A 69,106-nucleotide genomic window follows, 5' to 3' on the forward strand; every position below is an offset into this window, starting at 1 on the left:
GTCTGCACATCTACACACATATCAGTGTGAGAGAGTGTGGATGCACGTGTGTATATGTGAAACTGAAGGTGTGAGAATGCGCACGCATGAGTGCAAGTACGCATGCGTGTGTGATGAGCCTGTATGTATTTCTACATGAGTATGAGTTTAAGTGTGTCTGTGTGTGTGTGCGTGAGTGTGAGTGCGCATGTATCCTTGAATCTAGCACTGCACCATGGTGGCGGTCCCTAGTTTCCAGCCTTGGACACGGAGCGAACCGGGGATCTCCGCTGGGTGCCCCTGTGGCCGGGCACACCCTGGAGGTGGTAGACAGGACGCCCTGGAGGGACGCCCCTCTCCCCGCTGGGCTGCAGCGCACGGTCATTTTCTCTTCAGGGTGTTTCCATGAAAAGGGCAGACGTGGAAAATCCCTACCGCAGCCGTCGCGCACACAAAGGCGCCTCCGGGGCAGCTGGAGGAGGAGACCTCACTGCGGAGCAAACTCGCTCACACGTCCTTTCCACGCCTGCGCGCAGGGGAGGCTGAGCGAGGACCCCGCCAGAACCAGACTGCCAACTGGGAGGCCTTTTGGGGTTTTTTTGTCATATGGGTTATAATATAAAGAGAAAATATGTGTGATGACATTTTAGGGATCATTCCAAATTAGCATGAAGTGCCCGGCTGGCTAGATGTCTTGGCGTTGCTCCCCGCCCGGGGGCTGGGGCTGGCTGTGCTCCTGGCTGGCCCTGTGACCAGACCGGGAGTGGGGTGGAGGATGCAGGACTCCGGCTCGGTGCTGAATCTCCCGCTCCCTGGCTGTGTGGCCTCTCGGGCCCTCGGCTTCTTTTTCTGTGCAATGGGGACAAGAGCCCTCCTTCACGGGGTGGCCCTGAAGAGGAGGGAAAGTGGGGCACAGCACCGATTTCCAGTTTAAAATGTATTATTACCCTTGATGTCATCTTCATAGTTTATAGAAACGGTCATACGTGATAGAAGCGAAAAGCTCTAAGAGGCGATGTAATAGGATATCATAATACAGACTCAGCTCACATTTTTAAACATTCAGAGTTACCTAAGTTATATTTTGTGCTAGTGCTAAATTTTGTTTTCTTGAATATTATATTATAGCTTTGAACTACATCCTTACTGAAACTTTTTAAAAAAAGATTTATTTATTTTTATTTTTTTTTAGAGAAGGAAGGGAGGGAAAAAGAGAGAGAGAGAGAAACATCAATGTGCAGTTGCTGGGGATCATGCCCTGACTGGGAATCGAACCTGCGATGCTTCGGTTCGCAGCCCACGCTCAATCCACTGAGCTACGCCAGCCAGGGCTGAAACATTTTTTTAACCTCCATTCTAGCACACTCGGTGAGTCGAGCCTGCTTTCCTGGATCTCCATAAAGGGGGCCATCTTCTGGAAGACTCCTGCTGAGCCCCTGAACTGCACAGTTATTGATTTCCAGCTCTGGCTGGTTTTGGTCATCTTGTCCTAGCAGGTGCCATTTAGCCATTAACCAACTGTGCAATTGTAGCCGTTAATCATCGCAGAGGCTAATCTGCTGGGGATGAAAGACATGGCAACGTGGATGCAGGCGCCGGGCTGGGGGCTCCCTGCGGGAGGAGCTGTTTAGTATTTCTGACACCAGGGACTCAGGCTTCTGAGCCAACAGCCAGCACGGGTCTTTGTTGCCCTGTTTGGAAGTTTTCTCAGCAGAATTAATGAGACGTTCCCTTAACGTTAAACGTCGTGCCTCAGTTTTCCGTCCAGAGCCCCGAAGGACAACCCAATGGGGGGGTGGGAAGACAGCAGGCCCTGGCAGCTCCTCACACAAAATTTTAAAGCCCACTCCACAAAAGACACCATGACGGCCATTGCAGTAAAGCAGAGATTGGCCGTCATTCGGTCACCCCTCCCGGTGCTGGTCTTCATTCCCGAGGCCTTTCGGGATCGAGCCCATCACTGCCCGGCCACACAGAGTCGCGGTCTTTCTGGGGACAGGCCTGTGTGAGGTCTGCATTGACTTGCATCGTGACGCTGTGTTTTCCTGCGGCTGGAAGTCTCTGGGTGAGCCTGTTCTCGTCAGTGGCACGTCATGGACAGCTGCTCGGCAGCAACGTGCTGCCCCGTCCTTCGGCGACGGTGGGTTCGCTGGGTTTCCGTGCCGAATCCTGACCTCGATGCGCATCTCTGGCAGTGCAGCTCCCCCGCCCCCAGGCAGAGCCTCAGCAGCCTGCCTGCTCTGGGTTAAGGTTGCGGGACATTTTTTTACGGCTTTTGATCTGTCCTGTCCACTCTTGGGAAGGATGCTTTTTCTGAATCTGATGGACCACTTTGATTTGACGCTGTTTTCTCCTGCCAGTTCACAACGATAAGGTTCAGAGAATACTTTGGACGGGATGGAGGGAGTCAGATTCGGGTCTGAAATGTGTTTTCTGCGTAACAACGAGATGAGGCCCAGAGATGCGGTCTGGCGGTTGGGTACTCACCTTTCCTCAGAGATGCCATCTGCCTGGAGTGAGAATGGGCTGTGACATGCAGGCGACCCCCCGGGGACACGGCTGTGGCGGTGGCAGGCATTAACGAGCAGGCATAAGGGACCGCTCCCCGAGAGCACACCCTGTGAAGCCATTGCCACGGTTGGTGGCACAGGGAACAGAAGGGTCCTTTCTCTGGCCCAGGCGGGCCAGGCCCCTTTGTGCTGCTGCTCAGGAGAGGCCCAGAGCCGCCGTGACTGCCCAGCCATGCTCAGGACCCTGGGGTTGGCCCTGCTGCCTCTGCTCAGCACTGTGGGCTCTAGCCAGGCCAGCGGCTTCACAGGTGAGGGGTCCAGGCTCTGCGTGGGTGATGCCGGAGGAGGGGCTCGCTGGGAGGGAGCCTCAGTGGGTAAGGAGAGCAGCCTTACGGAGAGCTGGGCAGGCAGAGATGAGGAGAGGTGGCATCGGCTCCTCCTCACCAAACTTCCTTGGATCCACAAAAGAGGTGGTGTGTGCGCCTGTGAGTCACCTGGGTATCTGCAGGGCTACAGGGCAGAGTCTGAGGCTACGGGTCTTGGGGGACCCGGAGCCACATTTCTGCGGCGGGGATGTGTGGGTGATGCAGGTCCACAGGCCAGGCCGAGCTGACACAGAACCGAGGTCTCTGAAACTTGGTGTTCTCAACTTAGAGAGTGGGAGACGGAGGCCCGGGTGGTCAGGAAGTGGCCCAAGGCCACATAGCTGGCTGTGGGGCAGAGTTTCCACCAGGGCCACCCGGACGGGGCGGCTCTCCGTCCAGCTGCCCCTGCACTTGGTCTCTGCCAGCCCCCGAGTGCTCATTTGTAAATGAGGACGAAAGTGGCCTGAGGTGGGGGTGGGGGGATAGTGAGGGGCTGAGCGAGGGCACCTGTCCAAGGTCTTTGCGAGGCTCGTGGTCAGCTGCTAAAAAACAAAACAAAACATTGGGTTTCTGAATCCCCAGAACTGCGATAGGAAAACTTTTAAACCATTTTCCCCCTGAAATCTGTCTCATTCGGTCGGGAACTCAAACAGATCCATGTGTGTCTATAATCAGCTTCAGTGTTGTTCCAGCTTCAAGTTTTTTTGCTCTTAAGTGGGATCTTGGTGTAATTGGGATGGTTTTTACATGATTTTTCCTTTGGAACGGGTAATGTGTAAGCCGCACAGCTCAGCCGCAGAACGGACGGGTATGTCATGAAGCTGCAGGAGAGCGCTCAGGAGGTACTTTGTGAGCCCTCGTTGTGCCCGGAGGGACCTGGGGGACAGACGCTCAGGGATGCTTGGGGGTTGCACACCTCTTTGGTCCTATGGGCTGGGTATTGCCTTTTCAGGCATTGTTTCAGCTCACCCTGCGACCCAGGGCGTAGCGAGTATGTACAAGTGATGAGACCGGGGCGCTGGGAGGGTGTGAAACAGGCTCGGAATCACACAGCTGGTGTTGGCGAAGCTGGTGTGAACCTGGGTCTCCTGACCCCGGGGCCCCGGCTCTCTCTGGAGTGTGAGGATGTCCCACTGCTGAGCCGAGAGCGCACGACCCCCGACTCCCACGCTGACGGCTCTCCAAGGGCAGGGTCTGCTCACAGGGTTCTACTGGGGGCTCTGCCAGGAAGCGAGGCTTGGAGAGAACCCTGTGGCCTCCGGGAGAACGTGGAAAACAAAACAAGCTGCTCCCAGGTGCCGTTTCACAGGCGCCGTGTGCGGGGTGTGCGCTAACGCTCTGCTGGGACCTTGATCAGATGGGGACCGGTGACTCTCTAGAGACGGAGTCATGTAACCCTCATTAGTGGTTGGCGTCTCGACCTAGGTTAAGACAGAAAACAAAATCTAGGCCCACTTGGTCAAGTTCCCCACTCGGGATGTCCTTGTGCTTTGTCTTATTAGTCGCTCATTCCGTTACTGACCACTTCCACGGGGGCCACTGTCCCTAGCCCCTCATCCAGCTCACCTGTACGCTCCGGGCCAAGTAACTCTGGTCTCACAGGCTGATTTCTCCTGCCCCACCCACACAGCAAGGGGTCTCCCCTCCCTTCCCAAAGCTTGCTGTCACCCACCCTTTGGTGCCGACCGGCAGCAGGTGTCTCCATTCCCAGAGGCCCGGACACGCATGGTGGTGACGGGGAGGCAGCCACGTGGTATGCGTGCCTGCGGGGTGGGCTTGCTCTGGGGAGGGGTGGTTCCGCTCTCTGTTCAGCCCAGAGTAAGGCTGCAGGCTCTCTTATCAGCCCGGGCTTGAGGGCCGGCTCAGTCCATTTTTCTTCCTGGGGATCACTAGCCCCCACCCCCACCCCGAGCCTCACTTTCCCCACACTTCGGGGCTGCTGCGAGGCCAAACAAGGGGCTCTTTGGGGTGCTGCCTGGTGCCGGGGGTGAGGATGGTTTCTGCTGCCGAACCCGAGATTCCCACCCCCCCCCAGAAACCCAGCTTCTGTCTGCGGGGTGTGCACTGTGAAACCGAGCGCCCACTCATAGCCTGGACAGTCTCCTAAGGCTGGGAGCTCAGAGGACGAGACTCTGAAGGTGTGAAGTGTACTCAGGCCGTGCACTCCTTCGTCCTGCACAGAGCGCCCCACGCTGGCTGCGTGAGTCCCCTGGGCCCGCCTGGACAAGTACGGCAAGCTGGGTGCTCACACAGTATAGATTTAACCCCTTCAAGTCCTGGAGGCCAGCAGTCTGAGGTCAAGGTGTCGGCAGGACTGGTTCCTCCTGATGGCTGTGAGACTCTGTCCCGTCCTCTCCCCCAGCTCCTGCTGGTTTGCTGCCAGTCTCAGGGTTCCTCGGCTTGTGGGAGTATCACCTCGAACTCCGCCTTCATCTTTGCATGACCTTTCCCCCGAGTGCATCCCTATCCCTGTGCCCAACTTTCTCCTCTTATGAGGACACCTGTCCTGTTGGAGAGGGGTCGCCCCACTCCAGTAGAAGCGCATCTTAGCTGATTCCATCTGTGAAATTCCTGTTTATAAATAAGGTCACACGCTAAGGTGCTGGGAGTGAGGACTTTGACACATGAATTTGGGGTGGGCAGAGGGCACAATTCAGCCCGTAACAGTCCTTGCCATGTGAGACAACAGAAGCTCCCTGGGCAGATGCGGTGCCCCAGGGACACAGGGTCCCTGACAAAGAGACGCAGGGCTGGTGGTGGTGGTGGGTGTCACAGGAACCTACAGTGCCATCCTCTACCGTCTCTGTCCATGGCGACCTTAACGGTTGGACTGCCCTTCATCTACAACCCCTCCTGTTTGCCTGCGATTTCTGTTTGTTTATCTTCCATTCACCCCACAAAAGGCTGCCACTGCCACCAGCGCCTGGGACACAGTAGGCCTCCAGTACACAGTCATCGTGGGAATTGTCATTGGTGCATTTCCCATGTGACAAGCTGGGCCCCATGGAGATTAAGAGCTGTGCCCTCCGGCTGCAGAATCATGGAGCTCGCAGCGGAAAATGGGGATCGGAGCCCCAGAAGTCTGACTCCTCCGCGTCTCCCTTCTGTGTACCCCTGGGGCTGCGGGCAGAGTGGCTCCGCCTGGTGGAGCCCCACGTTCTGTACCGGAGTGTTTCTCGGCAGGAGAGTCTCTGTTGACGCTTTTCCCTTCGAGTTTACGTTGCTGCGCTGACCTCTCAGCAGGCTGGTGGGCAGATTCCGAGGGTCCGCCCGAGTGCGGGGGGCTTGGTTCCCTCGCTTCCGCAGAAGCGAAGAGAACCCAGCCTTCGCAGCCATTGGACCCTGGCGCTGGTTCTGTTTTTGGTTCGTTGATCCTCTTTCTCCCTCCTAGAGAAAGGCCTGTCCTTGCTGAGCTACCAGCTGTGCAACTACAGCGTGACCCAAAGCGTCCAGAAAGTCGAGACCGTCCGAGTGTCCCACCTGACCTACGCCCCCTGCGGCGGATGGATCCCGTGGAGGCGGTGCCCCAAGACGGTCTACAGGACCCGGTACCTGGCCGTGGACGCGCCCGAGCCCCGGAACGTGACCGACTGCTGCGAGGGCTTCGAGCAGCTGGGCCTCTACTGTGTCCTGCGTGAGTCCAGGGCTGCAGGGGGCGTGGCGTGGGGGGCGGGGACTGTGGGCCACCCCCTATTTCCTTCTCCCTGGGAGGCCTGCTGAGCGTCAGGAAAGTCACCGTTCACACGCATTAGCTCTGAACTTCCCAGATCCTTCTGCAACACAGTTCTTAATCTTGAGCACCAGCATCACCTGGGGGGCTTGTCCAAGCACAGATCACTGACCCCGCCCCTAGACCTCAGACCCGTGGGTCAGGGCTGAAGTACACGTTCCCAGGTGGTCCGATGCTGCTGACCCGGAGGGCCCCAGCTGGACACCTGGCTGCACACAGAAGGGCCCCGGGCAGCTTTTTAAAATGCAGTTTATTGATTACACTATTACAGTTGTCCCATTCCTCCCCTTCACTCCCCTCTACCCTGCACACCCCCTCCCACCCACATTCCCCCCTTTAGTTCATGTCCACGTGTCGTAAGTTCTTTAGCTTCTACATCTCCCGTCCTATTCTTACCCTCCCCCTGTCTATTTTCTCCCTACCGTCTATGCTACTTTTTTTCCGTACCTTTTCCCTCTCTCCTCCTCCCACTGCCCTGCTGCTAACCCTCCATGGGATCTCCTGGCAGCTTTAAGAACGCTGATGCCTGGGTCCTGCCCTCAGGTGTCGTAATGGACCTCACCTGGAGCATAGCCAGGCCGTGGGGGGGCTTTTAAAGCTCCCAAACCACTGACCCGGAGCTGAGTTGGAGAACCAATGTTGCAGTCCCCTCTATGTTGGGGGTCCCCCTTTTCTTTAAAAAAGCTTGCAGTGGATGCTTTCTTTATCTGAACTCCAACACGTGAAAGAGCTGGAAGGGGTCCCCTCAGTCCCCTCTAACTGCCCAGAGGCCCCCGAGTCCTCTCATTTCCTCCGTGTGCTTCGGAGGATGCTGGAGGCGGTTGCCAGGGTGACTGGTGTGGCTGTGCGGGGCAGTGCCCGAGGCCGTGCCCTGTGTGGGTTCAGGGCTCAGCCTCTCGATGTGGAGGGAACTTTCCAGAAGACCTCTTCCAGGGAAAGGGTGCCTACGTGAGCGTGTGTGGGTAGTGGTGACTGTGACATCTGAGTCAACGCCAGATCTCAAAACAGGGTTTCTGAGCAGTCAGAAGGTCCCCCTGTCCCCACTCGGTACTGGAGGGGAAGTGGGCAGGGTGTGGCTGCAGGGGCTGTCTGCGGGGGTCGCCCTGAGCTGTGAGGGCTCTGCGTCCAGAGGGCAGAAAGCCCCAGCTCAGGAGTCCAGGAGGGGGATCCCGCCCAGGCGTGGCCTGAGGCCCTGGCGTGGACACCGCCCACCAGGGGTGCCGACCTCCTCCCGAACAGGGGGTGGCGGGGGGGGGCGACAGGATGTAGCCTGTGCCCCGTGGGCCCCGAGGAGGGCTGCGTGGGCTCCACACGCTGAGTCACCCCGAGCCTGCCCTCGGGTCCCCCACACACTGCAGCAGCCGATGACCCCAAATGGGAAGAGCATCATGAGGACATATGTGGTCGTGTTTTTTACTGTACATGACTTTCTCGATTTTTAAAAAATTCAGCTTTGGGAATGCAATGGTAACTCCTACTTTATGTTGCTGAACAATGCATCATTTTTTACTATAATTACAAAGAGGGACACACGAGCCGTGCAGAAAGCCTGGAAACAGAGCGGACTCACAGCAGACAGGGACGCCTGACGGTCCCCAGAGACCCCGTTCGGAGGGCCCAGCACAGAGCTGTCCTGTCGGTCGACTCAGGGTCGCCTATTGAAATGATGCCATTAGCATGAACACCGCCACCACCCATGAAACCAGACAGGGCCAGCTGAGCCCGGGGCCACGGCTTGGTGCCCGTTGCACATGCCACTGGCTCTCTAACGGGGTGCTTGACGGGAAGGGCTGGCCTCCGGAGGGGCTGCCAGGTGGGGGCGCAAGGAGTCCCTTCCTGTGTTGTAGCAGCCCCTCCTGCTTTCTCTGTCTTCAAGGGCCACACGCACATGCACGAAGGGGCGGCCAGCTCAGCTGCTGCCCCTGCGCTGGGGGCACCTCTCTTCCCGGAGGGTGCGGGGGTCCCATTGTTGTACAGACCAAGGCACCTTGGTCTGGAGCCTCAGAATCCAGTGAAAGAAGGCAGGTGTGGCCCCGCTCCATTTGTCCTCACCTGTGAAGGCCACGCGGGTGAAGACCTGCTGGCCGTGGCTAGGGCTGGTGATGTCACAGGCCCAGCAGCCCGGAGGAGGACCAAGATTGGCTGAGCCCCACCAGCCTCACCCACTAAGGGTGACCTTCCTATAAGGGCTGCCGGGCTGCCCAGCTAAACAAGTGAAGTCCCAGAGGAGGGAAGGCCGGGAGGGCTGGTGTCCCTTCCCTGCCACCTGCTGCTCCTCCTCCTTCCCGTCAACAGACCAGCCTCCAAGAAATGCCTCTTGTGGGACATTGATCCCACTTCTAAAGTGTTGGCACCTTTCATTAGGAACTCACCGGGTGAGGGGAGGGCTGGAACATTCTAGTGAGAGAGTCCCTTGGGCAGGGCAGCTCTGGGGAGCTGCACCAGGGCAGTGGCTGGAGTAGGGAGAGTGGGGACACAGGCGGGGGTCATGCTGAGCACCTCTTCCCGCCCCCACGCTCAGGGCCGGTGCGTCGGCAGCTGGAGCTGCCTGTGGTGAACACGTTTACACCTCGCTCATTGGCTGCACAACCCTCCCCGCGCTGGCGCGGCTCCGTCTGCGGGGCTCGGCTGTCCGATCAGAGCTGCTCCAGAGGAGCCTGGTTTCAGGCTGGCGCTTGGGAACCTGCAGAGAGAAGTCTCTGCAAGAGACCCCTGACCCACTGGGTGGTTTGCACAGAATGGGGCAAAGGCCACCCCCTGGTTGTGGTAGCTACGGGCACAGCCTAGGAATTGGGGGAGGCCAGGAGGGCCTTGGGGTGCCTCCAGGCATGGGGTGACTTGTGTCTTGGTGCTCTCAGCTCTCGGGTCCTACCTCTAGGCAGCGGCGAGGCCTCAGACTAGCTCCTCCTTCCCCTCCCACTCGGCAGCCGAGTAACTAAAAAGGGAAGGGCGTTATGAGAACGTGCCCTTCATTCGAATGACTTTCACTTTCTGAGAGTCTGGCATTTGGAACGTGGTAACTCATACATGATTTCCTTTAGATGTATCTCTGTACTATCGTTACAAAAACATATACGAGCCATGCAGAAAATCTGGAAACTGGATGTGAACATGGGAACATGACCCCCCCCACACACAAGCGTGGGTGTTGTGACCATTTTCTGCTCCATTTGGGGCAGACGTCTCACAAAAGTGTGGTCGTCCCGTTCAGGGTTTTTCTGTAGCATGCTTTTTACCATTTGGCTGTGTATCCAGACCATGTTTCATGTCAGTAAATATTGTCCTGCTGCAGGATTTAGCGGCCACATGGCATTACCTCATGTGGTTGTGTCGGCATGAAGCAATCTCCTGCGTGTAGCATCTAGTCAGCTCCAAGTTTTCATTGTTCAACAGAACGCTGCGGTGAGCATCCTGTGGTACAAACACCACCGTGCACAAGCTCGGTCACTTTCTCAGGAGGAGTCCCTGGGGGTGGAACTCACAGAGCATCCTAGCCAATGCTCACCCGCTGCGGTGACCCCTGGTTTCCACTGAGCCCGTCCTCACCACGGGCTGGTTACCATGGCAGAAGCGCCCCACTGTGCCCGGATGCTACCCAGATCCCCATCCCCCTGGGGGCTGAGACCAGGGCCCCTTTGGGGAAGGAGGATGCTGGGGAAGGAGGACGCTAGGGAAGGAGGCAGGAGTGGGGATGATATTCCAGGAGGACCACTTTCCTGAGCCCAGGAGGCCTCTGTGTGGCTGCTCTTGGAGCTCGCTGGTGGGTGGTCCCCTGGGACGGGGCCTGACCTTGGGCTGCCAGGCACTGGTGGTCCCGTCTCACTGTTCGTGTTGAGGCAGAGGAAGGAGAAGCACGTTTCTGACTTCCCACTGAGTCAGAACTGTTGACTGTTCTCTTGGGCTCTCGGTGAGTGGCAGCCCTGTGGGAAGACGGGGGTTCCCAGCAGTAGTCAGATCAAGACAAACTTGAACTTCAAAACACGTCTGTGGTGACTGACAGCCATTTGTGGAAGCTGGCTTTTCTTGGTGGCCCGCACTTCCCTTTCATTTAAATAAGCCTTTTGGTTTAGAATTGTTTAGATTCTAAACTGAACTGGACAGACAGGAGATGTAGAGGGAGTTGCTGCACACCCTTCAACAGTGTCCCCTGGTGTTAGTGTCTCGTGTCACCACGGTGCACGTGTCCCTGCTGAGGAACTGACATTGGTGCACTGCTGTCGGTCCACCCGGACACTCTGTCCGGACTTCGCTTTTCTTCTAAGGTCAGTTTTCTGTCCCAGGAGCTGCCTCACTTTTACCCTGTGTCTCCTTAGCCTTGAGGCCGTTGGTTCTACAAGAGGGGAGGAAGCAAAGACCTTTGGATCCTTGCTTGGTGGCCCCACGGGGATGCTGGCACTTCTGTCCCTGTGGCTCAGCAGGCTGCGCCGCTCACCCATTTTTTAGGTCCCCAAAGCCAGTCCCTGAGTGGCAATTTCTCCAGGACATTAGACATCGAACGGTGCTGCCCAGGCCTGGGCGTGGCCCGTGAGCGGCCGCACCGTGTGCCCCCAAGAACCGCAGGGGGAGTCAGCCTCGGGAGGCACCCAGATCGGGTGCCCGAGCAGCTCACCCAGGTGTTTACTGCCAGCGTCGTTAACTGCTCACAACTTCCCCCCAGCCCTGAATCGGTCTGAGGAGTTTGCATCAAGACCCGGGGCTTGCCCGAAGGTGGGGCAGGAAGAGGCCACCTCGCCCTGTGTCCTGGACGCCGACTGCCCGGGACTTCAGAAATGCTGCCCCTTGTCGTGGGGCCGCCGCTGCGTGGCTCCCGCACCCCAGGGTAAGACTGAGACCTGCAGTGAAGGAGGTGTCCAGTGAGGCAGCCCCTGTGGGCTGGGGTCCCACGCAGGCAGAGTGCACCCCGCTCAATGCAACGTCTCTGCAGAAATCTGGCCACTGACGTGTCGGGGGGAGAGGGGTGTTCACAGGTGCCCTGAGCGGGGACACGTTCCTAGCAGAGCAGCGTCCCAACCTTCCCAAGTCACCTGGGGAGCCCTAGAGCTCCGGGCGGCCCCCGTTGGAAGCTGACCTGTGTCGTAGTGGGAGGGTGTGCAGCCGCTCATGCAACACGACAGGGTTCTGGAATCCTGCTTGTAGCGTCTGGTTGGCGGGCCTGGAAGGCTCTGGTCTTGACCGTGGCTGCCTGCAGGAGAACTGGTTGGTCAAGGTTCAGAGCTAGGGGAAAAAAAACATACAGATATTATAATATATTCTAGTATTATTATAAATAATGTGAAGTATTACATATCACATATATTAATTATGCTATTTTACTATAAACATCACAGCATACGTATTCTAAAAGATCTATATGACATACGACACTATCTAGTATGTGTTATCTACAGTAATATATAGTATATGAGGGGGAACCCCCCCAAACCGGGATTTATTTATAAAAAGCTGTGTGTTTATTCTTACGGGTTAAAACTTCAGTTGCCTTCCAAGTGCTCTCCATTTGATGCAATACACCTACTGAGACGTTTTTTCCACTGCTCAAAACAGTTTTTGAACTTGTTGATTTTGATGCCTTTTAGTGCTTCTGCCATTTTTGTGTGTCACGTCTTCCACATTGGCAAAACGTTTCCCTTTGAGGACTTTGTTTCATAGGGGAAAAAAAACGTCACTTGAGGCGAGATTGGGTGAATTGGGAGGGTAGGGCCCAGGGCTCATGCCGTTTCGGGTCAAAAACTGCTGAACACTCAGCATGGTGTGGGCAGGGGCACTTGTCAGTCACCCGTCATGAAATGGGCAAATGTGTTGAAAGAGTCTTCAAAAAAAAATTCACTGCAGCCAAACGCAGCCTCTCACAACAGCGCCAGCTGGCGCACTGCTGCAGATGGGTTCCTAGAACACTCACCTGGTGGGGGAAGCCTGTAGTACAAGGGGCCTGCCCTCCAGAAGATAATTCCAGTTTTTTGGGTCCCCCTCATGTATAGGATTACATATATTATTATGTGACAGAAGTGTGGGACGGGAAGTGGGGGGAGTGCCTCACACCAGCCAGGCGGCAGCCCCTCTCACGTAGCAGAATAAATGCAGAAGGGCCAGCCTCCTGTCTCCCAGGCTGCCTGTCCGCCTTCTCACCTCAGGGCCTCTGGTGGCGCCACCGGGTCCCAGGCCTGTAGCTCGTCTGCCCTCTTGCAGCTGCAGAGAGGACTGTGACCAGTTCCTGGTACAACGTGACCGTCCTGGTGAAAATGGACTTCCGGGAGCTCCAGCAGGTGGACCCCGGGCTCCTGAACCACATGCGGCTTCTGCACTCTATGGTAGGTGAGGGGAGAGTGGGCCACAGGCCACCCTGCTGGTGCAGGGGGCAGGGGAAGCGGGGGTAGGGACACGGCGGGAACCCCACTGACCTTAGAATGCCTAACTCTGAAGCAAATGTGATTTCTCGTTGTCAAAGCTCCAAAGAGGTATCATTTACACGCAAAGAAAATGCATGCACACCAGTGTGCAGCTTGGAGTCCGACACACACGGCGCTGTGAGCCCCACCCCGTCACGGTACAGGCCATGGGACCCTCATCTTTTAACAGCCTGTTGCTTAAACCAAGGGTGCCCCAGCGTACATGGCCTGGACCCAGAGCCGTGCCCTCCCTGGCCTCATGCAGACCCCCCGCCCCCCGTCCTGGAAAGCCCTGGGGTGTGGGGGCCTTCCGCCGGCACTGTGGACATTTGGGGCAGGGTGGCTCTTAGTCGTGGGGCTGCCTGTCGTCACAGGATTTCACAGCATTTCACTGGCCTCTTTGCATAAGACCCCGGAGACATGCCTAGGGGTGACAACCAGGACTGTCTCTGGATGTGGCCACAGGGCCCCTGTTCCCGCTGGAGAGCCCCGCTGTAGACACAGCTCACCCCTTCTGACGCTTCAGAGCCTTCCAGCCAGGGTGTCCTCACCGTATGGGGGTCTCCCCAGGGTGGTGGTCTGCCCGCAGGGCCGCTTCGTGGGCGAGGGTCCCGTGGAGTCGCCCCAGGCTTACAAGGGCCCCACACTTTATGTTCCACCGTTGCCTCTTGAAATGCTTCATACTCTTTGAATGGGCCCCCCATTTTCCTTCCATACTGGGCCTCGTACACCACGTGGCTGGGGCCCTTCCCCGCAGAACAAGTGGCATACCCACTCACCTCGCTCTGGGCTGTCCAGTAAAGCGGCTTGAGAGGTATTCCAAAAGGTCACTGTCCCCCGGAAGCCTCCCTAACTGCCCCAGCTGGAGGTGATTTTATCTCGTCTGAGCTTGTTGGGGGCAGAGGAAGATGGCCCCCTTGGTCAGTGAGAGCTCAGGAGCCAGACTGCCTGGGTTCAAATCCCAGTGCTGCCACTCATCAGCTGTGTGGCCTTGGGCAAGTTCCTTAGCCTCTCTGTGCCTCAGATACCACGTCCCTGAACTAGAAGCAGTTACAGTCCTACCGGAGACAGTGGCTGTGAGGTTTAAACAGCACACGGGAAGAACTTAAAGAGGTGAGAGCAGGCTGGAGCAAAAAGGATTCGTATGAAATGAGACGAGGGACCACTGAAGCTACAAACAATCAGACGTGCAGCATGAGACCACGGCTTGATGTCCAGGTCTCCAGTTTCTGATCGAATTCTCTGTTAGGCGCCGTCGGGGCGGGCGGGGACTGAGGGGCCCGGGGGCTGATGGGTGTGTTCTTCCGGGGGTGGCCTCTTCCAGAGGGCTGCAGCCCGGGGGCCATACACAACAGCCGTGCACTCCCGCAGGGCCGCGGGCTGGAAGCCTGAGAGCGAGGTGTGGGCAGGGCTGCTCCTCCTGAGGCTGTGAGGGAGGGGCCCCTTCCAGGCCCCTCTCCTTGGCTTGTAGGTGGCTGCCTTCTCCCTGTGTCCCCACCGCACTTCCTTCTGTTGGTGTCTGTCTCTGTGTCCAAGTCTCTTCTTTGTGTGAGAACACCAATCCGACTGGGCACAGGCCCCTCCGGATGACTTCATCTTTAATCACATCTGCGACAACCCTCTTCCCAAATAAGGACCCGTGACAATGTCCTGGGGGTAGGACTTCAACATAAGGGTTTGGGGGTGGGGGGGTGGACACTCTTCAGCTCATGGCAACCGGCGCTGCAGAAGTATCTATACTATACGCCGGTTTGCAGGACTTCTACTGCGGTGATGACAGAAGTACACTATCGCGGAGGTTCCCGGCTGCGGACCAGACTGGCGCGTGAGCCACGAACTCACCCAGCCGGGCCTCAGTCTCCCCATCTGTCTGATGGGGCGCTTTCCCCGGGTGATGCTCTCCTTCTGGCTTCACAGGTCACCAGTGCCCTGCAGCCGATGGCTGCTGCTGTCCACCACCTGCACTCGGCCTGTGGGGACACTTCGACCACAGTGTCCAGGCTGCTGCTGGGCCTGCCGCGGCCGGTGCCTGTGGCCAACGTGTCCGCCGTGCTGGACGGCATCGTGAAGCGTGTCTATGAAGTGATCCACATCCAGGTGCAAGGTGGTGCTTTCCCGTGGTCCCCTCCTTGTGTGTGGGGGGGTGGGAGTGGGAAAACGATCCGGCAGGTGTGGGGTGGCTGACCCGTCTTAGCCCCTTCCAGCCCAAACCAAGTTTGATCCCCAAGTTTACACCCCAAGCCTCCTCCACACCCTCCATGCCGGGGTTTCTCCTTCCGTCCCAGTGGGCGCTGGGCGACAAGGCCCCAGAGCAACACACGAATTTCTGTCTTCAGCTCTCGGATCCTACATTTTCCTCTTGCCCCTTTCCCACCCTCACCGAGGACATGCTGGTACCTAGAAGGCTTTGTCGCAGAATCTGTGCATAGATGAATTTGGTAAAGCACACAGATGCGGCCTTGTTTCTGGAAGAAATTACCTGGTCCCCCTCCCCTTTCCTCCTCTCCCCTCCTCTCCCTTTTCTTTTCTTTTCTTTTTTCTTCCTCCTTCCTCCTGCCTTCCTGTCTTCCTTCTCCCTCTCCCCCCTCCCTGTCTTTCTTCTCTATGGCAGGGGTCAATGACACTTTTTCTCAAAAGTGTCAGACAGTAAATACTTTGGGCTGTGGGCTCTGGCCACATAGTTCAGTTGGTTAGAGCATTGCCCCACTACCCCAAGGTTGTGGGTTCGATCCCTGGTCAGGGCACGTACAAGAAGCAATCAGTGAATGCATAAATAAGTGCAACAAGAAATCGATGTTTCTTTCTCTCCTTCTCACTCTCTAAACTTAAAAAATAAAAAAAATATTTAAATTATGAGAAATACGTTGGGCTGTGGGCCACGTGGCCTCTGTCTCCAGTGCTCAGCTGCCGGGTGACGGGAGGAGCCCAGGGTGTGGGCAGTTGGAGAGAGAACGTGGGCTTTGGCTGGGTAGTTTGGGGGCTGGGGAGCTCTGGCCCAGGGCTTTGCTCTAGATTGGATGCTATTAGAGAGTGGGGGGGTCTCCGACTGGGTATCTCAGTACATTTATTTACGGAGAGAGGCAAGCTCACCTGGAGATAAGCTCTAACGAGTATAAAACTGAGTCACTCATCTTGCCCAAGGCGGTGGTGATACCTTGTGGGTGACTCAGGGGCCTTTTTCTGTCCGGCTTCCGTGAACCGTGCAGTGGCGTGGCTCTGTCTCACGTGACCCCGGTCCGGGCACCACCTTGTGAGTTCTGTGAGACTGTTCCTATTGCTAGGAGAGTGACAAGGCCCCACTGTGAGTGACAGGCCACTTCTGAATGTTGGGGCTGCCCTGCTCTCCTTCTCGGCCTGGAAAGGTGCCCATCCACCAGATTAGTCCTCAGGGAGGGTGTCCGGACTCCCTCATTTCCTGACCCGTCAGACTCACTGCGGCCCCAGAGCGACTGGCTCAGGCAACAGCAGCCACCCAAGTGCATGTGACGGCTGCAGGCGAGCGCGCTGTGGGCCTGGAGATGGGGGCCCTGAACTGTGGGCCAGGAGACGTGGGCTGGGAGGCATGGGCCTGGAGGCATGGGCCCTGGGCCGTGGGCTGGAAGATGTGGGCCCTGAGCTGTGGGCCCTGAGCTGTGGGCCAGGAGACGTGGGCTGGGAGGCATGGGCCCTGAGCTGTGGGCTGGGAGACATTGGCCTGGAGGCATGGGCTCTGGGCCGTGGGCTGGAAGATGTGGGCCCTGAGCTGTGGGCCCTGAGCTGTGGGCCAGGAGACGTGGGCTGGGAGGCATGGGCCCTGAGCTGTGGGCTGGGAGACATTGGCCTGGAGGCATGGGCTCTGGGCCGTGGGCTGGAAGATGTGGGCCCTGAGCTGTGGGCCCTGAGCTGTGGGCCAGGAGACGTGGGCTGGGAGGCATGGGCCCTGAGCTTTGGGCTGGGAGACATTGGCCTGGAGGCATGGGCCCTGGGCCGTGGGCTGGGAGATGTGGGCCCTGGGCCGTGGGCCCGGAGACGTGGGCCCTGAGTGGTAGGCCAGGAGGCGGCCAGGGGGCCCGCAGGCTCTCTGAGACCGGACTTCCAGAGGCACCTGGGGGCTGCTGCCGGCCCACTTCCTCGGCTCATAGGACACGCCCTTGGAGGCTACTGAGAATGACCCGCGGGTTACAACTCAGCCGCTCTCTTCCACAGACGTGGATGAGTGTTTCCACGAGGAACTCAACGCCTGCTCCGAGAGGGAACTGTGTTTGAACCTGGAGGGCTCACACCAGTGTGCCCGCCGCCCCGAGTCGCCGGCCTCGTCTCCCCAGGAGCCCAACTGCACGTGCGAAGAAGGTAAGGCGGCACGAGCAGCCTGTTCAGGCTGGGCCGTCCACAGGCCACAGAGGCCCTCTCTGCTCGCAAGGAGGGAAGGGCTGGCTCCTGGGCAGAGATTCATCACCCGGCTCTGTAGATGGTTCTTAATCGCACACCAGGCTCCTCTCGCCTTTGTTCTTTGATGGAACCATTGTTTGTTGATGCGCCGCCCGCTGGGTGAGATGCTGGCGGTAGAGACCCGTGTGAAGAGATCACCATCACCGTGCTCAGGAAACTCAGTAGAGAACATGCTGATTGATGCGTGTTAGGCATGATGGGTGTGAGGTGCTCACGGCATGACCTGAGATGACCGGTTAATCAGTGCAAAAGAGGAGGAGGGGAATGAGTCAATGTGCAGAAGTCTCCGCCGAGCACTGGAGTAGATGGTGATTCATGAACGAGTTGGGGGAAGACTAGGGTTGTTATTTTGATTTTCGACAATAACACTTTAAGTCAACAAGGGATGGCATTGCATGGGGAGGCCAGGATGCTGGCTGAGCTGGATATTGGGGGCTGGGGTTCCAAGGGGGGCCGGGCTGCAGTCTGAGCTCATCGGCATCCGGGTGGCATTTCACTGTGGGCATGGCTGGGGGACGGCAGTGGGGCCTGTGGCTGCAGAACCCCACTCTTTAGAAGTCAGTATGGGAGGAGGGTCTTGCACAGAGGCAAGGGAGGGGGAAGACCAGCAGGAGAGACAGCCTCAGGAGTCTGTGTACAGAGAGGAGGCGCCGAGGTCAAGCAGAGTCTGGAGGAGAGACTGACTCCCAGGAGGGTCTTTGGAAACAGGAGTGATGCCAAAGCAGGCTTAGGTGCTGTCGGGAGAGACCCTGGCTGATTCCTGGAGCTCTGGGGCCCGGTCAAGCCTTCTCTCTTTCGGGAAGCTGCTCTTGGACCCCTCCCCTAACCCCAGGACTTCCCCAGCTGGGGGGTGACAGTCACCTGCAGCTGCTCCAGTGGCCAGCATGTGGTCAGGGGAAGCTCAGTGCTCACGGACTGCAGAGCTGTCTGCAGGGGAGCAAGGCTGCAGGCGCAGCTGGGGTGGTGAGCAGAAGATGCTTGGATGGAATCTTCCAGCTAGCGTGGGTGGGCGGGGAGCATCGGGTTAGTGTGCATTCATTCATTCAGTCACTTACGGGACATATTTTAATGAGTGCCTACTATGAACCAGGTACTGTTCCTACTATGCTGGGTGAAGAATAGACTGTGTTCTGACAGGTGTGGTTCAGCTGGTTGGGCATCATTCCACAACACAGAAGGTCACCAGTTCGATTCCCAGTCAGGGCACATGCCTGGGTTGCAGGGGCCCATGTGGAAGGCAACCAGTGAATGTTTCTTTCACACATCAATGTTCCTTTTTCCTTCTCTTTCTCCTTCCCTTCCCCTCTCTCTAAAAATAAATAAATAAAATCTTTAAAAAAAGAGAATAGAGTAGAGGGGTCATTTGGGCAGACCCCAAATCGACTCTTTCCTTCCTTAGTTACAGAACTTACATTGAATTTTGTGTGGAAACATGTCCGTTGAAAAGACTACATTTCCCTACCTCCTTTGCAGGTAGGATGGTCATGTGACTTGCCTTAGCCAGTGAGATGTAGCAGAAGTTGTCAGGAGCATCAGAAGGACTGCTTAATGGTTGCAGGCCCTGCTGAGGCGAGGCTGGGCAGGAAAAGGCTCAGACATTGGTGATGGGGGAGTGAAGACAGCGAAGGGGCCTGGGTCTGACGTACCATAGACGTTCCCTGTGCAAGGGGCTTGCTGTGACACGGAGCAGCTGCTCCCAAGCCAAGTGACTTGGGGCACGGCAGGGAGCAGGGAGGCAGGGTCCTGGGACGGGTGGCTGGTGGGGGCGGGAGTGTCTGCTAGACAAACACCAGGCTTCCTGAGGACACCCGGGCACAGACCCCAGGCAGGGGGTTGGTGGGAGAGGAGGCTGCCGGGTGGGACTCCGGCACCTAGAGCAGACACCGCCTCATCAATCTGGCCACTGGAAGTGTCTCCGGTCACTGCTGCTTTATCACTTTAGCACCATTCTAACGACAGTGGAAAGATAAGTCGCACCAGGCTCAGCATGCTGGCCAATTGTTTTATTCCCCCCCCCCCCCCCCCCGTTCCCTTCCAGGGTGTCTACCCTGTTTAATCCTACTCTGCATGCAGTCTGTATGCTCCTCACTCACCATGATGTCATGTAAGGGCTTCCAAGAAACAGCCTGGTCTTCATAATGCTAATTTTCGATGGTTGAGTAATAGCGATGTTGTGTAGCAGTGATATAACGTCTTAGCTATTTGCCTCATGGGGGGCATTAAGGTGGCTGACAATATTTTGCTACAAAAACTAGAACTTTCCCGAACATCATGAAGTGGTTATGGAGAGTATTGTTATAATCACGTTTGAGTCACTTATTTTAATGTGCGTGTCCTGTATCCCCTTTAAAGGGACGTAATCGTGAGGACCCTCCCTTTGTTCATAACACTATGGCCAAGAGCGGCTTAGCACTTAAGTCACCGGGCTCTGTAATAAGCCCTTGTGCACTGTCATCTATTTAACCCTTAGAACGACCCCACCAGGCAACTGCCCCACAGCGCGTCCCCCGGGGGGCTGCCCCTCGTCACGGCGTGGTGCCCTCTGCTCCCCCATCCGTGAGAAGGGTCAGGGGCGGACCAGAGGTCTGGAGCTGTGGACTTTCTGCTTTGGTGATCCAGAACTCAGCAGGATTCTCAGTGCAAGGCCCTTACCAGCCCTTCTTGCTCTGCTTTTGGGGAGGGAGGCTGCAGGCAATGCTGGGGAGGAGCTGGCTCCCAGCACCCTTCGAAGACCTGGAGGGGCTTGGGGTCAGCCTTCATCTGCTGGAATGCTCTGCCTCACCCAGGACAGAGCTCCACAGGGCAGGTCTCCGGGTCCCCGCCAGAGAGTCCCTATACTTGGTGAATAGTAGACACTCGACACATATTTGATATTAGTGAAGGAGAAGGGAGAGTCGGGTGGCAGCATCTACCAGCCCACCTCCAGCAACAAGACACTCCGCTGTGCAGCTCACAACTTTGAGGGTCTGTGTAGCACTGTGCCCACAAGGCTTTGCCCAGACCCCCTGCCAGACCATCCTTGGAATGCCTGCATGGTGCCCCTGGGGGCGGAATCCGGTCGCTCGGGGAGGATAGAAGATACAGCTGTTGAAAATACACTGCTCAGATGCTGAGTCGGGAGGTTCCTTCCAGATAAAGGGCCGTTCTGCAGGTGAGCACAGGCAGGGGAAGCTGCCCCCCCACCTCCCCCGACTTCACCCCTCGGAGGGCAGAAGAGGCGAACCCCACATTGCCAGCTCAGAGACTTAGGAGTGAATTCCAATCGCATATTGCTAAGGGAAGCGGCACATGTTTTAAATTTAGAAGCTCATACAAATGAGCAATCTGCTGGAATGGTTTAGAGGCACAAGCCCGTGGAAAATCCAGCACAAATTTCACATGCTTTTCTTGTGAAATTAGTCATTCGGTGAATGACACACGGGGCAGCGAGATTCTTGCCCAAAACAGAAACCAGAAGAAATATTGCCCTGTTGGCACGGAACATTCCAGGAACACGTTCTGCTTTTAGGACAGAGTGGAACTATCTTCAGGGTCACCCTAACTCCCTTGGACACGGTCCCCTTCCTTGGCTGGGCCGAGCGGCCACTCGGCCCCGGAAAGAAAGGTTTCCTGAACTTGCACTTGGCCAGGGCAGGGCCGCCGGCTCGAGAGGCAGCCGGGCTGGCAGGAAGTGGCCTCCCGAGCCCACCGGAGCCAAGACTCCCCATCCTCAGCGGAACGCTCAGACCCTTGGCTCAAACCCTCTGTATTTCTGCCTTTACAAGGGTCAGGGGTCAGGGTCAGGGGGACAGGCCCAGGGGAAAAGAGGAACAGCCCGACACGGATATCCTGGGAAAGGCAGCGTCCCCAGCAGGTCCCTCGCTGCTTTGCCAGAGGCAGGACAGGGCCTCCCAGAAGAAACGAAGCCCCGACCCACGGCCGGATGCAGGGACCCCCATGCGCTTCACCGAGGCAAAGGTCAAGTTCCCAAGGGAAGGATGGGGAGGGCCACCTGGCAGCACTGTCCATCCTCGGATCACAGAGAGTCCAGAATTGGGCGTTGTTTCCTAGGATCACATTTTAAGAAGGTCGTGAAAAAGCTAAAAGGGCCACGAGAGCAGGGTTTCCCGGCTAACAGGATTAAAATCCAAGTTCAAGTGTAAGGGGCAGAAGGACTCTTTCCAGTTTAACAGGTCTCCAGCTCTGTCCTACAAAAGAGGGATTAGCCTTCGTATGTCGGAAGCTGGCTGATTTTGCCCCAACACGAAGGACTTTCTAAGTTGCTGTCCAGCCCACGGCTGCCTTGGAAACTAGAGAAAGGAGACAGGGGTGTGTGTGTTGGGGGGGGAGGTGGATCTGTATCCCGTGGCTGCTGTTTCAAAGCGCCACACCACTGGTGGTGTAAAATGGCAGAAAAAAGGTAAAAAGAAAAGGAAAAGAAAATGATCAAATTTATTATTATGAAAAAGAATCAAACAGCAGAGTTGTCTGTGTTCCCTCACAGTTCTGGAGGGCAGAAGTCTGGAAAGGTCGGCCGTGTCTTCTTCAAACACATTCCGCCTCCGCGTCCTGGGAGAGTTACCAGGGAGCAGTGTGAACGTACACAGCGGTCCCCAACCCTGTCCTCGTACGGCAGGGCAGGGAGGGCTGGGCGCACTGTTCTCATAAGCCTCCAGTGATTCATCTCCACCTGCTTTGTGGGGGACCCACTGGGGTTCGCAGTAGGGGAGCCTGTGTACGCAGGGTACCCCCGTTTATAAAAGGCAGCTCAGGGCTCCGTTGGAGGAGGACCAAGGGCTGAGTTGAAGGACTAGGGCGAGGCACTAAACCTGTTCTGAGCCTCTGGACAGCCAAGGCAAAAAGGGAAAAAGGTTGAATTATACTTTTTTTTTTTTTTTTTTTACTGAAAGGAAACATATACATTTGTCTGGAAAGAGATTTTTTTCATGCTATTAGAAAACATGTTTTATGAATTCTTACATGAAGACTTTTGGAAAATGTCAGATGCTTTTTAACTGCTTCCTTCTTACAGTGGTTTTGCAAGAGATTTTTTAAAAAAACATCCTTGTGGCTAGCTTTTTATAGAACTTGAATTCTGATGTAAAAATTATTGTGTCTGGACCGAGGGCCAGCCTACTTTTTACATAATTCATACAACTCAGGCACCTCTTGTAGGCCAGAACTTTCCTTCCAAAAAAGAGATTTGATTATACTTGAGCGTTAAAATATATTCTCATTGTTGTACTAGAGTAGCATGTACTAGAGTGCTACCTGGGAATGTTGCTCCCCCAAACATGGATTTCAATATAAAAACATGAGAAGCCTCAGCCTGTCACCTAGCTTCGACTCAGCTATCTCTTTCAAGACCCCGTCTCCAAATACTGTCACATCGTGACGGGCTGTGAGCTCAGCCTGCCACCTCCGAGTGTTGGGAAATACGGTTCGGCCCACGACACGCTGTATGTAGCAACCCAGCTGCAAAAACAGCTGCGGTGGTTCCCGCGTCTTGGCTCCCGTGAATGACGCTGCAGGGAACACTGGAGCTCGGAGACGGCTTTGCGATCGTCGGTCCGTTTCCTATGGACGATTCCCAGAAGTGGAATGGCTGATCCTACGGCAGCTCTAGTTTTAATCTTTTGAGGACCTTCCGTGCTGTTTTCCACGGGGGCCGTACCCACGGTGCACAAGGGGTCCCTCTCTTCCACGCCGCGCCAGCCCTTACCGGTCTTACTGATGACGGCCGTTCTCACGGGGTCACAGTGATGTCTCAGTGTGGTTTTGGTTTGTGTTTCCCTGATGAGGAGTGGTGTTGAGCATCTTTTTTGTGCTTGTTGGCTGCCGGGGTCCAGCCTCAGTGGGTCTCCGGGTCCCCAAAGGAGGAACGGCTCAGGCGAAAGGAGACACCGGGTGGGGTGCCGGAGGACAGCCAGGCTCTCTAGACCTGACTGACTCACCGAGAAACATCAATCTTTATGTTTACAGGGGAGGTTATACAACATTCAATGCATAGTGTGATCATTAAAACAGGAATGGTTGCCACAGAAATAATTTCTAAAAACAGAAGATTTGACAAATTAATCATGTTAAACAAAGAAATAACTGAAAAGTACAGGAGGTCCCACAGATCAACCATGTTAAACAAAGGTTATTTTGACCAGGAGGGTCATTAAATCAGCTAGCCAACGAAGCTATACAGGCACAAACTTTCAGGTGCCAATTAATAACTAGGTATCTATTAAAATTCTAGGAATTGGTCTAAATTAAAAGGGTGCAAGGGGTGATTGTAGATATATAAAAATCAACTATTACCCATTGAAATTAAATCTATCTCAATTAAATAACTGGATTTTTGCCTAGGTTTTTTGATTTATACATCTTGGGGGGGGGCATGTTTTGTTTTCGTTTCCACGTATTGAGATTATTATTCTCAACTAGAACTCCTTGTTTCTATACACTCCTGTCCAGGGTGTGGGAGGGGTAGTGGCTCTAATAAATCTTAAGCTCTCAGGTGGTGACTCCTTAAGAAACATTCCTAGCAACAGCTTCCTTCAGCATTCTGGCAGCTGGTCCGCCCATAGTTTAATTTTGTCCTTAACTTCCCAGGTGAGGGAAACAGGCAACATTAGGGTTGCTAGGGGTCTCTATTCTGTGGTCAGCAAGTCATTTCACGCAGAATCAGAGGCATCGTGCAGAGTTTTTGTTATAGCACACAAGTGTCCAAAAATCTCACCCCCTGATGCTAATAGGGACAAGCATACGGGAAGAGACAGACAGGAGACCCCGCCACAGTCGCTTCTGCTGTGCAGACGCGTCTCATCCGTCCCGACTGTGTCAAGGGTCGGCTGTTGGACGGCCTCCAACAGTTGGCCATCGGTGCATCTTTGGGGAAATGTCTCCTGGATTATTCGGGTTTTGCTGTTGGGTTGTAGGAGTTCCGTACATATTTTGGATACTAACCTCTGAGCGGATACAGGATCTGCACATACCTTCTCCCACCCCATAGGTCGGCTTTCCCCTCGTTGGTGGCTTCCTTCGTTGTACACACACAGCACAGTTGTTTTATCTGTGCAGCCCCCCTGTTGGTTTCCGCTTCTGCTGCCCCCCTCTGACGCCCCCTGAACCTTCTCTTCCTGTGTGTCCGCAGACAGCCCTCCTCCCATCAGAGACTACATGGTCCTCAGCGTCACCAGCAGCAGCTTCCGCGTGTCCTGGCTCCTGAACGGCACCCAGAACCGCACCTTCCACGTGCAGGTGTACCAGGGCAGGGAGCTGCTCAGGAGCGTCTGGACCCCGGCGACTGCCGTGGAGGTGGCTGGGCTGGAGGCCGGAGTGCTGTACACGGTGAGGACGAGCTACCAGGCGTGCGGGACCAACGTCACCGCCACGCTGACCGTCAGAACCGGTAAGGCACTCTGAATGCCACCTGTGAGCTGGTCTTTCTGTCCTGGTTCCACCGCTGGCCCCAGGTGCTCAAAGTGTTGCACCTCTTTTATTACGGGGCAGGGGCAGCCATGGTCCTGCCCCCCACCCCCCGGTTTTGATGGGACTGTGGGCGCTGCGTGTCCTCGGAGCGGTGTCTGGGCTGTCAGAGGCTCCCTGATCCCCTCCACCACGTCCTGCCGTGGCTGAGTCAGATGCCTGCGCTGCGGAGGGCTCCCGGGGCCCCCGCCGTGCTGCAGTCTGGAGCTCTCGTAAAGCAGTCAGGTGGCTCGAGGCAGCGAGAGTGGTGAAATAGAGGCTGGTGGTGATTTGCACGCATCGAAACACTTCTGTCATGCTCACCTCCACAGGGCTGAGTGTGCATAACCTCCCCAAGCCAAGACCTGAGCACCGTGCTGCACCTGCACAAAGCACGTCTCGTTCCGTGGACACGCTAACGCCGTGCCCACCATGTCGGTGCCGTGAAAGAACCCCCCCGCCCCTGCCCCGGGAACAAACACCACGTAGGAATGAGCGGGGATCTGGGTGTGCAGAAGGCAGCTGGCGTGGCCCGTGGGGCTCTGTGCCGGGCGGCTGGCTTCTGCCCCGCCCCACGGCCCTGGCTCCCCTTTGCCTGGCTGCTGGAGCGGCCCCAGCTCCCCCTTGCTCGGCTGCGGTGGCGCCTGGGTTACGCAGGGCTCAAGCTGTTTCTTAAAAATCTCCCCTCGACGAGTAGGCTTTAGGAGACACATTGACAGAACACTGGGGGGTGTCGCATCACCGGATTTCAGCTAATCTGCATGATCGTCTGTCTCAGCTGCCCGTGTGTTTGGGGTCACCGTGAGGATCCTGAACCGCACCCTGACCGCATCGCTGCTGACCCGGGGCAGCCCCGAGTACCAGGACTTCGCCCGGCAGCTGCTCCAGGAGGTAAAGCCGAGGGCAGCTGCGGTGCCTCCCCCTCTCCATGTACGGGGAAATCAGTCCAGACGTGGGGCCGAGCCATTCAGGGGCACGCGGCTTTGATTCGAGGGGTCGACGGCACATGGTCCCGCAGCCGGGGCTTTCTGTCGCACTTCCCTCCAGGAGGCCTGGGGGCCTGCCTGCCCGCTTTGGGGTGGCATTATGGAGGCAGTGCTTACCAGCGGCCAGGCACCCGTGCGTCCCTGTGGCTAGAGGCGGCCACAGCACACAGCCTGGGAGAGGCAGCCCGGCGGCAGACACTATACCCTCGGAGGATGAGTTGGAGAAGAAAGTGACTTGGAGAACTGTCGGGAACTGTGAAGGGTCTAAGATTCGACCCTTCTTGCGAACTAATAAGTTAGCTGTTCCTGGGGCCTGGATGCTGGTGGGAGGAGACAGGCACAACGCCGGGGTCAGAGGCAAAGGACATCATTCCAGCAGAGCAGGCGGCGTGAGCGTCGGTGCCCGGTCCCCTGCTGGCCCCCGAGGCCCACAGGGGCGACTCTGAGGGGCCCCGGGGGGTGAGTGACGCACACGCGGCCGGTCTGCATCAGTCTCAGCAGAGGGTCCCCAGTCCTAGGGAGCCCGCACCTTTGTAGCGGGTGGCGAGCGAACCTGCCTCAACCCCGTCCATAAAGAGACTTTACTGTTAGTGTATCAGACGGTGAACAGACCTGCCCTTCATTCAGGAGGGGGCCGGGGTCTCTCCCCCCGCAGGCCGCTCGCCACACAAACGTCTTGGAAAGACGCTCTGAAACGAAAGAGCAGTTCGTGCTGCTTCTGGCAAAACGCATGGAGATGCGGGAGCCAGAAGGAGGGCTGTCTCCCAGCGTGCACTTGCTGGGAACCTGGGCTTCTCCGCTTCCTTAGAGAGTCCCCTCTTTCCTTCGGTGGCACTTGTGAGCGTGCAGGGATGGTGCGATGGGGACGTGGGCAAGACGGGTGTCTCCCTCGCTCCGGCGGGGTGGACCCTGGGTCTCCGGCTCAGTCCGGTTGTTCTCTGGGGGGGGGGGGGGGAGGTACAGCCCTGTAAGTGGGGGCAGCACCATATAGCCATGAGATGGTTCCTTGGTGGCCCCTGGCGGTCCCCTGCCCCCTCCATCAGTCAACCCGACAGCCCCTCTGCCTCTCTGTCGCACCAATGACCTTCACACCGATTTGTGGGGCGCCTGGGGTGCCGTGTGTATCTGTCAGGGAGGCTGGCTGCCGCGGTCCCATGAGTCCTCATGAGCGCCCAGTCCGCTGTCCCAGGGGAAGCCCGGTTGGGGTGTTTGCCCTACGAGGTTGGTTGCCGGGTGCCTGTTCCCGGTCATGAAGGGGACACGTGGGTTCTGTGCCCCGTCTGTCAGCCACATGAAAGGTGTCGCTGGAAGATCGGCTCTGACCAGGGGCTGCCGCCCCTCCCTGGCCAGGTCGAGAGCGCCTTCCCGCCGGCCGTGTCCGACCTGCACCGGAGGGGGAAGCTGCGGCTGCAGGTGGTGTCGCTGCAGGCCGGGAGCCTGGTCGTGAAGCTGCGAGTGACGGTGCGGGACCCCGAGCTCCCGGTGGGTGTCTCCACGCTGGCCCCCATGCTCCCACGGCTGTGGGCGAGCACGGTGTTCCAGATTGACCGGACGGGGACGTTCGTGCAAGGTAGGTCCCCTCCCCACGCCCCGAGCATGCCGCCCAGGTACGCTCTAATGTCCGTGCTGCAGTATTTCGGGCCAGCGTTGACTTTATTCCAAAAGAAAGATCGGGCAAGTGAGATTCTAGTCTTTATTCTGTATTACACCACAGAACCCGGGGTGCAGGGCCACAGCGGCAAGGCAGCGAGAGCCCACCGGCCTTGCACCCCTGCTGCCCCAGAAGGGAAAAGCGACCCGGGGAGCTTATGCCCTTGGAGGTGCCACTGGGTCGCTGCAGGCTCAGAGCTCCAGGGGTGCAGCTGGGCTGCAGGGCCCACGAGGGGAAGAGGCCGAGAGCTCACAGTGTCTGTGTCAGTGCCCAGGCCCCGCCTCGCCCTGTGTGACTCACCGGCACGGGGGTCTGCTCCATCAGGCCAAACATTGTTGTGCAATTGCACTTGGTGTTGCCTCAGGGCAGGCCGTCACAGGTCAGAGACGAGGAAGAGAGAATGGGAGAGAGAGATGCAGAGACATAGAAGGAGACAGAGATGAGGGGGAGGGGGAGGTAGGAGAGAGGCACCGAGAGACAGAGAGAGATGGGGGAGGAGGGGGCCAGGGAGGGTGGGAAGGAGAGAGACAGAGGCAGAGAGAGAGAGAGAGAACTGCAGAGTGAGGGAGGCTCTGCCTGTCAAACCAGAGACACGGTTCCCTTGTGCAGCGAGGACACCTGTGCTCTCTGCGTCAGCGAGCCACATCCCCCCATCTTCACCTGTCCTCTTCCCTGTGTCCCTGTGTCCCTGTGTCTCCTGACCCTTCTAAGGAAACTGACTGCCTGGGGCCCAGTCTGTGGAAGGGGCGTCCGCTGGCCCCCAGTGGAGCTGGATCCAAGGATGAGCTGTGTCATCTCCTTTGAGCACTGCCCTGGGCTGGCTTGCTGTCCCCCCACCCCCCAAGAACGCAGGGAAGGCCGACCCTGTGCTACACGGGAAGCCACACCTGCCTGCTGAGCCTTGGGCTTGCTCTGTCACTCAGCCCCTCGGGGACGGGGATGGCAGTGGCTCTTTGCACTTGGCGGGCTCTGGGTGTGCTGTGGGGGGCCCTTGGCCTGTGCCCCTGGGGCCCACCTGTGACCAAACAAGAGCCATCCGCCACTTCCCAGAGATGGCCTTGTGCCCCACCCCAGGGCTCGGGTTACTCCGGATCTTTGTCCAATGAGGCAGCGTGTTGAGTGGCGGCCCCCAAAAGAGATGCCCACACAGAACTCCGGAATGGGGCCTTATTTGGAAGAAGGGCCTCTGAGGCAGGCTCTGAGATCATTCTGCATCTGGGTGGGCCCTAAATCCAGGGACAAGTGTCCTTAGAAGGGTCAGAAGACACAGGGGCCCAGGGACACAGGGACACAGGGAGGAGGCCACGTGAAGATGGGGTGGCGTGCTCACAAACGGAGGAACCCCCGAACTCCCAGAGCGGAAGGGAAGGACCCTCCCCAGGAGCCTTCATCGGGAACCTGGCCCTGCGGACACCAGCGCTGGGAGAGAGGGTGGTGCTGTTTAGAGAGAGGGGGAGAAGAGGGAGACACAGAGGGAGGGACACACTGACGTGAGAGAGAAACATCGATTGGCTGCTGCTTCCAGGCACCCCAACTGTGACCAAACCCACAACCCAGGCATGTGCCCTGACCGGGAATCGAACCGGTGACCTTTCAGTTCACGGAACGATGCCCAACCCACTGAGCCACAGTGGTCAGGGCTGAATTGTGTTGTTTTCAGCCAGGGTAAGAGCTTGTGGTAATGTGTTGTGCAGCCTCAGACAACTCCTGCAGAGGAGGAGCAAGAGGCACCTTGCATGGCTGACTTTCTAGCGTTCTCAGCAGACCGTTTTGAAGTCCCCCCCTCCCCGCACGGAGTTGCAGGGGCCCCTCAGTCGGGAAGGGCCCAGAGAAGACCCGCGCCCTGCAGCATTCCTGGCTGACTGTGCGCTGCTTGCGTAACGTGCTGGAGCCGAGCGGGGGCTGGGGGAAGGCTCGCCTGTGCGGGCGATTGCCCTTGGCCCTGGACCCGGAGGCCTCGGCTGTTTATTGGCGGGGGAGGTGCCCTGCCTGTGCAGTTTTCTGACCCAGTTACCGCTGGCTTCTGACACCAGAGCCCGCGGGACTGCCCCTGGGCCACAGTCCCCGCAGCGGTGGCAGCACAGGCCTGAGCCCGCGTGCGTGCGTGCGTGCATGCGTGAGTGCGGGGAAGGCGCTGCGCCCTCCCCAGAGGCCCCGGCCCCGCAGGCTGGGGACAGGAGGGGAAGCACGCTGGCCGCCGCCGCTCTGCAGAAGACCAGTGCAGGAAGGGCGCCTGTCCTCTGTGGCTCGCACAGAAGCGATGCTGCTGGCATCCCCAGAGCATTCTTGGATCGTTCGGGAGCACTCGCTGCCTGTGAGTCAGCTATGTCCCCACAGTGAGGGGGTCACGTTGTCCTGACCTCATCGTGTCCCTGAGGCCCCTCCCTCCTGGGGTCACTGGGGGGAGCCACGTGTCAGGAGAGGTGAGCCCTGTGCTGGGGGCCCGGATGCTGAGCACCCCCGGGTCCTGCTCGGAGTGCCCCGCAGGAGGCGGCGGGACATGGCAGATAGTTCGTGGCTCTGGCTTGAGGCGGGAAGGTTGGAATCCCAGCCCTGACACTGCTTCACTGTGGGGTCTGCCCTGGAGACCCCACCTTCCTGGGCCTCTGTGCGCTCGCCTGGGAAGTGGGGAGAGTGCCAGGCACCCCGCCCCTTTGCGCTGCTGTGTCAGTGAAGGCACGGTGTGGGGGCGGGGCTCAGCACAGGGCCTGGCCTGCAGAAGACGGCCGCGTGTCTCAGGTTGGCTCTTTTCTACGGCCAGCATCCACGTCACGGGTGAGTCCTCAGGCCTGGGAGGTCCTCCCGTGCCCCCTCGGCCCCCGCTGGTCCTCCTCCTCAAGGGGCTCCTACCTGCTGCCTCCCATCGTCCCCCTTCCTCCTGCCCCTGCCTCCCCTGTCCTTTAAGGTCTGCCCCCGGGAAGGACCATGCTGCTCCTTTGCTCTCAAGGGACAATGACCAACTGGCCTCTGCTCTCACCCACGAGGCCTCCACGTGGACCCCTGTGCCTCAGGCTTCTGTGCGGAAGGCGTGCCAAAAATTGTACCCAAACGCAGGTCCCGCTACCTGCCACAGTGAAAGCCAAACTCGTGAGCCAGGTGCTGGTGAGAGGAGGGAAGTTATTCATGCAGATGTCGGCAACCTGGGGACATGGGGGACTCACGTCTCAAAGCCCATCTTAGCGTCTCAGGGCGGGCAGAGGTTCTTGTAAGGAGGGAGAGCAGAGAGATCGAGGGAGGGGGTGGAAAGTTCTCTACGTGCAGAGGAACACAGTCCACTCCGATAAGGACCTCGGAACCGGACGAGCGATCACATGGTGTGCATCCTCCTGGTGTATGTCATCCTGGCTTCCTGTCGCCCTGGTGTTATGGTCAAAGGTCAGCAGACCTCCCGGAGCTGGGATGCCCGAAGGTCAGAAGTGGTATCTTTTGCAGTTAGTTCCTAGGATCCTTGCACAAACATGCTATTTATCCCCGAGCTACACAGTAGAGCCAGCACGTACAGAAAGAACGTCAGAGCAACGGTGGGCTGGGTTGCAATTCCCCGCTGTTACACAGGCGGTACGGCGGGGGAGGGGGACGTGAGCAGAGGGGGGTGGCCCTGAGACTGCCACCATCCCCCGGTCTGCAGCTGGGGGCTTCTCTCTCTATGGTCAATGACGCTGCCTTTTGTGCAGCTTTGGGGTGTGGTGCTGTCAGAGCCAGGTTCTCTGTGCCTGCGTTTCCCCTCAAATGGGGGTCTGATGCTGGTCCCCGGGGAAACAAGGGTTCTGGCCCCCACTTCACCTCCAAAGGGGCGCGTGGGCCCCAGGGTGAAGCCCTGTGAGGAACCTGCCCCTTCCAGGACCCGGGGCCTCGTTTAAGGCCTCCCCGGCTCCTTCCTGGGGGTGGGGGCACATGTACCCCTCTTTGTTTGATGTGGCTGTCCCCCTCTTGTGCAAGGTGAGCCACACCCTTGTCCCAGCTTCCGGGGCCAGCAGGAGCAGAGCACAGCTTGCTCCATGGGTCTCCTGCCCGTGTCCTCGTCTGGCCAGTCCAGGAGGTGCAGGGCCACCTGGCAGCTCTGCTCTCAGACCAGCCTCCTCCCTCTGACCCGGAGGACCGCCTGGCCTTGGGCTTCGATGCAAGGCCAGACGAAGTGGGCTGCCTTGCTTGGGCTTGCTGGTGAGCTGTGTGCCTGGGGAGCAGAGGCTATGGGGTCACCGGCACTAAAAATAGCCACCGGGGCTCAGCCGGTTGGAGCCCAGGACTCCACTGGGACCTCGCTGTCCTCGGGGCCCTGCTGCTGGGCAAGCCTGGTCCCTGTCCCCGGCTTCCAGCTCCCCAGCACCCTGTAGCTGCCTGCAGACTGGAGGTCAGGCAGGGCTCCAGGAACATCTCGGGGCTGGGGCAGCAGGGCCCTGTCTGTGCAAGAGCCCAGGCTAGGGGTGTGCGTGCATGTGTGTATGTGCGTGTGTAAGTGTTGCATCAGCTGATGAGTGAGCCCGCTGGTCTCCTGGGAGCTGCTTCCACGAAGACCACATGAAGCAAATCTGCAAACCACAGAAGGGGCCTCTCAGCCCTTGGCTGCAGAGTTTTCTTTGCGCAGAACCGAACTCGCCCCTTATCTTCACTTGAATCCCAGCCAAGCCTGACTCCTCGGGCGCGCTGGGCGTGGATCGGGCGCTCAGCCCCAGGCTCCAGCAGGGCGTGTGCAGGAGCTCGCAGCCCACCCCTACCTGGTGAATCCAGTCCCCTCCCGGGGCCCCAGCTTGCCCTGCTAGCAGAGGTGACTCTGCTGAGGGCCACCTGTTTGCTTGGGGGGTAGGGGAGGTGGGCCAGGTAGTGACCCAAAGAGCTGGCAGCCCCGGGCTGAAGGATGGAATCCTAGGGCTGTGGGAAACTGCCCCCACCCCAGCTGCTCCCAGCCTGAAGGTCGGTTGGAGATACGCCGTTAGGTCTAGCATCCACATTGCACGTAGCACGTCATCGCTGAGTCGTGAGTGAAAATGCACGAGTCCGTCAGATTCTTCTTAACCCAGGTGCCAGGGTGGGGGTGGCGGTCCCAGGGGTCCGGAAGAGGGGAGAGGAGAGGTCGAGAGAGAGAAGGGAGTGGTGTTCCTGACGAGTTTTGTTTCTCAGTTGGGCCTACAGCAAGCCCTGGCTGCCTACCGACCAACCGGAAGAGGCGGGGCTGGACCGGCTGTGGGTGGCTGAGCCAGGGCTGGGGGCCCTGGGGCGATTTGCAGGGATGGGGGCTCATCTCACATTCTTCCTCGCCCAGGTCAGGAGGGTCAGGGCTTCCTGGTGACACAGAGTCTGTGGGCCTTCACGGTCATTTCCCAGAGCAGTCACTCAAGGGCCATTCCCGTCCGTGTCAGGGAAGGCTCGGGTCACACGCAACTGGACATCTGGCCCAGTCGTTTTCCTATTTCTTCCTCAAAACACTAACTGTCGTGGGATGTTGACACACCAGAGAGATTGTGTCTTAGGACAGAGAATAAACAAGGAAGAAATATGTTCCGCTGTGGGTGCTAATGCCTTCAAAAGCAGCCAACAACCCCTAAGTTTTGCTCTCCAATCAGCCAGCCAATGGCGAGGGTCAGCGCAGGCAGGTGCTTAGCTTGTGGCCTGGGTTCAAGTTCAGGCTCGTGGGGAAGGGTCTGTGCAAGGCCTCCTCCCATAGGTCTTGGACACTGCGGGCTTGTTCCTCAGTCCTGGCCTCGTCCTCCGGGCCGTCCACTGCAAAGACAGTCAGGAGGGACTCGGCTCTGTTCCCTTCCATTTTCCGAGCAGCCTCGGGCCCTTTTCTCACCAGCTCCTGTCCTTCTCTGTCCTCCCGGCAGACTGGGACGAGTGTGCGGACAGCCCGGAGCACGACTGCTCGCCGGCCGCCCAGTGCATCAACCTCGAGGGCTCCTACACCTGCCGCTGCCTGACGGCCAGGGACGCCAACCCCTCGCACGCGGGCCGGGCCTGTGCAGGTGCGCGCCCTGCTCCCCTCCCCTCCCCTCCCCTCCCCTCCCCTTCCCTCCTCTCCCCTCCTCTCCCCTCCTCTTTCCTCCCCTTCCCTTCCCTCCCCTTCCCTTCCCTTCCCTTCCTTCCCCTCCCCTCCCCTCCCCTTCCCTTCCCCCAGCTTTGGGCTGGCCCCCCAGGGACCTGGGCATGGGGTGGGGCCCGCTTCTCCACCAGGTACAAGGGGCACAGGGCCCAGGGCCCACCACACTGTTAGGAACCCATGGAAATGTTTTCATTTTAATTTCTTTTAAAATCAAAGGAAGGACACTAACATCATAGTGAATATCAGTGATGAATCCAATCTTTAGACCAGTGCAGTTTTAAGACATAATTTTTCATTCTTTTATGGACCAATGTATTCACGAAAGCCATATGCAGCCCCCAAGGAGGGGATCCCTCCCCAGGGTGTCTGGTGCCCGAGAGGCTGTAGGAGCCCAGGCAAGTGAGGAGAAGGCGCTGATGTGGGGCCAAAAAGCTCTGCCCTGAGTTTTTTGGGGGGCCAGTTCCGACTGCTTGGTGGGGCTGCCGGGAGGGCTGAGGTGAGAGGCAGGAGGAGGCCCATGCAGATGCGCAGGGCTGGTGGGACCAGCCACCTCTGCCCTGGCCACAGGGGGGGGGGGTGGCGGCGCCGGCGCTTGGCCCCCTTTGCCAGCCCAGCGAGGGCCTCCAGCTGGAAGCTGCAGCCGAGACTTGCCCCCCGGAAAGGCACTCAGCTCCTCACCCCCCGTGCGCGTGGTCCCGCTCCCTCACACCCAGGAGGCTTCTCTTCCCCCGTCTTCTCCTTAGTCATGTGATGTCCAGTGGGCGGATGACCGTGGCCAGCACATTCCCTACCCCGAGCACACATTTGGGGACGTTGCCCCATGTCCCAAAGGCTGGTTGGATCCACCGGCGGCCTGCGGGAGCCAAGGCCTGCATCCCTGTCCTGGTTCTGCAGCACCCCGCCCCCCCCTGTGGAGCCCCACTCTTGGGGTCTCAGCGTCCTCATGTGAAGTGGGGAGGCTCCTCCTGGTGCTCCACGGGAGTCGCTTGGGTGACACCCACACTACACGTTGACAGTCACCAGCTGAGACAGCGTGTGTTCCCACGTGGGGCCCTCCCGGGAGGCTCTAGCTCACAGGAGGTGTCTGCTGGGCTTCGCTCAGATGTGTCTGGACAGGACACCCCCATGAGAGTGGATGTCTTCCGGCAGGTGACATGGTGAGCCCCACGGAAGGCGCACTGGCCCTGGTGACAGGGGTAACAGCCCCCGCTCTCAGCACAGAAACAGCAGCCCGTGGCCTGGAGACCCCTGCCCCGTCACCCAGCCCTGGGCACCCGTGGGGCACCCCTGCAGCGGGCCAGGCCCAGGCCCCAGGGACTCCATCCCAGAGAGGGGACAGCAGCATGGTCCAGCAGGACAGGAACAACACAGGGCGAGGCGTGGAGGAGAGTGAGCCTGGTGAGGCCCCAGGTCTGGGCACGGGCCAGTGGACGGCCAGCAGGGCCCCTAAGCCAACCGGCAGCCCCATTCCGGGGACCACGGACAACCTGGTGGACACCCCCGGATGGATGCTGAGGAACTCCACCACAGAGCCACACTCTGGGCCCACCCCTGCCAAGGGCCCCGAGGGCCACGTGTGGCACGCCAGCCTCCCCACGTGGGGCGCACTGCCGGCACCTCTGGACCCCACGTGGCCACAGAACACAGACCTTGGACGCTCCAGCTCCCCAGACCTACCCTTGGCCTCCACCCCCGTGTTTCTGAAGCCCCCGGCCTGTGGTGAGTGCCTGGAACCCTGGGGACAAATGGGACCACGTGGCTGGCATGAGCTTCAGGGGCACAGATGCCTGCCCTTGTCAAGTCAAAGCCCCTTCAGGGACACTCGGGCGGGCTTGTCATGTTGGGGCTCGGCGCTCCCCGGGCGGCCGGCTTCTGGTCTAGTTAGGACGAGACTCTGTCTCCGTTCTCTCCAGCCCTCCCCCCTGCAACCCTCTTTCTGTAGCCTCACAGCTGCCAACAGCTGGGGCAGGAATTCAGGCATCTGGAGGGGGTGCGGGGTGCGTGTCACCACGAGCACCAGGGCACGGCCTGCAGCAGTGTTGGGCCCCTCCGACATTCCTGCTCCTCCCCAGACGCGCTGACCTCAGCTCTGCAGCCCCCACACTGTGCTGACTCCCGCTGTGCAGCCCCAGCCGTGCTGACCCGAGCTGTTCCACGTTCCACGTTACACGCACAGGGTCAGGGCATCCCCGAGGCCCCTGGGTGACAGCGCGGGAGACAGGCGACAGCTCTGTGCGGGAGAGGGCCTGGCCGCCTCGCTGGCCCGACTCTGGCTGGCATCCCCGTGAATGCAGCTGTCAAGCCCATGTCCTCCCCTGAGCTGTGCAGCTCCCAGGACTGAGCTGTGAAGCCCGCGTAAACCCGAGCTGTTGAGTGCCCCCCGGGCCCCGTGAGGATGGCTCTGGAGCCAGCAGCGGCCAGCCTGCCGACTCCTCAGTGTCCACCCAGGCTTGAGGGGGACAGCGCCTCTGGGGGAGCCACCCACAAACTGCTCAAGAGGCCTGTTTTGGCTAGTCCGGGGACCTCGGAGACAGACTCTAAACCGGAACGTTAGGGGTGCTCTCCAGCGGCCCTGCCCCCGTGTGCTCAGCTTGCAGAGAGGAGACCACACAGGACTGCTCTGGGCTGCTGTCCTCTGAGGACGCCTTAGGTCCCAAGTGGTGCACTTGATTTTCAAGCTGGGCAAAGCTCCTTCTCTCTTCTCTCTAGAACGTGTGTTTTTACTCTCGGTGTTTATGTCCACTTCCCAGTTCCCGCCCCCGTCAGAAGGGTCACGGTCTCCAATGTGACCAGCACCGGCTTTCACCTGGCATGGGTGGCAGATCTCGCCCTGCGCCCCACTTTCCAGCTCACGCTGATGTCCTCGAGGAGCCCCCCTGTGCACCTGGAGACCCGGAATGCGAGCCTGCAGCTGTGGGGCCTGGAGCCCGGCGTCCTGCACGTGGTCGAGATCGTGGCCAAAGCGTGTGGGGGAGAGAGTGCCACGGCACGCCTGAAAGTGAGGACAGGTAACGGCTTTCGGAAACGCTGATCGCCATCGGCTCTTAAAGGGACAAAAATGCATAGGAAAGGTTTTCACTAATTAGGGTTTGAAGGGGCTGGATTTCCTTGCAGGCTGCTGGGTGTCCATTGGCTTCCCAACGTAGACACGGCTGGCTCACAAGTCACACTCAGCTGGCGTGGGACGGTCAGACAGCAGGCGGCTCACTTCAGGAAACGGTGTTGGGGGATGGTGGGCAAAGAGGTGGGGTTGCCAGGGGCTCCCCACTCTGTCCGGGGGGTTGCAGACACCTGCTGTGTCCCTCGTGGGGGAAGACGCGGGCGGTGCGGATCTGTCGGGTGTCGCCCGTCCCTTCTGACCACTGTCACTCTCAGTGGACCGGGCCCTGCTTTCCAGGAAGAGTGACAGGAGACAGCCGGGCCCGCAGTGGATCCGCCTGGGGCTGCAGAGTGAAAGGGGTGGGAACAGAACCGGGCAGATCACGCGCAGGCTCTGATAAGGCGCGGCTGATGGCTGACCTCGGCTGTACATCCAGATAAAGTTCCTCTTTTCTCTGCATGAGCATCGGTCACCCAGAGCGTTTCTTGAATGTCTAACTCCCCCGCACAGCCAAGGGCAGGCCTGATGCCGCCGGTCAGTCCTCAACTCCGGGCGGCTGTCTGGGAGGGGATGGTGGTCGTCTCTGAGGTGGGGTGCACGCTGGCAGGGGTACACTCAGAAAAGTTCAGAATTTTTGTTTATGTGCTTTTTTACGTGCTAACTGGCCACGGTTGGGAAATAGAGAGAAGGTGTTCGACGTGCTGTCGTGCGAGTTCGTGGGAGCTGGACAAGGGGAGGCCACTGTCGGCCGGATGGTCAGGCAGGGCAGCCCCGCGTCAGCGCCTGTCTGGCCTCCAAAGGTCTCACCTGCTGGAGGGAGGAGCTCCCATTGGGAGCCCGAGGTGGGTCCCCGTCTGTTCACACCTGTGCACCTGTCCTGCTCCAGCTGGCTTTACAACCAGGCCCGCCGCACACTCCGGTTGTCCGGAGTCTGGGCCGGTGGCCCTCAGACGCAGCGGTGGCAGCGATCCCGAGGACATGGGGTTCAGGCTTGTCCTGGAGTGCGTAGTGGGATGCTGTTGTGGTTTGTCTTACACCGGGGGCCACAGGCTCCTGGGGGAGGGGCTCTCAGTTCCCGGTGGGTGAGCCGGCCCGTGGCAGGGGCTTCCTAGGTACCTGGTGAAGGGCTGATGGAAAACTGAGACGGCTTCTGTGCCGGAGAGCATGCGGCCGGGCTGCGTTCCTGGGCCAGCTCTGCAACAGGCACTCCCCCTGGAAGTCCTGTGCGGAGGGAAACATGCAGGTGGTATGGGCTGGTGCCCGAGCAGCAGCTACCCCGACACGGCAGAGAGGCAGGGCCAGAGGGGAGGAGGAAGAGGGGGCGTGTCAGGACCCCGGGCCCTCTGTCGTGGGCCATGGGCCGTGGGCCCTGAGCCAGGCAGGGCAAGGCCACCCGATGTCTGGGTTTGCCGGGCACAGCTGGTGCACACTGAGGCCCTGGCACGGTGAGCTACTAGTGCCTCCTTTCACTCTCCAGGTTGTCCCCGCTCGCTGGTAAGTTCCCCGGACACGCTCTGCACAGGTGATGACACAGGCAGGGAGGAGCGAGCTGTAGGGCCTGAGCTGCTTCCTCGGCCTCCGGGAGGTTCTCCTTCTGTCCCCAGGCTCTGTCCTGGGGTCCTCCAGTCTGGGCACCGTTCCTTCTCGTAGAGCCCAAGTCGGCCTTGGTGTGATGTCCTTCCCGGCCCACAGGAAAACACTGCCATTCAGATAGACATGATCGTCCGTCCCCCAACACATTCCTGACCCAAACACATGCACGCTTCCTCCTGCAGCCGCCCAGAAGCTCAGCGGGAAGGTCAGAATAGCGAACGTCCGGTACTCGGAATCCTTCCGCAACGCCAGCAGCAAGGAGTCCCGGGATTTCCTGGCGCTCTTCTTTAGGATGGTGAGTTGGGGAAACTGCCCGTGTTTCCTTGTGGGATGTGAAGGAGGGAGGCAGGTGGCCTCCTACCTGCAGCCGAGCGGGACTGCGACCCGGGGGTGCGGAGGGCGCCTGTCTTCCAAAGGAAGCTGGGCCTCCCAGCTCCGGCGTGGCGCCTGGGTGTCCCGGGGGCTGCCGCCAGACAGACACGTCAGCAGGGGGGGCATGCTCCTCTCCTCTCCTGCACCCTTGCTCGCATGGCTCCCTGTTCGGGGAACCTTTCCCGAGGTGGGACCCCTTGAAGCAGACAGCCCCTCCCCTGCCTTACAAGAACGCTTTTTTTTTTTTTTTAATTGAGGTTCCTTTCAGAAACCACAAAACTCAGTTTGGTATTTGCAAAATTGTGCCGCTGTCACCACTTGCTAATTCTAGGACATTTCATCACCCACCTCCCCCCAAAACCCTGACCCACTGGCAGTCACTTTCCATTCCCCCTTCGCTCTGCCCCCCGGCAGCCGCCAACGTGCTGTCTCCGAATCTGCCTGTTCGGGACATTTCATAGAAATTGAGTCATGCAACATGTGATGTTTTGTGTCTGGATTCTTTTCACCGAGCATCACGTCTCCGGGGTTTATGCACCCCGCAGCGACATCCGAACGTCGTTCCTGTTAGTGGCTGAATAGTATTCCCTCCTGTGGGTGGACCACAGTTTGTTTATCCGTTCGCTCAGTGATGGGCATTCGGGGTGTTTTCAACGTTGGGCTGTTGTGACGAGTGCTGCCAGAACCGCTGGCCTTAAAACAATTACTTTTCCTGCTCTTCCCTGCGCTGTCCTCTGCCACCCCCTGTAGCATTCTTCGGGATGCTGCACTGCTACAGTTTCGTCAGGCGGCATTCTCAGTGCTCTTCTCGTTGGAGGCCAGCTTACCCTTGGATGCCCAGGGGACACACTGGTGTTCCGTGGCCCAGCGATCTTATCTGCACAGGGAAAAACCTCACGTGTTTTAGTTCCTCCTTATCCTGGGAGTTTACGACACAGAGGAGCGAGAGCTTGGTGGTACTGTCTAGTGGTGGCATGTCATGCCAGGTGGCACCTGAGCGACGCAAGTGTCCCCCGCCTTCGGCTCTGGTCACCCCTGCCAGCGTCACTAAGTGATAAAACAGTCACACTGCCTCCAGGAACTGTGCAGCCGAGGCGCCTGGGACCTGGGATTCTGCTGTGTTTATCCTGGCCCCGTGTGTGCGTAGATTCCAGCGTTGGGGATGGTTGGATGCATTTGTGCATCCTTCTCCTTTGAAGTGAACGATCGTTACCCACAATGCTTAGCAAACACTGAAGTCCGTCCACTGGGCTCAGGGGTCACGTGGGGGAGCTCCGTTTCTGCTCTGAGTTTCTCGATTAGTCTTTCCTCTTTGAGCCTTTTCCTCTTCTGCCTATTTTTCAGGGACAGGTTTTCTTTTTTCTTCTTTTTTTTTTTTGGTTTGTTTGTGTAGAATTTCAGGATAGCAAATAATTGTGCCACTTATATGGAGGATTTTAAGACACATTTTGAGAAGGTGTGGCTTGTTCTTTGTAAGTTTCTAGCAAGGAGCTTGGAACTTGGTTTGAGATTGGTTTGAAAATCAGCGAAAGGTGACAGTGACATTAGTCCAAGACTGTGACAGGTCACTCTTAGGAAGTCCCAGAAGAGCAAAAGAGACACAGAGAGGGCGGGAGAGATAGATAGATACATACATACATAAATACATAGACCAGACAGACAGACAGACATAGGTGGCAGGTAAGAGCTGACTGATCGAACAGTAATCATGCCAGCCACCTGCCTGCAGGCAGCTCCTGGTGTCTCTGGGCCTCTGCAGCCTCTGCTGGGTGACAGGGGACTTGCTCCGTTTGACTGTCCCAAGGCTGTGCCTTGAGCACCTCCTACAGTGCAGAGGTGGCCAGGTTTTCTCTGTGGGGGCAGAGCCTGGAGGTGCACTTTGCCACAGAAGATTTCCGTCGCTCAGACTCCTTACTGGGCCTCGCTGTATCATGTGTCTCCATGGACACGTTGGCCATGATGGGCCACGCTGGTGTGGTGTCGTGGTTGGTGTAAGGCGCTGACCAAAGTGACAGAGCAGAAAGCAAGCTTCTAAGAGGCAGGCACAACAGGGGTGCTTGTGAGGGAGCAGTTTTTAGAAAGTTGGAGAAGAAGAACAGAGGGGACATGTTCTAGATTGTTCTAGAAAAGACAAGTGAGGGAAGGGGTGTCCCTCCCTATGACGGCTCCTTCAGCCCCTGGCCCCACCATGGCTCCGAGCTCATGGGGGCAGATCCTGATGGCTGATGGGGAGCTGATGGCTGTGGACCCCCTGTGAGTGACAAGTCCCCAGGGCAGGGCTTTTGTGCCCAGCCCCACACTGACTGGCTGGTACCTCAGACCCCACAGGCACTGGGGCTGGGCACAGACTGCCCTGTGGCTTTGACCTTTCGGCCAAGGCCAGCCCTGCTGGCCCAGGAGGAACCCCCCTGGGACAAGGATGCTGTTTGCTCTCAGGCAGCTTGTCTTGCCAGCTCTGTGTCTCTGCAGGTGCGGGATTCCCTGTCGCCCACCATGCGCCAGCACCTGGACGCCTGCAGGGTGCAGGTGGAAGTGACCCACATCTCCAATGGCAGCGTCGTGGTGGAGTTTGACCTGCTGATCCTCGCGGACCTGGAGGTCCAGGATGTGTCTGCCGCGTTCCTCGCCGCCCTTCAGAATGCCTCTCTGCTGGAGGTGGTCGGGGGGGACGTCGCCCTGTGGGGTACGTGCAGGTCGGGCCTGGGGCGGGTCACTGGGGCTGGGGTGAGAGGCCACGGGAGCCCAGCCACTGCCTTTGTTTCTGGAAGGTGTCGCTCATGCACCTCCTCTTCCGGGCTTCCCGGCCTGAGATGAAGACGGGAACAGGTGAGACCCTCGTCTCACTTGCTGCCACTATCTTGCTTTTGTGTGTGTGTGTGTTTTAATATTTTATTTATTTGTTTTTAGAGAGGGAAGGGAAGGAGAAAGAGAGAGAGAGAGAGAGAGAGAGAAACATCAATGTGTGGTTGCTGAGGTCATGGCCTGCAACAGGCATGTGCCCTGACTGGGAATCGAACCTGCGACACTTTGGTTCTCAGCCCGCGCTCAGCTCAATCCACTGAGCTATGCCAGCCAGGGCTGTTTTTTGTTTTTTATTTGTTTGTTTGAAGGTTTAAGGGTTGAGAACACGTTCCGGTGAACTCGCAGAGATTCCCAGGGTGCCACTCCCTTGTTCTAGGCTGTGCCCGCCCCCACCCCCCGCCACTGCCCGTTTCTGTGGGCCGGGGGCAGATGCATCCCTCTCTGCAGCCAGATTTCCTGCCGAGCACAGTTGCCAAGGAGATCCTAGGGACAGTCATTGAAAAGAAAAGCAGGGAGAAACAGCAACGTAGATTCTTTTCTCATGTCGTCTTAGCTCAAGCTGCCATAACAGAATACCACGGACGGGTGGCTTAACCCACAGACGTTTATCTCCCAGACCGGGGGGGGGGCTAGAAGAGGGGCCGGCTGGTCTGGTTCCTGATGAGGGTCCTCTTTCTGACGTGTGTCCTCAGGAGAGCTTCTTGGTGTCTCTCCTTATAAGGACATCAGTCCCTGCAGATGCGGGCCCCGCCCTCATGACCTCTTCTGACCTTAATTAGCTCTGCAAGGTCCCACCTCAGAACACTGTCACGCTGGTGCTCAGGCTTCCAGAGGTGGCCTCAGAGGCGGCACAGTTCAGTCCACAGCACATGTCCTGCCGAAAAGAGGTGACACAAAGCTCCTAGTCACGTGCATAAAAAATCAAAGGCAACACAGATGAGTATTTTTCTGAGTTTTTGAAATGAGAAGTGCCTTCCAAGTTTACAAGCAGAAGGACATCAAAGCCCACTGAAGAACAAGCTGGAATATTCGACTCCATAAAATTGTAACTTTTTTATGTTAACGTAAAGGCACCATGATAAAGCAAGTAATGAACCAAAATGCACTTTCAATAATTTGATGAAGAATTACACTCTCAATACAAGGAGAGATCACATGCATTGGTAATGAACTGCTAAGAACCTGGCAGAGGAATGCGGAAACGTCTCAAACGGACACCACACGGAGGAAGAGACGCAAACGACTCACAGAGACGTGGTAACGAAGGCTCCCCACTAGGACAAGTGGCTCTTCTGTCCCGTCCAAGGGCGCGTTTCACGAACGATAGTACCGGTGGTGGGTGGTGAAGGGGGGGTCCGAACAAGCTTGCCCTCCCCGGAAACCAGTTCGGCCGTGTCCATCCAGAGCGGAAAGAACATCCTTCCACTCCGACTTTGCCAGGTCACTTCTAGGACCCTGTCCTAAGGAAACAGGTCGCAGGTGAGACCATGGTTCACCCCCGAAGATGCTCACCTTCAGTGTTTGCTTGAGAGGCAGAGTTTGGAAATCTCCCGCGGTCCCCGGAGAGGGGCCAGGTTAAGGAAACGGCGGCACGTCCGTCCGTGCCACGGCCGTTACGCGGTGATTAACCACGGGGTTGGCCAGACTGAAGTGTCCCTGACGAAGTGACGATCGGGGAGAGCAGGACTCGCATGTGCGGACAGCACACGCTCCAGCCCGTGTCGTACGTAGTCTGCACCGTATTCGAGGGACGGAATACACAGCCGCGTGAGCACGGCCACACCTGGGAGGGAGGGACTCTCCGGAGCGGGTTTGTTTTTGGCGAAGCCGTGTCGCCTCACTCCCGTTTTCTCCCGCGAGCCTGCGTCGCTGTCACCAGTGCATGAGTGAGTGTGGAGACGGAAGGCGGGGGCACTGAGGGCCTTTGCCCAGGACTGCCTCGCCCTCCGGGTGCCCCCCGACCCGAGACCAGGAGTTGGGGGGGACCTGCTCCCCTTCTGGCTGCTCTGATGTGACCCTGCCCAGCGTGTCCCCTCCCAGCCCTGGGACCAGGCGCCCTCCTTCCAGAACAGCCCCTGCAGCCTTCCTGCCCCCTGCCCGCACCCCACACCTGTCTCCAGAGCTCCCCCGAAGTGGTTGTCTTTGTTGTTGTTGGATAATCTCCAACCTTCTCCGAGACGCGTGCTTCGGAAGGCGGTCTGTAAACAGCTCACCGGGCACCGTCGCCCACAACCCTCCAGCCCACTGAGAGGGCCCCCTCTTTGTTCCCCAAACGCCGTGCAGACTACGACGAGTGTGAGAGCGGGGAGGACGACTGCGAGCCCGGCACGTCCTGCCGCAACACCCTCGGGTCCTTCGCCTGCAGCTGTGCGGGCGGTGCCTCCGACTTCCCCGTGGAATTTTCTGGAAGGCCCTGTGAAGGTAATAGCCTCATCGCCCCCTTTCTGGAACACTGTTGGACAACCCATTCTTTGAAAAGCAGCAACGTGCTGCTTTTCCAAACGAGGTCAGCCTATTTTTACGTCCTGGCTCAGTTGCCTTACGTGGGGTGTGTGCCCACGTGCGTGTACGGGTGTGAGTGGGTACGCGTGCATGCGTGTGTGTGCACGTGGGTGTGTACACGCTGTCCCTTCACGTTCTCCCATTTAGCTCCAGCCTCCTGGGTCGTGCCCCACGTCCCCAGGTGCTTTTTCCGATGACCGAGGTGAGAACGCACGCCCACGGCCTGAGGTGTGTTCTCTCAGATGTAAAAGATCCTGCAAGATGTGCAGCCCGTGGCACAAGCAGCATGCAGGAAACATGCCACTCAACCCCTCTTCCCACCCAGCGCTGTCCCCATTCCATGGGGCCCTTAGTGGGTTCGGCACTGACTCAGAGATGCTGCCTGCCCCCCCAGGGCTCGGGGGTCACCTGAAGGGAGACAGACGTTTATACAAGTAAACAGTTGTCACAAGGGATATAGAACAGGCACCGTTCGAGGTAGAAGCAGGAGGCCCAGAGGAGACTAAGTTGTTTCAGCCCCATGTATGTGGTCGGGGGGGGGGGGGCTTCCTGGAAGAGGTGTCCTAGAGCTGGTCTTAAAGGATGGCTAAGACAGCACTGGGCAGATAGGGCTGTGGTGGGGCAGGCCGTAGCAGGTGGGGGCAGTGGCGAGGACAGAGCTGTGAAGGTGAGTGTGGTCCAGGCACACAGCCGGGCTGGCTGCAGCGTGGGTGCCTGCAGGATATGGGTGGGAGAGGGGTGAGCAGACCGCCGAGGGCGGTGGGTGAGAGCAGTTGAGAAGGCCACGAGCCGCAGGAGCAGTGACTTGGACGCATCCTGCAGGCTGGGGCAGCTCGGTGAGGCGGCAGAGTGATGGGTGAGTCCTCCACGTGGAGAGGGGAGGAGGCACGTGCCAGGGTAGCAGGCAGTGGACCCAGCCCATAAAGGAGGGCCCCGAGGGGGGCCAAGGTGCGTCCCAGGTCCGCTTCAGGCAGACCGGGGAGGGAGCCCAGGGAGAACGGTGGGTGCCTTTGAGGACCCTCTTTGTCCTCCTGGAGGGTGAAACCGGGTGTGCCCTGGGGGACACAGGAAGCTGGAGCAGGAGAGAGGAGCTCAAGGATCCTGAGAGTAAACTGGATTAACTCGTCTTAGGGATAGGACTCGGGGACTCCTGAGGGTAGAGGGCTTGTTCCAGGTCCACAGCCTTGGCAGAGGCCCAGCATCGGCCTGGGAGGGGCCGGGAGGGCAGAGGGTCCCTAGGTGTCCTGGCCCGCAGGGGCCCATGGGGAGGGAGGGGAGCCAAGCCCGGCTGCCTGGGCTGGCGGAGGTGTGCTGCACGTGCGTGTGGGTGGCCGTGGCTGGGCTGTGCGGTGCCCAGGTGTGCTCCTGCAGAGCGCGGGCGGTTCCCGGTCTGCTCTCCCCCTGGCACCCTCTGGGCCGGCCTCGCTGTCCAGGCTCACGCCACAGCCCCACGCCCAGAGCCGCACTTTGCTTTCATCTCCTCATGTCTTGCACACAGGTGACTCTTCTCTCAACATGACCCAGGCCCCCGCTTCTTCTCCGGCCCCCAGCCTAGAGCAGCCCCCCACCGCAGCGGAGACTAGGGCTGCCCCTGAGCAAGGCGACCGCCCGGCCGCCCAGGGCCCGCCCCCGCGGCTGACCCTGACCAGTGCGGTCAGGGTGCTCTGCGAGATCGAGAAGGTGGCCATCGCCGTCGAGAGGCGCTTCCTGCGGCAGGAGTCCATCCCCGAGTCCTCCCTGTACCTGGGGCACCCGTCCTGCAATGTGAGTGACAGCAACGGCACACACGTGTTCCTGGTGGCCGGATGGAGCGAGTGCGGGACCCTCGTGCAGAGTGTGAGTCCGGGGTGCGGGGGAGGGGGGGCGTCCAGGCTGGCTGGAGCTCGGTGTGTGGAGGGACCCGGGGCCCAGGGAAGACTCTGCACCCCGAGGCCTCTGACTCTGGGTGAGGGGCCCAGCCAAGGAGTCGGGATAAAGCCACGTCCTCACTGGAGAGTGGGCTACACCCTAGAACCATGGGGGGGTGGGGGGCTGAGGGCCCAGCCCTGCAGGGGTCCCAGAGCAAAGGGCCCGGGGAAGGCCTGAGAGTCAGGATTCTAAGTGTCCTCTCAGTGAGTCTGACACACAGGCAGGGCCGCTGGGGGGGGAGGAGGCACAGGAGCCCCAGAGCCTGTGTGCAAATGTGGCCGTCCATGTGCGCAGGTGTGAGAACGTGGATGTGTGTGTGTGTGGGGGTGTGTGTCGGTGAGGGCTGGGCGTGGGCACAGCTGTCTGGCTCCTGCCTGGGATGTTCCCTCGGGTGGCTCCCAAGGGTGAGTGCCACCGTGGCCGGGAGGGCCGGGGTCGAGGCTGCAGGCGGCGGCTCGCTGCCTTTGTTCCTCGGAGCTGGACAAGTGCCCGATGCAGCACAGTTACATCCAGTCGGTCCAGCAGCTGGCAGCGCACACGGAACTCTGTCCCGCATGAGTTGTGCCAGCCCCGGAATCCGCACAAGGTCTTGGTTTTCTTTGACATTTGTCAACACTCCATTTCCGCCTTGAAGACTGATTTGCACAAACACGATGGGTTGCCAACAGCAGGTTCCACCTCCCTTTTTTCGTGGTGAAGCAGTTTAAATTTTACCGGCCTCCAGGTTTAAAACACAAGTTAAATTTACAGTCGCAGACGCATCTCTGCGTCCGATGACCATAAACAGATCATGGTAGGAAGAGACAGCAATCCGTCCCTGCCCCCAAAGTCTCGCTAGAGCACAGAATCACGTTCATTAAGTCCCTGTAAAGTCCTTCTGAAGACAGAAAGGGACTCTTCAGTTCTCCTGAGATGCTGGCCACAGTCACTCAAGGCACCCCCTGCACCGTTGGGAAGACACATTCCGGACCTGGTGTGCCGGCCACGGCCCACTGCAGACGAGACCGTTAGAACGCTAACTGGTGCAGCGAGGGTCTGCACTTAGGCTGAGAAACCCCAGTGCCCGGACAGCTCAGGCCGACGGTCACTCCAGAGCACAGAGATACAAATACAAGCCACTTCGTTTTTTTTATTATTATTTTTAAAGATTTTATTTATTTATTTTTAGAGAGGGGAGGGAGGGAGAAAGAGAAGGAGAGAGAGGGAAACATCAATGTGCAGTTGCTGGGGGCCGTGGCCTGCAACCCAGGCATGTGCCCTGACTGGGAATTGAACCTGCGATGCTTTGGATCGCAGCCAGCGCTCAATCCACTGAGCTACACCAGCCAGGGCACAAGCCACTTCTTAAAAGACGCAAACACAAAGAGAGGCAGGAATTCGGAAGTGTGTACAGGCTCCTGTGAGGACAAATCGGTCAAGAATTACACCAGTTTGTTCACAGAAGCTAATGTATCACCAGTCTCTACAAAGGACAACGAATTCTAAACATGAACGTGAGTGGGGCCCTGGTCAGTGGCTCAGTTGGCTGGAGCATCATCCCGTGTACCCAAAGGTTGCGGGTTTGATTCCTGGTCAGGGCTCACACATAGGTTTCAGGTTCAAGCCCCAGTCGGGGCATGTGCCAGAGGCAGCGCATCACTGTTCGTCCCTCACGTTGGTGTTTCTCCCTCTCCCCCTTCCTCTATCTGAACGTCAATTAAAGAACATAAAAATGAACATGGTTTTCAATAATTACAGTGTCACTATGTATATAAAAACCCAGACCAATAATATCTAGTAGCTTCTAAAGATAGTCTCACGGTGCCGATGCAACCAGCTTCACCAAAGTTTGTCCTGCTTAATGCACGAGGAGGATGCATCCGTCCTGCAATTTCATACAAAGCAGCAAGCAGAGCAGCAGAAAGAGAAAGAGACTGTGGAACCCCCAAACACAGCCCCACCCCTTGCACTCCTGGAGGCCCCATCTACACCCCGAGTTTTGTTCCCAAACCCTCTCCTGTTGGAGCCTGCTGGGCCCCCGGATTCCCTGTCTGTCGGATTCGTGGGTCCCCTTGGCAGAGGTAGCCACGGGATTTTCATTGGCAGCGAACGCTGAACTGACGGACGACCGTATCAGGGTCAGACGTTTTCTCTTCCATCCACCATCCGTCCGCCGCTCTCGTCCGCACGCTCTCGTCCCCCGAGGAGTCCAGCAGCTCCTCCCGCGCTCCGGACTTGCTCCTCCCGTGCTCCGGACTTGCACTCCTGGCACCTCTGCTCGGCCATCTCCCCTGTCATCATGTGCAACCCTGCCCCTCGCTTCCTCCTCATCCCTGGTTCTGGGTGCTGACTCCCTGAGAAATGACTCCCTTCTGGGGTTCCAAAGGGGTGAGGCTGGCCAGGTGAGCTCCCAGCAGCGCCCAGCAGCGCCCACGGCTAACCATCCGTGCTGGGCACCCCGCCGCGGGGAACCCGAGCTGCCCTCGTGGGGCCCGGTGCTCAGTTCTGGCGATCACTCAGGCAGTGGCGGTAAAGGGGCCTTGGGAAGCCCACCGCCACAGCGGGCAGACTCCAAGCCGCCGACCAGCCGAGTGCTGCGCACGAAGAGTTGGCACTTTCTGAGTTTTGTCAAGCAAAAGCCTTCAGTGTCAGGACGGGGATCTTCACAGAAGGGTCTGTCTGCTCCTGGAGCCCTTCCCACCGAAGCCCACCGGGGAACGGCCCGGCCCCCCTTAGGGTCTCCGTCTCCATCTCTGCCCGCTGCAGCCTTCTCCGAGGCAAGCCCATCTTCTCGGCCTAGTTCTGCTATCTGGAACCTTCTCTCCTTTCTGCCGGACTTCCACGGTCCCAGCAGCCGGACCATAATATACCAGCTGATGTTGGAATTTTTGTATTTATGCTCGAAACCGGTTTGCTCCGCACCTTGGTCTATGGGCTTCTCCCGATCCCCTGAAGACTCAGGCGCACAGCGTGAGCTGCGGTCCACTCCCAAGCCCGAGTCCTCCCTCTGGGCTGCCTTTCCAGCCCTTGCGTCCTTGTCACTCCCCCAGGCCAGGGGATCCGGGAGGAGTGCTGGCCCGCCTCACCCGCGACTCTGCCACTCCAGGTCCCAGTCCCTCCGGTGAGGGGCTCCCACCCTCCTTTCCAGAAATGCGCATGGGCACCCCGACCCGGGCTGTCTCTGGTTCTCTCCCAGGGAAGAAACCAGCCCAGAAAACAGACTCCAGCAGCATCTGGACTTCACCCCCTTTTTGACTACTTATGATAGAAAAAAATCATTAGGGTTTTCGTGTTTTGGGGGGAGGGAATCTTGCAAAAAAAAGTCCCCACCCCAGCACCCCGAGCCGTGGTCTGCAGCTGCGCGGGGGTCCTGCGGGGGGCCAGGCGCTTGCTCACACCCCCTTCGGCCCGTGTGCAGAACGTGACGAACACCGTGGTGAGGACCACGCTCAGGAACGACCTGTCACCCGAGGGCATCATCCACCACCCGAAGGTCCTGAGCCCCATCCACTGCGCCTTCCAGAACGACCTCCTCACCTCGTCGGGCTACACTCCGGAGTGGGGGTGAGTGGAGAGCCCCCTCCCCCATCTCCCCAGCTCACATCCCCTGCCCCCCCCCCCCAGGATCCATCCCATCCGAGAGGCTGAATATGCAAACGGACGGTGGCCGGGACTCGATTCATGACTGATAGCTCCCCTAATTTTTGCTCCCCCTTCCAACTCAGGACCGACCACAGAAAGTCATATGTTTGTATGCTTCCCTAGTCAACCACACAGGACACCCCTCTTCCAGCGAGCCCGCCCCCAGCTTCCCCAGGAAGACACCCCCATCGGGGCACACCCAAGACCCCCTTTTCCGCTAGGAAGCGGCCCCTCTCCTCCACCTGCCTTTACGTGTCCCACGGGGCAGGGGACAGCGGCTGAGCCCCTGCCGCCGCCAGCTGGGAACAAACAGACTTGCTTTGCTTGTGGTCCCTGGGGTGTTCTGTCCTTATTCCCGCACTTCCTTGCACGGGGGTGGGGGAGGGGGGGCGGGAACCAGGGGGCCCTAGGAGGGAGCCTCCTGAGAACTGCTGCGTCTCGCAGGGTTTACACCATCATCGAGGACCTCCACGGCGCTGGGAACTTCGTCACGGAAATGCAGCTGTTCATTGGGGACTCCCCCATACCCCAGAACCACAGCGTGTCCGCCAGCGACGACGTCAAGATCGAAGTGGGCCTCTACAGGCAGAGGAGCAACCTCAAGGTGGTCCTGACCGAGTGCTGGGCCACACCGTCCAGCAACGCCCGGGACCCCGTCACGTTTGGTTTCATCAACAACAGGTGGGGGCGTGGGTGGGTCCTGGGCACCCCTCCCCCACTCCCTGCCCCGCTTGGGCCCTGCTCAGGGCCCTCGGAGTTTCCAGACCGGTACAGATCTGGACCTACCTGCATTGCAGGTAACACCCCAGAGGGCAGACCCTCTGTGCTCAGGAACTGGCGGGCCGGCCGGCCTCGCCTCCCACGAAGCCGGGTGGGGACGCTCCACGGGCAGTCAGGCGTGCTGTGCCTTGGTCCTCCAGGGGCAAGGACAGGAGGGCCGGTTCATAACTAACAAGCCACCTCCGCTCTCCCCCCAGCTGCCCCATCCCCAACACCCACACCAGCGTGATTGAGAACGGGGACTCCAACAGGGCCCAGTTTAAGCTGAAAATCTTCTCCTTCATCAACAACTCCATCGTCTACCTGCACTGCAAGCTTCGCATCTGCATGGAGACCCCCGGGACCACCTGCAAAATCGTAGGTGTTGGTTGTTTTAAGCTTCTGCCGGGCACCACCACCCCCCCCCCCGCCCCCGTCGTGATAAGGACGCCCGGGGCGTGGGTGGCTCTGGGGCCTGACTTCCGGGGAGAGGTGCTGGGTCCAACAGGCGTGGCCCCCAAATGGCGGGAAATGAGATTCCAATGGCGGGCGGTCCTTGGGTAGAGGACCCATACAGCCAGGAGGTCCCCAAAGTCCTTCTTGAGGCCACGCCCTCCGCTGGCCGTCACATGACAGCATCCTTGTTGTCCTGATGCCATGGTCCTTCTCCCCAAGGGGACTGACTGCATATTTAGGGCTAAAAAATCTGTTTTAGTTTTTAATACTGTTTTCAGCTCCATTGGTGGAACACCCCTGAGTCATAGCCTCTGTGACATTTAATCAGGTTTTTTTCTTTCCCTGCGTGCGGCATTCCGGCTGAGATCATGAATAATTTTACATTCTCATTTCCTTACACCTGTGAATTCAAAGTACCTTTGTGGTCCTGAGGTTGGAAAGCTCTTCTTCATACCAGTGACAAGTATGAGAAGTGACTGTCACGTGTTGTCTGTGGCCAAGGACGGTGTAGAGGGCCCTGCTGGCCATTGGTTCGGCCCTGTGTGTCTCTCTGTCCTTGGGGGTATGAGTCTGTCCCTCTGCTCCTCCTGAACTCCCGAGGCTTTCCTGGGCGATCCCCCTCCGAGCGCCAGTGGGTCACAGGAGAGAGAAACCCAATTATAGTCGGTTCTGCTGATGTCATTTGTGCTCAAACAGTCGGTCTTCTGGGGGAAAGGGACACAGACCCCCGGTGACTGCCAGCCAAGGGCAGCTGGGAGCCTCACCTGGTTCCACGGGCCCCTCGGAGATGCCGAGGGCATGGATAGCCACAGGGGCCCCTCGCCTCTGCAGGGGGCACCAGTTCCCAAATTCTTCACGATAGGAGCGCCACCCATTTCTTTCCAAGTCCCCTTGGGAGGGGTGTTGTCGTGCTTTCCCAGGGCTGCTGGGACACCGTACCCCGGAAGGGGTTGGCTCCCGCTGTAGACACTTGTCTCACAGTCGGGGGGGCCGGCAGTCCGAGACCGGCGTGTGGGCTGTGGTGGGTCCTCCTGAGGCTGCAAGGGGGAGTCTGTTCCGGGTTGGTCCCCTGGGCCGACAGACGCCCCTCTTCTCCCTGGGTCTTCCCAAGTCTTGTCTCTCTGCGTGTCTGTGTCTGCGTTCAACTGTCCCCTCTGTCCGAGGACACGGTCGTGTTGGATCAGGGCCCACCTGGCGAGCGCCTCTCGCCTGGAACATATGCAAAGACCCTGCCTCCCAGTGAGGCCCCGGGCACCACCTCGGGGGCTAGGGCTTCCACAGCGTTTGGGGGACACAGGCAATGGGTAGTGGGTGTACAGGAAGCGGATGCCATCCCACCACTGAACCTTTCTGTGAGGCGAAGGCCTTGCAAGGAGCAAGGGGAATGCAGAGGCGACTCTGAGAAAAGCTGCCCCTACCACCCAAGGGGCAAAGGGACCCTTGCTGGGAGCTGGAGGCAGCTCAGGGTGCTGCCACCTCTCGCTGCTCTTGCGTGTCCCTTTGTACCCAGCCTGCATCACAGTGGGCAGAGGGCCCACAGTCCAGGTAAGGGGCCCAGGCCTCCGCAGCCCCCCTTCTCCCCATCTGAGCTCATCTGTTGTGATTGCATGTCTTCCTGTCTCCAGCAGGAAAAAAAAAAAAAACATCCACGACTCAGAGTAGCATCCCTGAGAGTGGGTAAATCCCTCATGAACATAGTTCAACTAATGTGAAACTTCTCTCCTTGAAAAAACAACCACACACAGAATTGCAATGACTTCCGGTCGCTGAGGAGTGGTGACCCCTCCGAAACTCACCAGATGTCCTGGGGACCCCTCATTCGCTCCAACGGTGAGTCGGTGACTTGGTTTAGACAGAGAAAAGGTGTGGCCAGTATGGCCAGGGCCGTTTCACCAGCGTGTGAACCGAGAAGCGATTCCTTGGAACGTGGAGCTTCTGAGGTCTTCCCAAAAGACTCGTGAGCGCAGTAACAATGGCAGCGTGCACTCCCGGAGAGCCCTGGCCGGCTTCCCCGAGTCACCGTGTCACCTTCTGTAGGTGCAGCACGTCCTTCCGTGAGGTCGGATCTCCTCCGGGCAGGTGAAGAGACCAGGGCTTCCGGGAGTCCGTGGGTTTCGATGATGCGTATCTGAGGCAGCACAGTGTCCTGGCCCTGGATGAGCGTGCAGCGGGTTGTGTCAGGAAGGAGTGCAGGCTCCAGGCAGGTCGGATTCTGTGCGCGTGTGTGTGTGTGTGCGCACATGTGCACACGCCTGTGAATGGGGACGCTGTTGCATTTCAGGCGTGGCCAGACCACAGGCTGCAAAGCAAAAATGTGGCACCGCTGTCCTCTCCCGGTGGGACACCTCCTCTCAGCCAAGGGCGTTCCCCGTAGTTTTGAAACTCGCCCTTAGTTTTTCCCAGAAAATAATTTTCTTTCCTTTGTGATCTATCCTATTTTTAAAAAGTGGTTTGGGGAAATTGTGTGCTTTGGGTTAGTGAGACCAAAGCTGCCGGCCGTCCCCCCCAGTATCTGTTCCCCTCTCCTGGGATAGTAATGAACCCCTGGTTTTTAGCCAGGAATAAAGAACTACAATTTTTTTTATGTATATACCCAACCTGGCAGCCAGGTGCGGCCCTCTGAGTGAGTTCTGGCCAAAGAAACGCAGGCGGGAATGTCAGTGACAACTTCCGACTCCATAGGAACATCCCGTGCCCACGCCCCCCCCCCCCCCCACCCGTCTCTGTTCCCATCTCCCCATCCTGCCACCTGACACGCCCCCGAGACCGCTGCCGCCAGCCGCCACCCCGGGCCAGGAGGGCCACAGGGGCAGGAGCTGGGGGAGCCGAGTCCCCCCCAGGACACCGCAGAGCGGAGCTGCCGAGGCTGGCCTGGGTTCTGACTTAGCCAGTTTTTATGTGAGAAAGAAAGAGATTTCCATCTTCCTCGTCGCTGCTTTTCTGGGGTTTCCTCTGTCTTTGCAGCGGCACCTCATCCTCCTTGCTTTTCCTTCCCTGCTGTTTTCCTTCTTCGCTCGGACGGCCCGGCTTCCTCTCTGTGTGTTCCGGCACAAGAACGCCTGTGTCTGGGAGGCCGGGTCTGAGCCAGGATGGGAATGCTAATCGGGACTCAGGCAGGGAGGGCTCCTCGGGCAGGGATCCTCGGCGGCTGGTCCTCGTCCAGAGCGTTTGGGAAACGTGACCCTTCACGGGCCCCAGGCCACGCCCCTGCCCAGTGCATGCTGGACCTCAGGCAGCTGTAGGCCTGCGCCCTAGGACAGCATGCTTTTCTCACCCTGTGCACCTTCTCAAATTGCCGAAGAGAACAGAGGTCCTGATAGGAAACAGAACAGAGGTGGTCGGATGTCCGCGTCTAGATGCACCCCTTCTCATTCACAGACATGGCGGACGGCGTGGAAACCGGCGTGGGGAAGGCACTGGGCTCGGAGTTGGGAGACCTGAGCCCGCATATAGGTTCTCATACTTAAGAGCTGCGTGGTCTTAGGGAACTCCCCGAATCTTCTTAATTGTACCCATCCACTCATCCACCCATCCACCTACCCATCCACTGTCCTTCCATTCATCCACTTACCAACTCATCCATCCATCCATCTATTCATCCACCCGCCCACCCCCTCCCACTGATTCATTATTTCCGTAAGGGAAAAGCAGGTTGCTGGGGTATTTTTTAGCACACAGGTGTGCTACAATGTACTTCACTTTTACCCATCCATCCTCTGATGGACACTTGGGTTGTTTCCACCTTTGGCTGCTGTGAATAGTGCTGCTGTGGACACGGGTTTACGAGTGTTTCTGTGAGTCCCTGTTGTCAGCCTCCGGGGGCCACACTCTCCTGTGTGTCTTTTTGGCTCCTCCCTGGGTCCGTGGCAGCCTGTGCGCCCCTGCGCTGTAGAGTGTGTGAGCCCCATGTGTCTCCGTGTGGGTGGTCCCGCCCAGCTGTCCGCCTCCACCCAGAGGGCCTGTGGCTCCCTCCTGGGCCAGTGCTTATCCTGAACGCTGGGCAGGCCGACCTGTCCTGGCTGCTGTGTGCTCCCTGCCTTGGGACACCGTCCTCGTCACCTCTGGGGACTCACAGGGACATGGGCTCACACCTCACTGCCACGGTGCTTCCGCCGAGTCACTTCCCAAGGAGAGTGCCACGTAACAGCCGACCCCTGTGGGGAGCACGCTCCACCCAGACTCAGTCCTGCGAGCAACCACAGCGGTGCTGCGCTCCTGCCTCGGGCAGACCTCTTACCCATGCCTGTCCCGCCCCCTGCAGGTGAGTCTCCAGGTGTGCAGCCAGGCCTGAGACCCAGCTACCTCGTCCTCATCGTGGTGGCTGTCTTTGCCGCGGTGACTGGGGCAGCTGCCCTTCTCATTGTGCGCTACCAGAGAATGACCGGAAAGTACACCTTCAAGACCCGGCCAGACGACTTCAGCTACCAGGTGTTCCACGACTAGGTGGCCCCGGCTGCCCGCCAGGTGGGTGAGGATGCACGCAAAATGCATCCAATGTGCATGTCCTACCTCTGCCTCTAATGGGGACTGCCTAGTGTGTCTCGGTGGCTTTTGCAAAAGGTAGATTTGTGGCTGCCAGCGTTTGGTGCCCGTGATTTATAGTAAGAAATATAAACAGTATAGTATAGTATATTTGGTCTTTGTTCACCGTTCCTGCACGGAGCTCCTGAAACGCCAAGGTTTCCTGAGAGATGGGAACAGGAAAGGTGTCTTCAGTTACATTACAAGGCAACCTTTGGAAGGCCCCTAAGGACGGGGCTGGTTGCTAGGAGAACCGACCATGCGATTGGAGGGTTGGCCAGGTCGGTCCCACCCCTTGACCTCTGGAGAGGGGCAAGGAGGGCCTGGAAGTCCAATCAATCACCAAGGGCTGATGATTGACTCAAACAAGCCCTGTAGTACAGCCTCCATAGAAAACCAGCATGACGGGTTCCGGGAGCAGTTCTCCAAGATATGTCCATAAGGTGGAGCACCAGGCATCAGGGGCGGGAGGAAAGAGCTTTCCGGGGGCCCCTGAAGCCTCCTGCTAGTTGGGGTCCTCTGTCCTCCCCTGAGGGTCCCCAAGAAGGGAGTAGGCAGCGGCACGTTCCAGTTCACACCTTGACACTGCAGTCGTAACATGGGGCCTGCCTCGCTGGGGGGTCCTAGTCTGTGCTGGGGGGCCCACGACCCTTCTACTTACCGACCCTGCTCCGTCCTGTCCCCGTCAGGGTGCTGTGTGCACACAGGCCCCACAGTGGCTGGCCGCTGCTCCTCCCCACTTCCTCAGGGCGGCAGGGGGGGGGGGGGGACCCGCGGCTTCCCCGGCCAAGGACACCTGGCCTGTGTGTTTGGCTCCTTATTCTCTGGAGGTAGCAGATCTTCACGACAGCTCAGCAAAGCGCGACAGACACTGGTTGCACCCTCAACAGGAGGAAACCCGTCCCGGGGGGTTCCAGTGTCCCCCCCAAGGTCACACAGCAGGGGCGGGCCACACAGCACACCACGCCCTTGCCGGGTCGCGTCCTCTCACCCGGGGGCGGAGGAGCCGTTCAGGGAGCTGGTGCTGCAGACCCGGGAGAGACCACGCCTCTGCTTTGTCCTGGCCCTTTGCTGGGAGGGCGCCTGGCAGTTAGGGACCCCCCATCCGGGGTCTCGGAAACTCTTGCTGTCCAGACGGGAGGGCCAGGCCAGGGCCAGCACCCCCGGCCAGTCACTTCCCCGCAGAGACCGACAGGAATTTCCGTGGATTTTACCTAATATTTGAATCGGGAGTCCCAGCGACGGGGCCCATGCTTGTCCCAACTGTCCAAGGCCACCTGGCATGTCGCATCTTCAAGGCCGCGCTGCCGTCCTTGGGATGGAAAGGCCAGAGGGCCATCGGCCCCTCTTCTTCCGTTGTTCTCCGGGGCTCCTGTCTCCCCCAGCGGGAACATCTGGAACCAGTTTTCAGGTTCCTGCAAAAAAAACCTCTGCTCTTGGCAGCACGTTAAACACACAACCATTCCTCCCTCCCTCCCTCGCCGCCAGGTTGGTGCTGGGCGCAGGAGCTCTGGGTCCGCAGGGCGGGGTGGGGGTCTCCACAGATGACACACAGACACAGAGCCCCCGAGGATGTGTGTGTCTGGCTCAGGTGTGTGCGCCAGGTACACCTGCCCACTGACAGGGGGCGCGGGTCGGGGGCTCCCCAGAGGGCAGACCCCAGGCCCCGCAGTTCCGCTTCCTCTGCCTCCGCCTGGGGGTCGCCGCCCTGTGACTGGAGCGCCGCCTCTGTCTATGCAGCCAGCACAGACGTCGAGTCCTTGGCCCGGCTACAGCCTCCGCTGCCCGCACTCCAGGGGTTTCCTGTATGCGCCTCTCCTTTCCCGAGTGCAAACCGACCCAGTGACCCCCTTTCCTGCGCAGGTAGCCCTGACTCGAGCTCGGTTCCTCCTTCATCAAGCGTCGACAGAAGCCTGCTCTGCTCCACATCCAGGCCTCGGGGAGCCCCAGGGACGACGAAAAACATCGCTCCACCTGCCCACAGGCGCCCGGTGACTCTGGGGGTCCAGACAAGCAAGGAGCTGCCAGAGACGTGGGCAGGGTGTTGGGGGCGCCTGGGGCCTCGGACACGGGGATCCTCAACCCAGGCGTGGACACAGCTCTGCTGTCACCCAGGTCCCCTCCACGGCCCCAGAGCTCCCAGGCCCCTTACCACCAAGTTTGGTCCAAGTGGCCCTTCCCGGCTTCGCTCACCATTGCTGTCTGTCCGTCCGTCCATCCATCCATCCATCCATCCATCCATCGTCCAGGTCCAGCCAGCCCGCCATTCAGCATGCTTTGTCAAATACATAATATTCTTAGTTTTCAAAGATATTTCACAGTGCCCTTGAAGTTCTTTTAACGCTATGTCAATAATAAGCATATTATTGATGTCCTGTGTGGTCGATGTATACACTCTAACTTTTCTCCTGCTTTTCTCCGGGATGTTACTTTTATTCCCACGGTGGTGACTCAGAAGGTACTCTCTTAACATGAAAACCTTTATGCGTAGAAGCAACGTAACATGTATCATCATGTTATCTTTCTCCAGACATTTCACAGCCACCTTAAACGTCCCCCGCCACACAGGGAGGGGCCATGGGACCACACACAGGGGGCACCCCCAGGAGGAGTGGGGGAGCTGTGTCCTCAGGGTCACGAAAGGAATTACTGAGGAAATGGGCCCAGAACCTGAATATGTTAGTTCAGTGTTTTGTCCACGAGACCGGGCTGACAGGTGATGCTTTTCACCGCATTGAAAACAAACACGATTGCATTCAATAGTTAACACCTGAAAGTAGACTGTTTTTCCTTGATGGCTTTACGATTATAGCACGATCTCTAGTTTCTAATGTGTGAGATGAGTTGTGTTGAATATACTGGACTACTACGAACACACATGTTTGGGAGAAGCGAGGTTTTGATTACTGGATGTTCTCAGAACAGTCAGTACAGGATTTCAGTGTGTGAGCTTGCGGATAACCGACTTCGAACAAGTAGAATAAACTGCATGCAGCACTGAGGCGTGGCTGTGCTGGGGGCTCTGTTGGGTTCAGGGGTTCAGGAAGCTCCCGCCGAGGGCCCGGTGCTGTGTGGGGCCGTGCGGTCTGGGGAGATCACCCACGTCTCCAGTTCTTCCCGAGCTGCGTCCATTTGTTCTGACCCTGCCCCCCCAGGAGCTATGACTCCCCTTTCCCGAAGACGAAGAGACGATAAACATGCACCAACCCAGGCACGTGCCCGTGGCTGTGTGGATTCAGATTCCACAGCCGACGTGCATTTTAAAACTCTGTCTTTAACACTTCATCTGCAGCTTTCCTGCCGTCTCCAGAAGTACACTACCTTTGTTTACGTGTGGTTTGCACAATAATGAAAATTTGGTCTCCCCTCTCCTTCCCTCACCCGCTGGCTGCAGTCCCTTCTTTCACAGCCACTTCCTGAGCACAGGCCACGCTCTGGGTCTCAGACTCAGAGCTGCTGGTGAGCTCTGAGGGAGCAGACTGAGTCCTGCCCTCGGCACATAGTTTTGTTGGGGGAAGAGACACTCAGAGAGGGGGATGACAATAGCCAGGATGAGTGCTGAGCAGGACAAGTGCGGGTGTGCTGTGAGGTGCCGCTGTCCTGGTCCGTCCACCCACCCAGCTAACCGTTCACCCTTCTCCTCCCCACCCACGCACGCATCCACGCAGCCATCCCTCCACCACCCCTCCATTTCATCCGCCCACCTGCCTCTCCCTCACCCATCCGTCTGTCCGTCTGTCCACTCATGTGTGCATCTAACGAATGAACGTTTACAGAGCTGATGTTAGGAAGGCGAAAGCGATGCGGCAGCGCCCTTGCCCTCCTGGATCAGAAGTCCACCTGCAGAAAAGTCCCTGCGACAGGCAGGGAGGCTGGGGGCGGGGAGAGACACGGCGTAGGGCCCACACACACCCGTGCTCGTGCCGCTTCTCTGGGAGGGCCCCGGGTGCTGCCGTGTGGGAACACGCTCAGTCTGCACATTGCCTGCAGGTGCAGTGCCCTGACCCTAGACTCGTCCCACTGGCTCCAGAAACCAAGTGCAAAGCCCACTGACGGAGGAGGAGGAGGAGGAGGAAGGAAGGGAGGCATCCAGGGCGGCCTGGACGTGGGCAGAGGCTGCGCATGGCTCCTGCTCTTCAGCACGGCTGTCCCCCTAGCGTTGTGCAGGGCTCCAGTGTAAGGCCGCCCTGGGGGTCTTGGAAGACCCCTTCACAGGCCGAGGGGGCTCTGGGCCATCCTGCCCGTGCAGGGGGAGGGGGTTTTGTAGGAGCTATGCACGTACTTTGCAGCTACAACCTTACTCACCCCTCATCACAAGCCTTCATGGGTGCTGGCTCTCACTGCACGGTTGAAGGGAGCCGTGCAGCTTTCCCAGTGCCAGTATGTGGAGGAGCCGGAGCAAAAGCCAAGCCTGTCTGACCGCGAAGCCCGTGGTCCCACTCGGCCGCCTGCCACAGGCCGTGGCAGGACAATGAACGTGGCCAAGAAAGTTCCCCCCTCACACATGTAATTGTTACAACAATCTTCGCAGTGAGAAGTTGCCAATCCCATTTTACAGGCAAGCAAACTGAGGCCAGAGGTTGAAATTTCTGGTCCAAGCAGCTCAGAATGGAAACTCCTCCCTCCTGGTTTGGGCTCTTCTTGCTCCTCCAGTGAATGGGAGGGAGGGCCTTGGAGCACCTTAGAGCTCAGAATACTTCTGAGACTTGGATAGGTAGTTCGGGGCTCCCCCAGGCAGATGGCCTTCACAGTCGTCACATTCAGACACCCCTGCCGTCCCAAGTTCCTCTCTGCCCTGGAACCCAGGCTGCACCACCTCCTTCTGACCACTAGATGGCGGGGCAGACCAGGGCAGGAAGTCCCTCTGTTTCCATACCCTACACAGCCTTGTTTCTCAGGCTTTGTTTTCTTTCGCTCAATTTGACCTCTTGCTGGCAAACGAAGGGGAATCTGAAGTCATTCCACAGGGCTTGGGTGGCCCGGGGCACCTCTCTGCTAGGGTGGGGCCCTGGACGCCCTGGAAGCAGCTCAGAAATTGATGCTGGTCGTTCAAGACGGACAGACCCGGCATCTTCAGAACTAGGAGCTATTGGATGCTCTGGCCAGTGTGACCAGCCGCCCACAAAACCCGAGTGGGCTCTGCTTTCCCACCCCAAGTTCCCATGGAGGTGGCGGGGGTGGGGAGTTGCCCCCTTCCCCTCCCTCTCCGTGCCTGGGAGGAAAAGGGCAGCCTCACCAGGAAGCAGGGTCTGAGTGCAGTGGAACCCCTAAGACTGAGTGGGCGTGGCAGCTTCCCTGAACAAGGACCCCAGAAGAGGACAGTGGTGGCTGCCTGCAGTGGGTCCTCAGGACCTGGGGTCCGTGTCTGTGTCAGAGCGGAGGTGCTTCAGGCTGGGCCTCAACGTCGACACGGCTGGGGGAGCGAGGGCTGGGAGTCAGGGTCGCACAGCGCGGGAGGTTGCAGGGTGTGGAGGGGAGCCACCGCCTGCCGGGTGCCCCCCACTCAGGACGTGGGGACTTGGTTCAGTGGGAGGGGCCATTCTCATCACCAGGGACTATGGATCTCACTTGGGAGGCCCTGGATGCCAAAGTAATTCTGATGGCGAGAGATGGACATTAAAGACTTCACTTGGAGGTTCCTTAAACCAGAGACTATTTGGAGTTCGCACCCCACAATGTAGCATGTGATTGTGGGAGGCAGGGTGGTGTGGAGTTAAAGGCACCGGCTCTTGCACTTGGGACACCAATCTCCCTGAGCCTCAGTTTCCCTGCCCACGAAGTAGAAGTGGTGCTTGCATGGACTGGGGGACTTTGGGCTGCAAGCAATGGCAACATTGACTCCTGCAGGCTGTGACGCACAGTGAAGAAAGGTTTGGGCCTCTGGTAAGTGAAAAGCCCCAAACAGGGTGGGCTTTCGGTGAGCTTCGATCCTGCTGTTCTGGGGGGCCCTGGTTGTGTCCGTCTTTTGCTCTCCTATGGTTGCAGCTTCAACCAAAAGGTCCCTGACAGCCCCCAAATACCTGTGAGCAGTCACCTGGACTAAATGCTCCATTCTCGTCTAGAAGGAGGAAGACGGTGTCTCCCCCGACTCCTGATCAAAAGGGATGAGATTGTCTCCCGACTGCAGGGTCCTGGGTCATGTCCCCAGCCCTGAGCCCATCACTGGCTGACTGCTGGGAGCCGGGCCGAAACCCGGCCTGGAGCCACATCTGTGGTGGGGGTGGGGGTAGGGGTGGGTGGGGAAGAGACGGCGCCATGCCCGTTGGTTCCAGCCGCTTGGAGGCCACAGGAAATGAACACGCTCAGGAAAGACAGGGCTCCACGTTTCCGATTCACACCGCCTGGGCCGGCGCCTGAGCAGAGAGGACAGGACTGGAGGTGAGCCTGAACGAGTTTGCATCGATGCCCCCCTCTCCGCCTCCCTCTGGGGAGGGCCCAGGCTCAGGCCCCGTGGGCTCCACCTCCCCCCGCCCGGATTTTCCCTGGTCACCGGGGAGGATAATACGGCCTCCTCAGATGACCCTGGAGAACATTTTTGGTGGGCGAGTGAGGTCTTCTTCTCACTGGACTGGTTGTGCTTCGATGCCACTCAGCAGCCGTTTGCAGGGATGAGGGGGGCCCGGCTGTGGTTGCGGGGGGTGTGTGAGGGGCTCTCTCTGGGGGAGTCTGGGGCGGCTCCGGGAGTTCCCCTTTGAGATCTGATTTTGACAAACAAACCGAGGAAGTCACCCACCCTTTCGGGTCGGGGCTCTGAGGCTCGCCCTCTGAGACAGGTGATAAAGGTGCTTGTACAACGCTCACCGTGAGCCCCTGGGAGCCCGGGGCTGGATGCACGTTGCCCACTTCTTGGTGCCACAATCTTGGGGCGCAAGGCCGTAGAAAGAGCGCAGAGGCCCTGAGACATTGGGAACTTCCTTCCACGATGCGGGAAGTGCGGGCGCTGGACCTATGAGCCCGGGGCTTCCTCACCATTCCCCAAAGTGTGGACTGCAGAACGCCAGTCCCCCGGGAGTTCATGGGTGTGCAGCAAGAAGGGGGGTTATGTCTGAACAAATCCGAGAATGGCAGCTAAACAGGGCACGCAGATGGGCTGTCACGGGACCTCCCCGCCACTTCCCCGGGCGGTGGCCTGGCCCCCACCACCAGCCCGGCCATGGAGCGGGGTTGACCTGTACTTTCCATCTCTGGGAACGGAAGTTTCAGTGACTTGGGGTGACGGTGGGGAACAGTAACGATGTGACACAGGGCGAGCATGGTACTCGGCCACCCCCGTGGAGCCTCTTGCTGCCCTCTCCCCGGCTCTACACCCCAGGGCGGAGGGGGTGGTGGTCAGCACCTGGCCTGACCCCTCAAGGGCTGGGATGGAACCCTCCCGGCAGCAACCCCTGGTGTCTCTCGGTGGCTGTCAGAGGCCACCTCTGTTGGGACGTCGTCTCCTGTTGTTACAGGGTGCAGCCAAGAGGGGGACCCCAAATAGGGATTTGGAATGGGGTCCAGAACTCAAGGTGTTCAGGAAATATTAAGATGTCCTCACCCCCGACCACAGATGTGGGTTGGGGGAAGGGACACATGGAGCAGGGCCACTGAGAGCTGTTTCGCATAGCAACAGCTTTGCAGCTAACCTCTGGCATGGTCATTTAACACATCTATAACCTTTAACTGGTTACATAGATATGTTAAACAGCTGTGGCCATGCTTTGAGCCAGGGGGATGGAAGGAACTTCCCCACCCCGATGTAACTGGGAGGCAGGTCCCCGAGTTACAGCACCTGCGTGGGAGCTTGGAGAAGATTGGCTCTGTGATATGGGGCCACACCTGCCCAGACTCACAATGGCAGCCCAGTGCAGCTGGAAGGATTTGAGAGTGCTGGCAGGTGTAGCTGATGGTGGGAGGAGTCAGAAGTGGGGCTGCAGAGGAGGATTGGCGCGGGGATTTAAACCCAGACTCGGCAGCCTTTGAGGGGGGGGGAACCATGCAGTTTGGGCAGAGTGGGGACTCCCGTGGCCCTGGGAGGAGAACCACACGGTTTTGGCTGAGCGGGGACTCCCACGGCCATTGTGCAGAGAGGACCACCTCTGACTTGGAGGGACCGGACAGTGAAGGGTGAAGGGTGAAGTCTGTCGAGGCGGGGTGCGGGGGAACCTCGAAACCGTGAAACGGTCTTGCTGTGTGGTCTCTACCCCTCCTTCTCGGAGCGGGTACGTCTGTGAAAACGGTCCTCTGGGCCTCGCCCCAGCCCCCCGTGGCTCTAAACACATGCCCTGTCTCCCTGCACCTCGTCTCCGGTGAGAACTCGGAGAGGCTGCAGGCGGGCACCCCCGCATGAGCGCTCAGCTGGAAACCCGGGATGTGGGCTCGAGGGCGGGCAGCCCCAGCCCAGCCGTGCGGAGAAAAGGGGCGTTTTCCACTTCGCTGATCGGTCTGAAGGACTTCGCGCCCAAAGATGGCTTTCTCCCAAACCACCGGAGGACAAAGGCAAATCAGCACCAGGCTCGCTGGCCCAGGGCCATGCCACGGTCGGGAATTGGATGCCGTGGCCACATCTGCTGTGAAACAATGCACAGCAGCCCTTGTCCTGAGGGCTGGGCTGGCTTCCCAGCGCTGTCGTTTCTGCAGAAAGAGAGCCCAGTCTTCCCAGAGAAGGGGCCTCATGAGTTCTCGGCCCTTCCTGCCTCTGGGCCTGCCGCGGCAAAGACGGCCCACAGGGCGCCAGGCTGCACCCATAGTCTCCTCAAGTCCTCGTGGCCGCCCCAGGAGATCAAGGTCCTTTCTCCTCTTCAGTGAAACTAAGGGACTGTCTGGTTGGGCCCCCAAGGCCCTGGCTGTTGCCCCCCCAGGGCTAGGCATGGACCAGCGGCTGCTGTAACAACAGTGTGGACTTAGCAGTTTAACATAATGCAATGGCATTATCCCACACTGCTTGCTGGAGGTCAGCAGTCTGCCGAGTGTTGCACCGGGCTAATATTGGGGGGATGGGCAGGGCTGGTTTCTCTTGGGGGTTCTGGGGAGTCTTCCTTTCCGGTGGTTCTGGGTCCCAGAGGCACCCTCGTTTCTGGGCTCAGGGCCCCTCCGCCACCTTCCCAGGTACAGGGCTGCTGGCCGGGCCTCTCTCCCTTCACAGCACTCGAGGTCTCTGCCTCCACCTCTCACGTCTGAGGATCCTGGTGATGGCTCTGGGCCCACCTGGAGGACCAGGTGAATCTCCCTGGTGTCGGGCCAGCGGATAAACCGCTGCAGCTCCATCTGCCACCTTAATCCCCGTGACCTGTAAGAGAATGTGTTCCCGGGTTCCAGGATGAGGGCCTGGACAGGGTCTTAGCCGGGTTGACTCCAGAGCTGTGCCCCCGCCAGGGCCCCCTTTCGCTCTGTACCGCTGGCTAGGGGCCCCTCCCTGGTCCAGCCTCTACTTGTGGGGTGCCCTGGGGCCGGCTTCTCCGGGCTTTGGGGGGCCAAGAGTTAAATAGCTGTTATTAAAAAGTTACATAAACACACAAATGAATGAATGGCAGTGAAAGGGAACAAATGTTTTAGTTCATTCCTAATTATTTTACTACCAGTTACTGTCCTTCCCCTACACTCAAGCAGTTATTTTCCACTGTTACATCTCAATGGCAGAGATTCTTTTTTTTTTTAAGATTTTATTTATTTTTAGAGAGGGGAAAAAGAGGAAGAAAGAGAGGGAGAGAAACATCAATGTGTGGTTGCCTCTCACACACTAGGGACCTGGCCCACAGCCCTGGCATGTGCCCTGACTGGGACTCAAACCGGTGACCCTTTGGTTAGGAGGTTGGTGCTCAACCCACTGAGCCACACTAACCAGGGCTGAACGGCAGAGATTCCAACACCTCACATCTCGTTCGAAATCTGGTTCAGTGACATCATGGCGGCAGCCTGAAACTGGCCACGATGAGAGTATTTACACCATGGCAACGAGCAAACACGACAAATCAGGGCTTATTTTGAATTTTGTCGATTATTTACACTTAAAGTAATGGAGAAAATAACAATGCAGATTCACCGGAAAGTCTGTCACGTTTGTAACTATTGCATTGCGACCAGCACAAAAAATGGTCACGTCATAGTCGAAACTGCAACAGTCGGCTGGCTACAAATAAGAGTTCGGCAAAAACTGTGCAGTAAGGGTTCTGTGCAAATCAACGGGCTGTATGGGATTCACCACAACCAAAAGAACGGTCTGTTTTATTATTATTTGGAAACTGCACGCTGTTTTCCCTTTGTAGCAATAACCTGGAGGGTGCACTGACGTCCGGATGTAGCCACATGCTTCCCTCTGCACAGGGCCGGCTGTTCAGCACTTGCCAGCACGCCACGGCCTCCCCTCCCCCCGCCGCACTCCCAGCACCACCTGCTCTGCCCTCGGCGGCGCCTGTACTCTCTGCACTCGGATTGCTGGATTGCTTCCTGCTGGTTCAGATAGTCTTTGCTCAGTGGGTGGGACCCGCCTCACCCCACCCTGTCCCATCTGCTGCTTCTCCTGCTCGTCCTCAGGCACAGCCAGCTGCCGTCTCCTCTGGGAGGCTCCGGGTCAAGTGGAGGGACACCCCTAGGTTTTCTCATCGCCCCCGGCTGCTCCCCACCCCAGCTCACACCACTCACCGCCCCCAGCCCTCCGCCCCCAGAATCAGGCTCCCTTCTCCGTGCACAGAGTAGCCCAGTTCGTACATAGTAGGTGCTCAATGAACACAGGTGCTCCGTGGAATGAGTAGGACATTCACGGGAGGAGCTGGAGTTGCTCCCGACTGGGTGTAAACCCCTCGCATCTTTCCCGGGACAGGGAAGGAAACGGGAGAGGAAAGAGAAAGCCCAGATGTAGACACAGTTCTGAGGCAAGTGGCTCCCGGCAGAAGGGGCCTCTGGGGGCACTGAGGGGCCGTGGGGGGTGCCACACACCAGCCCGCTGTGCCCGGTGGGGGGGGGGGCCCGCGTCCCTGACAAAGGGTTTCTTCACGCAGATCCACGGACGGTGCGGAGCACAGGGCTGAGGGAGGATCAGTGTCCCTCCCAGGGCATCCTGGGAGCGGGATCCTCCAAACAGGAGCAAGGGCGAGGCAGTCAATGGGGAGACAGCGGCCCCGAGACCCCCGGCACAGTCCACCCTGATGCGGAGGCCGTCCTCGTGGGCTGCCCTTTCTCCACCCTAGCCAGGCTCCTCGGCAAAGGTCAGGAGATGCCGGTGAGGGCAATGCAGGCCCTGCTGGCTTCCTGGGGCCCACCAGCCCTGATGGATCAGATGATGCGAGGAAGTGTGGGGAGGGGCCAGATAGGGTCCCAGGAGAGGTGCCTGGCTGGGTAGCAGGAGGAGTGGCAGCGAGGACCAGAGCCCAGCCATGGCAGGCCCCGGGGTTAGCCCCTTTCCCTACACTAGCCCTAGGGGGTGCCTCTCAGGGTTACCCCATTTTATAGTTGGGGAGAGCGAGGTTCTCGCCTGGTGAGTGTCAGCACCAGGACAACCTTGACCCAGACCCTGAGATCACAGAACACTTCCTGACCATGCTCTTCACATACTGATGTCACTTGCTAGTCTGGCCTGAGGCCGCGGTGCTGCACGGGGCACCTGCAATGCCCTCTGGGGTCTCCTCTCCCGTTTTGCCCCACTCCCAGGGGGAGGCACTTACCCTGGTCCCTCCTTTCACCTTGCTTGGAGTTTAAGGACCGCCCTGGAGCAGTGGGGAGGGCAATAGGGAAGCAGGAGCCCCCCCCCCCCAGAGGGGCTCACACCAGGAAACGCCCGTGGAACGCCCGCCCCACAGATGAGGCGGGGAGTGGGCCTCACCCGGCTCCTTCTCCGGTCCTGGGGAGCAGAGGAAAACGCCCTGGCCTAGGGTGGGTGGGCAGGACAGATGGAGAAGGACGGGACGCGGCCCTCAGGGCCGTCACCAGATGCACCAGGAGACTGCTGGGTTCACACCGGTGCTCTGCGGCAGCCTTCCCCTCTCCTCAAGGAGGAGCCACAGACCCAGGGCAGGAGGAACAGGGCAGCGGGACCAATGCCACTAGTAACGATACGGGGGCTCAGGCCTTGAGACAAGGGGAGGGCCCTGCAGCTGCCCGTTTTGGAAAAGGCAACGGCAGATCACAGGGCTCAGGCAGGGTCTCCGGAACGGAGATGGGGGGCGGGGTCCCCGTGCAGGCACGGGGCGGGGCCCTGCACCTGTTTGGCTCTGAGAGGCAGAGCCTGCGTGGCTGAGTGAGGAGTGAGTCCGCAAACCCCCCTGCCGGGAAGCCGTGTGTGGGTGTCATGTGGTCTCCGTATGACAAGAGAAAGCAGAACCTGCACAAACACGAGAGGCCCAGAGGGGGCACGTGTCAGGTTTATCTCGCCGAGCGTAAGTGGATAAACCTGAGAGTCAGACACCCAGCTCCGCGGCCCTGCCCGGACACAGACGGCCGACACCTGCCGCAGGGCTGGCGGCCCGGGGATGGTGGTTAGTGTCGGGTGAGGCCGAGCTTCAGCCGAAAAGCGGAGGGCAAGACGGAGAACGGCCCTTTAGAATCATAAAGAATTCTGCTCGCGGCAAACTTGCCCCTGGTACGAACACTTCTGGACCACATATGTCTCCCCCGGCGCAGAGTCAAGACGGGAAGGGACGGGAGAAAGTGTACACGAGGGCGAGGGGCTCCTAGAAGACTTTCAAGGACACAACTGCTGTGGTTTATTTGTTAACTGTTGTGTTTGTGTTTGACCCAGTATTTTACTATGGAAAGGTTTCAAGTACACAGAAAAGTCGGAAGAACCGTGCAAGGAACCCTCATAGACCCGCCCCTCCCGGATCAGGGGTCAGCCAGCTCTGGCCCGGGGCGTGACTTGGAAGCTAAGAAAGGCTTTATGTTTTGTTTCGTTGTTTAAGATTTTATTCATTTCGTTTCAGAGAGAGGGGAAGGGAGGGAGAAAGAGAGCAAGAGAAACATCCATGTGTGGTTGCCTCTCACATCCCCCCTCCCCGCCCCCCCATTGGAGACCTGGCCCACAATCCAGCCACGTGCCCTGACTGGGAATTAAATCAGTGACCCTTTGGTTCACAGGCCGGTGCTCAGTCCATAGAGCCACCAGGCAGGGCAGCTTTCTGTTTTTAAATGCTTAACAATAATCAGAAGGGGGAGAATACTTGGTGACACATGAAAACGATGTGAAATCCAAACTTTGTTGTTCAGAAATGGAGCTGAACAGGAGGGCGCACAGGCTCACAGGCGTCTTGTCCGTGGTTGCGTCCTCGCCCCCGTGGCCGGGTGGAGTGGCTGGGACAGAGGGCGAGTGGCCGTAAAGCCTGCAGTGTTTACAGCCCGGCCCTTCGCAGAAAGGCCCGCCAACCCCTGCCCTGGGCCCTAAAATAAACGTCCTTCTCTGAGCGCTTCGTCACAGGTCTGTCCGTCCCTCTACCATCTGTCAGTCCACACTGTCTGGGGTGCGTCTGAACATTGTAGTCACAGTCACACCCTACTTCCAATGCTCCCGTGTGCACGTCATTCCTCAGAGTTCATGATGACGAGTTCGCGGGTGTGTATACAAGGCAAGACAGGTAATGGGAAAACATACAATAAAACATGAACTACCCAAGAAAAAAAGATAAGATGTGCCAACAGCAAAATGTATAAAGTTTAAGTCGAATCCTCTGTCAAGGTCAAGTTGTCTTATGGCCTTTCCCAGGGAGGCAACCTCCGTCTAGGTGTTTTCCACCCCGGGTTCGCTTTGCCGGTTCTGGGCTGTCGTAGGGACAGAGTTGCACGGCCTCGTGGGTGAGGGGTCTTCCGCCCCTCTCGGTGGTCTGGGAATCGCACCGCTACACCGTGCAGGGGCAGGACCCTTCTGCGGGAGGGTGTTATTTCACTGCACGAATGTGCCAGCATTTGCTTGTTCGTTCTCATGACCTGCTCCCCAGCCGCCCCTCCAGTGTCTGGCTGGTTCTGATGAATCCACTGTGTCTTGAACTCTCCCTGTGATGCT

The 69,106-nt window shown here is 58.6% G+C and overlaps 1 protein-coding gene across 4 annotated transcripts; it reads left to right on the forward strand.

Annotated features, from left to right (window-relative positions):
- The first annotated feature begins 2,167 nt into the window (after positions 1-2,167).
- On the forward strand, positions 2,168-57,454 carry UMODL1 (uromodulin like 1). Of its 4 annotated transcripts, XM_036017460.1 has the most exons (23): positions 2,168-2,797; positions 6,246-6,488; positions 11,242-11,403; positions 12,771-12,892; positions 14,888-15,074; positions 17,156-17,294; positions 24,520-24,779; positions 25,614-25,726; positions 27,172-27,391; positions 33,295-33,432; positions 34,656-35,228; positions 36,260-36,517; positions 38,385-38,497; positions 41,044-41,257; positions 43,660-43,797; positions 45,377-45,714; positions 49,184-49,329; positions 49,852-50,088; positions 50,385-50,544; positions 52,368-52,452; positions 54,884-55,086; positions 57,007-57,016; positions 57,058-57,454. In XM_036017460.1, exons 1-21 carry the CDS (start codon positions 2,722-2,724, stop codon positions 55,063-55,065), a joined length of 4,104 nt encoding a protein of 1,367 aa, XP_035873353.1. In that variant the 5' UTR covers positions 2,168-2,721; the 3' UTR covers positions 55,066-55,086; positions 57,007-57,016; positions 57,058-57,454. The 4 variants fall into 4 exon arrangements, with proteins under 4 accessions (XP_035873353.1, XP_035873355.1, XP_035873352.1 ...); XM_036017462.1 differs by lacking the exon at positions 57,007-57,016 and having other exon boundaries at positions 57,128-57,454; XM_036017459.1 differs by having other exon boundaries at positions 2,169-2,797; positions 57,007-57,454.
- The last annotated feature ends 11,652 nt before the right edge of the window (positions 57,455-69,106 follow it).

The sequence above is a fragment of the Phyllostomus discolor genome, chromosome 2 (assembly GCF_004126475.2).
Source record: "Phyllostomus discolor isolate MPI-MPIP mPhyDis1 chromosome 2, mPhyDis1.pri.v3, whole genome shotgun sequence".
Taxonomy (NCBI): Eukaryota; Metazoa; Chordata; class Mammalia; order Chiroptera; family Phyllostomidae; genus Phyllostomus; species Phyllostomus discolor.

Bases quoted from the DNA above. Each gene is read 5' to 3' on its own strand.
- UMODL1 (XM_036017460.1), top strand. From the start codon at position 2,722: ATGCTCAGGACCCTGGGGTTGGCCCTGCTGCCTCTGCTCAGCACTGTG. The intron at 27,392-33,294 runs GTAGGTCCCCTC...TCCTCCCGGCAG, and splicing joins GACGGGGACGTTCGTGCAAG to ACTGGGACGAGTGTGCGGAC. The intron at 43,798-45,376 runs GTAATAGCCTCA...TCTTGCACACAG, and splicing joins TTCTGGAAGGCCCTGTGAAG to GTGACTCTTCTCTCAACATG.